This window comes from Staurois parvus, unplaced genomic scaffold (assembly GCF_062004578.1).
Source record: "Staurois parvus isolate SC_StPar_1 unplaced genomic scaffold, SC_StPar_1.0 ptg000607l, whole genome shotgun sequence".
Taxonomy (NCBI): Eukaryota; Metazoa; Chordata; class Amphibia; order Anura; family Ranidae; genus Staurois; species Staurois parvus.
Genome location: NW_028318403.1, coordinates 4,371,281 through 4,443,369, shown reverse-complemented (window position 1 = coordinate 4,443,369; position 72,089 = coordinate 4,371,281). Strand labels below are relative to the sequence as shown.

The window sequence follows — 72,089 nt, the reverse complement described above, 5'->3', positions numbered from 1 at the left end:
CCTGCACACATGAGCCCTCTCCTCAACAAGAAATCATGCAATTGCTTCATGCTCCAGAAGCACTACAGAGCCTAATGCATGCTCTGTAAGAATTTTGCAAAAAAGCTGACAATTTCATCATTCCCTTTGAGCGGATGTTGTGGTACCACCTAATCATCAGCTCATGCTCCCGATAAATGTTCGCTATATGTGACCTTTCAAGATATAGCTCCTTCAAGCTGGATCTGTTGGCTTTGGTGTGGGCAGTCACTGAACGTTTTGCTGGTTGTTTGACAGGAGGCAAGTTCGAGGTCTGGATGGATACCAACACAATGGCCAAACAGCTTAATTTGGCACTCTAGCCACTTGCCCTCTGCAAGATTTACCCCTTTTCCTGACCAGGCCATTTTTTTGCGATACAGCACTGTACTATTTTAACTGACAATTCCGTGGTCAGGCAATGCTGTACATAAATTAAATTTAAGTAATTTTCTTACCCACAAATAAAGCTTTCTTTTGGTGGTATTTGATCACCATTGTGGTTTTTATTTTTTGCGCTATAAACAAAAAAGACTGCCAATTTTGAAAAAAAAACCAAAGACTCATGCAAGTACACCATACCAAAGAATCATGCAAGTACACCATACCAAAGAATCATGCAAGTACACCATACCAAAGACTCATGCAAGTACACCATACCAAAGAATCATGCAAGCACACCATACCAAAGAATCATGCAAGTACACCATACCAAAGAATCATGCAAGTACACCATACCAAAGAATCATGCTCCCCCATGACCTGTCAGTAATCTGGAAGGTTGTACTGTACAGGACCCTCTCTATGGCAGAGAAAATCCGTGTGGAAGCTGGTAACTGGGTGGTCCACAAAATGTTGGTTCAAGAGACAAGCCATGTACGTGGCTCTGTTCCAGTTTGTTGAATAAGTCTGCAAGACTGTGTATGGTCTGTTCAATGTCAAATCAGTGTGAGGCTTGGATTCCACCTCTGACTTGGCACACATCTACCCCTATGGGAGTACTGCTTATTGACTTTCTTACATTTAACATGTCAGAAGATGGGTACCATCATGCTCTAGTCACGGCGGAGCACTTCACCGGGTATGCAGTGTTAGTACCAACTCATGACCAGACCACACCACCACCGAGATGTGTGAAAATACTTTTACCTTCCTTCTTTCCTTATGGCTGTCTGTAGAAGATGCATTCAGACTAGGGACCCTATTTTGAAAGTGAGATTTTTCAAGGTTGGTGCCACTCACTAGACACTAGTCACACAGTAGGCAATTGGGCATTTCAGAAGTTCATTTGCACCCTGATACAACTGCTGAGAGGTTTAGCTTGTGGGAAATTACAGAAATTAACCCATTACTTAGCCAAAGTGGTCTGGAAAAACAACTGTATAGTACATTCCTGAACAGGTGGCTCACCTTACCATGTTATGTTTGCCCAAACTCTTAGGGGGGCCACAGACCCTCAGACACTGTGGGCTATAGTGCCTAAAGAAGAACTTGAATTTTAATTTTTCGGATTCAGGAGTGGAAATAAGGCTTGAAATCCACCAGTTTGTTAGACCTCTCATAGGTGGAGCAGGGAGAGTTGTAAGCATCAGACTTTGACCTTCAACAGTGGGGCTAGTCTGAAGTAAATGTGCATGTCAGCAAGTAGTAGCAGTAGTGACATAGCAGCCAACATGTGAAACCACAGTGTGCAGTGGGGGACTAGGAAAATGTGTAAAATACTGAAAATCCTTTAGCTGCTATAGATCTTGAGGAGAGCATAGATTGGGCTTGTTGCCTGCTTGAGAGGTAAGCATAGACTTCTTTTGCAGTGGCATTTTTTTTAGAAAAGTCTTCAGCCGATAGAATTGCTTTAATGAGTGGTTAGACACTAATCCTACTCAGAAATATTCGCTTGAGTTGAAGTTAAAATTTAAGAGGGTTCAAACCAGTGGTGTCCCTAGGGGGGTGTGACACCATCACAGGGGGTGCAGGAGCAGGATGCCAGCAGAGCTTCTGGGCTCTGTGAAGGTCTTGGCCAGTTATTGGGGTGATCCCAGATTCCCGACACAGTGACAGCTGCCCCGGTGTAGTGGTAAAATGAGAATTCCGGACCTGTGAAGATATGTATCCCCTGAAGCAACTGTGCATGTGCCGGTTTCAGGACGAAGAAGCCGATCTCCGACTTTAGCACAGAGCTGCCATAGTTAACCCCTTACAGGCTGTAAACCGCTGAAGCTGAACCTGCGGATCACTATGGGTTGCAAGATCAGTTAACCCCATATAGGTTCAAACTATAGTACTGCAGCTGGCTGAAAAAAATACTTTAGAAGAAAAAAAGTCCTTCTCGGTTTACTGAAATGCGCATGCGCAGTTCTGGAGCCAGCCGATTAGAGAACTGCTGAGCTTGGCCTCTACTTGTGCAGCGGGGCATGTGAATATAAGCCACACATTGCTGCCAGATCCAAGGCCGAGCCCTGCAGCTCTCTAGCTGACTGGATCTGGAACTACGCATGCGCAGTTCAGAGTTGGAATCGCAGAGAAGGATTTTTTTTCTTTCTAAAGTGTTTCATCGCAAGTTGCTTGTGAGTTACGAGTCACGGGCAGCCAGGCCAGGGACAAGAGGATTTTTCTCTACAGGCTCTTTTCTCCTGTCTCCTGACAGGAGAAAAGTGCCTGCTTTGGCAACATTGAGTCTCGGGGCCCCTCTCCCCCACAGTGGTCCCTGGTAGTTCCCCCACTGTAGTTGTTTTGGATTTTATATACATAATTATTATTACTATACAGTGTTTATATAGCACCAAAAAGTTTGCTCAGCGCTGTACATTATAGTGGGGTCAGTACATGAGACAATACAGTAATAAAACAATATACGAGAGGTTCGAGGGCCCTGCTCTTTCGAGCTTACAATCTAGAAGGGAGGGGATAGTGGTACAGGAGGAAGTGGCTGTGGGGGATGGAGTGGTAGGGGGAGTGGAGGAGATCGGCTGTTAGGTGAGGGCGGGGTAGGCTTCCCTGAAGAGATGGGTTTTCAGGGTGCGCCTAAAGGTGAGGAGGGTAGGTGACAGTCTGATGGATTGGGGTAGTGAGTTCCAGAGGATGGGGGAAGTCCAGGAGAAGTCATGCAGTCGGGCATGGGAGGAGGAGACCAGGGAGCTAGAAAGTAAGAGGTCTTGCAAGGAGCGAAGAGTACGGGTTGGGTGGTATTTGGGTATCAGGTCGGTGAGATAGTTTGGGGCAGAGTTATGAATGGCTTTGTACGTCAATGTTAGTATAAATAATAAATGCATGTATGTATATTATTATGCACTGTATATAAAATACATATATAGTATTTATGCTATTATGCATTATGGCTCCTTGATTAAGCCCTATGAGCGGGGTGAAACGCGTTGGAAGTGTGGCTTTGGATGAAGCTGGCTGAAGCTGCTTTCACCTGTTTACTAATGGCTTTACTAGGTGTGCGGTGCATGGGACCTTTCTCTATGCATGTCCACAGTATGTGAGGCGTTAGACGGACTCCTGCCCAGCCAGCACCCATTGCAGAAAACACCAGATGGACTTCTAGGAGATTGAGCAGAGACCTTAAGTATTATGAGGTTAAAGTCACACGGGATGTTTACAGAAAATCTCAATGGGTCTTCAATCTGACGAGATTGCGATTCAATGGCACAAGTGCTGATGATGAAGAAGCAGCAACAGGATGAATGGACTGGCAGCACACGAAGCGTGCCCTCAATGGGGGCCAAAACGTGCCTGTGCTGGTAACATCATTGAAGTAAACATTGGGCGAATTCTCCTAAAGAGCACAAGTTGGGACAATATGAAAGACACTGATATGCAAATTAATCCAGACTACTTTCCATGGGGAAAAATATTAAATGAGTGTTTACTACCGCTTTAACTGATTTCCTGCCACCCTATAGCAGAAATGCTGCTACAGGGCAGCAGGGGTGTGCAAAATCATGTATATATAAGTGATTTTGCATTTCCGGGTAGGAGTGTTTTTAAATCCAATGCTTTGGTGTTTGGCCATTGGCAGCCTCACCTGTCGATCACCAGGTCCAGGCCGGTGATTCCCCATCGGCACTTAGCGATCGCCGTGTATCATGGATGGGAAGAGACCTGTATGTAAACAATACAGATCTCTCCCACCAGCTCCTGCACACTTCTTTGTATGGTTCTGCATAGCAGAGCCATACAAAGCAATGTGCTTACAGTGTAAAGCACACACACGGCACACAGTAAAACAGCACACAGTTAACCCTTTGATCGCCCCAGATGTTAACCCCTTCCTACCCAGTGCCATTAGTACAGTGTCAGTGCTTTTTATTAGCACTGATCACTGTATTGGTGTCACTGGGGATGTCAGTGACACCAAGTCAGTTCCCCCCCAGTGTCAGTCCCGCAGTCCTGCTATAATTCGCTGATCGCCGCCATTACTAGTATAAAAATAAATAAATAATAAAATTCCTCTCTCCTAGATTGTAAGCTCCAAAGAGCAGGGCCTTCCTTTCCCTCTTGTATTGAACTGTATTGTTGCTGTATTGTCTCCCGTTATATTGTAAAGCACTGAGCAAACTGTTGGCGCTATATAAATCCTGTATAATAATAATAATAAAAAAATGAATAAAAATTCCAGTATCTATCTTGCCATTTGTAGACGCTATAACTTTGACATAAACCAATTAATTTACAGCAAAGACCTGTAGCAGGATACATTTTGGCCTGAATTTATGACAAAATTAGATTTTTAAAATTTTTTTACTGGACATGTTTAATAGCAAAAAGTCAAAAAAATTGTTTTTTTTTTCGCAAAATTGGTGGTCTTTTTCTCTAGTGCAAAAATATTAAAAACGCAGAGGCGATCAAATACCACCGAAAGAAAGCTCTATTTGCGGGAAAAAAGGACATAAATTTCATTTAGGTACCGTGTTGCATGACCGCGACATATAGCAAAAAATGGCCTGGTCGGGAAGGGGGGGTAAATCCTCTGGAAGGCAAGTGGTTAAAGCATTGATAAATTTTCTATTTTCATGTCAGACTGAAATGGCCATCATTTCTGTAGTTCGCCACTAGAGGTCCCAGTACTACTACATGTCACAAGGTGGCTTGACTTTGTCCTCTCCTGACCCAGCAAGCTCTTACTTCCCATGTTAAGGAATTTAAATGTCAATATGAAAGTATCCTTGCCTGGCCTTGATTCTGCTGCAGCCAATTTTGCACAGCCCGGTGAAAATGCCATAGCAGCCTTTTCATGGTCTGAAGGTTTTCTGAATTAAAGAAAACACAAAGGGGGGAATTTACTAAAACTGGAGCACTTACAATCTGGTGCAGCTGTGCATGGTAGCCAATCAGCTTCTATCTTAGCTTCTTCAATTAAGCTTTGGCAATAAAACCTGGAAGCCAATTGGTTTCTATGCAGAGCTCCACCAGATTTTGCACTCTCCAGTTTACGTAAATCAACCCCCATAGTTATTTTCTGTTATAATTTAGATGTAAATGAAGTCACCTTGCTGTGAACATCTTGTCAGCAGGTTTCACAAATCATTGTTCACAAATCTTTATTTCTGTGATGAGTTTAAGTCCTCATGCACACGGGACGTTTTTACAGCGGCTGTTTTTGGCTTTTAATGTTTTTTTCTACAGCCAGTAAACTCCCCAGCATGTTATCCTATGTGTCCATGCACACATAGACTGTAATCAACGTTTTTTGGCTGGGACGTTTTTTGGCTGAAAAAAACCCCCCAGAACTAGTGGGTGTCTAGAGGAGTTTTTTAGCTGTATAAACGCTCTAAAGCTGAAAAACGTGGCAAAACACTGTAAAAAGGTGGTAAACCAACGCAAACCGACATTTTTTTTTAAAAAGCTAAAAATACAAAAAAAATGCAAACGCTACTAAACGCGGAAAAACGTCACTAACCGCTAATGCAAAATTGCTAAAAAAAAGCTGAGAAACTCACGTTTTTAACGTGAATTTACACAGCTAATGTTACCAGTGTTATCAAAACATCCCATGTGCATGAGGACTAAATGTAAGCATAGTGGCAGCCAGATTTTACAGGCTCTTGTTCTTACTTTGCATCACTACACAATTGTGCTTTATTCTTTGGCCTCTTTCACACGGGCGTTCCGTATGTCTGTTTTCCATCTATCTGTTTACAGACAAAAAACGGACACCCATGTATTTCTATGGACTAGCCGATGTAAACAGATGATCATCCATTTACATCTGTTAATGTTCATATCTGTTAACATCCATTTTTTTGAATGGAAGAAAACCCTATTTTCCTTTCGTATAAAAACCCGGAACGGATGAAAAACGGATGCAAACAGATGAAAAACAGATGTAAACGGATGTAGATGGATGAAAACGTATGTAAATGGATGAAAAAACTGATGTAAACTAATGAAAAACAGATGTAAAACAGATGAAAATGGATGAAAAAACAGATGTAGATGGATGAAAATAGATGCAAATGGATGAAAAAACAGATGTAGATGGATGAAAATGGATGAAAATTGATGCAAACGGATGAAAAAACAGATGTAAATGGATGAAAACGGATGAAAATGGATGTAATTGGATGAAAAATGGATGAAAAACAGATGTAAACGGATGTAAATGGATGAAAACGGATGTAAACGGATGAAAAAACTGATGTAAACTAATGAAAAACAGATGTAAAACAGATTAAAATGGATGAAAAAACAGATGTAAATGGTTGAAAATGGATGTAATTGGATGAAAAAATTGATTTAAACTAATGAAAAATGGATGTAAATGGATCCGTTTTTTTTTTTTGAATGGAAGAAAACCCTATTTTCCTTTTGTATAAAAACCCGGAACGGATGAAAAGCGGATGCAAACGGATGAAAAATGGATGAAAAACAGATGTAAACGGATGTAAATGGATGAAAATGGATGTAAATGGATGAAAAAACTGATGTAAACTATCGAAAAACAGATGTAAAACAGATGAAAACGAACGAAAAAACTGATGTACATGGATGAAAATGGATGAAAATTGATGCAAACGGATGAAAAAACAGATGTAAATGGATGAAAACTGATGAAAATGGAAGTAATTGGATGAAAAATGGATGAAAAACAGATGTAAACGGATGAAAATGGATGTAAACGGATGTAATTGGATGAAAAAACTGATGTAAACTAATGAAAAATGGATGTAAATGGATCCATTTTTTCTTTGAAAAAACGTGACTGAACTGATGAAAAAAACGGAACGCCCATGTGAAAGGACCCTAAGCCCCCGGTCACATCGGGTGCAACTTGGCATGCGATTTGCATGCCAGGCGACTTGCAAATCGTATGCCAAGTTACACCCTATTGTCTGCCATTAGAGTGGTCATATCGGTGTGGTTCTGACTTGGTTGGTTGGACTTGGTCGGAGCTGCACTGATTTCTAAAGCAGAACATGCACTACTTTTGTTTCAATTTGTGTCAGATGTCTTGCAAATTGCAATGAAATCGGTAGGTCACCCAATTTTGAAATTGTGCGACTTCACTGTAAGTCGCACTAGTTCAAAATCGGCTTTGATGTGACCGGGGGGGGGGTAAATCACAATACAAGCCTTTGCAGGCCAACTCATTGACAACAATGCATTCCCCATTCCCCGATTTTTAACCTATGTTTTCCAGCAGTTTCCTTCGCTCAGAAGAGTTTTCCAAACGTCCCATGTACATGAGCCCTCATACTCATTTTGTTTCTGATCCAGCAAAATATTGCCAACAATATTTACTTGTCACCTTCTGAGGTATCACCGTGCACACTCTGTTTAGCTTCATGCACACTAGCCTTTGTTTTTTTTTCCATAATACATTTTTAATTGGTTTTACAAATATAGTTACAACAAAAAAAAACAAAAACAAAAATAGGACAGTGAAAAGCTACACAATATCACAGTATAGGTGCTGCTGTAAAGTTTAACAAAGAGGAAAAAGGAAATATTGAATAATTCCTAACAATCCTACTAGTTCCATGAAATAATCATTTTAGAGTATCCAAGAAAAGTTTAAACCAGGGGCGGACTGACCATTTGGAAACTGCCCGAGGGCCTGGGGTCAGTAGGGGGCCCCATGAGATGCCCCTGTTACCTTTTTCATAGGCTTTTTTGAGTTTGGGCAAGGACACAGGGGCCCCATGATCCCCTACTGCCTGGGGGCCCCATGAGTTGTCAGTCCACCCCTGGGTTAAACATAATAATATCTTAGGTTACTGTTCTGAACCAGTCGGACCGGGGTTTCCAAGCTTTGTCAGATTTGGTAATTCTATCATTTAGGTGAGCTAAAGATTTCTCATAGACGAAGTGGGTCTGGACTAGCTCAATGACTTCTTTTAGAGAAGGGGCTAAAGCTGGCTATACACTATACAATTTTCCAATTTCTGCCCAGTACCCTTTAGATTTACCTTCAGCTATGTAGTGTAAGGGTCTGCCTAATTGGATAGAATTAAAGTGTTGTCTAGGTTTGACCTCATATTATATGGTTTTTGGTAATCTAAAGCAAAAATCTCAAGAAAATTGTACAATGTATGGTTACCCTAATGCCCTGTACACATGATAAGAAAATCGTACCAAAAATTTTGCAGAACCACTGATCGAATGATTTTTTCTTCACTGACGAGCAGGTTGTTTTAACTGATAATGATATTGTGAATGGCTAGGGTAGGATCAGGTTGCGATATAGTGGATGCAGGGTCCTGGGAGACCGGATATAGTGAATGCAGGGTCCTGGGAGACCAGATATAGTGGATGCAGGGTCCGGGGAGACCAGATATAGTGAATGCAGGGTCCTGGGAGACCAGATATAGTGGATGCAGGGTCCTGGGAGACCGGATATAGTGAATGCAGGGTCCTGGGAGACCGGATATAGTGAATGCAGGGTCCTGGGAGACCGGATATAGTAGATGCAGGGTCCTGGGAGACCAGATATAGTGAATGCAGGGTCCTGGGAGACCGGATATAGTGAATGCAGGGTCCTGGGAGACCAGATATAGTGGATGCAGGGTCCGGGGAGACCAGATATAGTGAATGCGGGGTCCTGGGAGACCAGATATAGTGAATGCAGGGTCCGGGGAGACCAGATATAGTGGATGCGGGGTCCTGGTAGACCAGATATAGTGGATGCAGGGTCCTGGGAGACCAGATATAGTGAATGCGGGGTCCTGGGAGACCAGATATAGAGGATGCAGGGTCCGGGGAGACCAGATATAGTGAATGCAGGGTCCGGGGAGACCAGATATAGTGAATGTAGGGTCCGGGGAGACCAGATATAGTGGATGCAGGGTCCTGGGAGACCAGATATAGTGAATGCAGGGTCCGGGGAGACCAAATATAGTGGATGCAGGGTCCTGGGAGACCAGATATAGTGGATGCAGGGTCCTGGGAGACCAGATATAGTGGATGCGGCGTCCTGGGAGACCAGATATAGTGAATGCGGCGTCCTGGGAGACCAGATATAGTGGATGCAGGGTCCGGGGAGACCAGATATAGTGAATGCAGGGTCTGGCGACCAGATAGAGTGGATGCAGGGTCCGGGGAGACCATATATAGTTACTGCAGGGTCCGGGGAGACCAGATATAGTGAATGCAGGGTCCGGGGAGACCATATATAGTTACTGCAGGGTCCTAGGAGACTAGATATAGTGAATGCAGGGTCCGGGGAGAGCAGATATAGTGAATGCAGGGTCCGGGGAGACCAGATATAGTGAATGTGGCGTCCTGGGAGACCAGATATAGTGGATGCAGGGTCCGGGGAGACCAGATATAGTGAATGCGGGGTCCTGGGAGACCAGATATAGTAGATGCAGGGTCCTGGGAGACCAGATATAGTGGATGCAGGGTCCTGGGAGACCGGATATAGTGAATGCAGGGTCCTGGGAGACCGGATATAGTGGATGCAGGGTCCTGGGAGACCAGATATAGTGAATGCAGGGTCCTGGGAGACCGGATATAGTGAATGCAGGGTCCTGGGAAACCAGATATAGTGGATGCAGGGTCCGGGGAGACCAGATATAGTGAATGCGGGGTCCTGGGAGACCAGATATAGTGAATGCAGGGTCCGGGGAGACCAGATATAGTGGATGCGGGGTCCTGGTAGACCAGATATAGTGGATGTAGGGTCCTGGGAGACCAGATATAGTGAATGTGGGGTCCTGGGAGACCAGATATAGAGGATGCAGGGTCCGGGGAGACCAGATATAGTGAATGTAGGGTCCGGGGAGACCAAATATAGTGGATGCAGGGTCCTGGGAGACCAGATATAGTGGATGCAGGGTCCTGGGAGACCAGATATAGTGGATGCAGGGTCTAGGGAGACCAGATATAGTGAATGCGGCGTCCTGGGAGACCAGATATACTGGATGCAGGGTCCGGGGAGACCAGATATAGTGAATGCAGGGTCCGGCGACCAGATAGAGTGGATGCAGGGTCCGGGGAGACCATATATAGTTACTGCAGGGTCCGGGGAGACCAGATATAGTGAATGCAGGGTCCGGGGAGACCAGATATAGTTACTGCAGGGTCCTGGGAGACTAGATATAGTGAATGCAGAGTCCGGGGAGAGCAGATATAGTGAATGCAGGGTCCGGGGAGACCAGATATAGTGAATGCGGCGTCCTGGGAGACCAGATATAGTGGATGCAGGGTCCTGGGAGACCAGATATACAGTTGCAAGAAAAAGTATGTGAACCCCTTGGGATGACGTGGAGTTTTGCATGAATTGGGCATAAAATGTGCTCTGAACGTCATCTAAGTCACAACAATAGAAGAACACAGTCTGCTGAACATAATACTACACAAACATTAGATGTTGCCATGGTTTAATTGCACATAACATGTAAACATTCACAGTGCAGGGAGGAAAAAGTATGTGAGGCCCTAGCTTAATGACTTCTCCCAGAGCTAATTGGAGCCAGGAGTGAGCCAACCTTGACTCCAATCAGTGTGATGATATTGGATGTGTTGCTGACAGCTGTCCTGCCCTTAAAAAACACACACCTGTTTTGGGTTTACTGGTTTCAAGAAGCACTGTCTGATGTGAACCATGCCTCGCAGAAAAGAGCTCTCAGAAGACCTACGATCAAGAATTGTTGACTTGCATGAAGCTGGAAAGGGTTACAAAAGTATCTCCAAAAGCCTTGATGTTCATGTGTCCACAGTAAGACAGACTGTCTACAAATGGAGAAAGTTTAGCACTGTTGCTACTCTCCCTAGGCGTGGTCGTCCTGTAAAAATGACTGCAAGAGCACAGCGCAGAATGCTGCATGAGGTAAAGAAGAATCCCAGAGTGTCAGCTAAAGACCTACAGAAATCTCTGGCACATGCTAACATTTTTGTTGACACATCTACAATAAGGAAAACATTAAACAAGAATGGAGTACATGGGAGGACACCACGGAGGAAGCCATTGCTGTCCAAAAAGAATATTGCAGTACGTTTGAAGTTTGCAAAAGAGCACCTGGATGTTCCACAGCACTACTGGCAAAATATACTGTGGACAGATGAAACCAAGATTGAGTTGTTTGGGAGGAACACACAACACTATGTGTGGAGAAAAAAAGGCACAGCACACCAACATCAAAACCTCATCCCCACTGTGAAACATGGCGGACGGAGCATCATGGTTTGGTGCTGCTTTGCTGCCTCAGGGCCTGGACGGATTGTTGTCATTGATGGGAAAATGAATTCCAGAGTTTATCAAGACATTTTGCAGGAAAACGTACGACCATCTGTCCGCCAACTGAAGCTCCGCAGAGGATGGGTGATGCAACAGGACAATGACCCAAAGCATACAAGTAATTCAACAAAACAATGGCTGCAACAGCACAGAATACGCCTTCTGGAGTGGCCCAGTCAGAGTCCTGACCTCAACCCCATTGAAATGCTGTGGCATGACCTTAAGAGAGCGATTCCCACCAGACATCCCAAGAATATTGCTACACTGAAACAGTTTTGTGAAGAGGAGTGGTCCAAAATGACTCCAGATCGTTGTGCAGGTCTGATCTGCAACTACAGGAAACGTTTGGTTGAGGTTATTGCTGCCAAAGGAGGGTCAACCAGTTATTAAGTCCAAAGGTTCACATACTTTTTCCTCCCTGCACTGTGAATGTTTACATGTTATGTGCAATTAAACCATGGCAACATGTAATGTTTGTGTAGTATTATGTTCAGCAGACTGTGTTCTTCTATTGTTGTGACTTAGATGACGTTCAGAGCACATTTTATGCCCAATTCATGCAAAACTCCACGTAATCCCAAGGGGTTCACATACTTTTTCTTGCAACTGTAGTGGATGCAGGGTCCTGGGAGACCAGATATAGTGGATGCAGGGTCCTGGGAGACCGGATATAGTGAATGCAGGGTCCTGGGAGACCAGATATAGTGAATGTGGGGTCCTGGTAGACTAGATATAGTGAATGCAGGTTCCTGGGTTTAGTAACACTTTAAGCCCTGGTTCACACCGTTGCGATGCAGCACATCGCATGTAATTTGCATTCTTGTGCAAATACCATGTGATTTCTGTGCTGTGCACTTTGACCCATACGCAGCACAGCTGCACCAAAATAGTGCAGGACCCTTTTATTGGTCCACACCAGAATCGGATCGCATGGGTATTCACACCCGTGCGATCGATTCTGTATATCGCACTGCAGTTTGCAAATCAATTTCGGGGTGTTGTTAACATACACACCTGCAGCGGCTCGCATAAACGGGGTGTGATTATGATGCGGTGCAGAAATCGCACATAAAATGTTGCAAATTCCGCACCGCATCAGTGCGAACCAGGGCTGACAAAAAAAAAAAGGCTAGTGTGCATGGAGCCTTCAATCCTATGGGGAAGCATTTGCAAAGCTCCCTCTAGTGGAAAATTTTCAGAATTCTATTCCTTCTTTTTTTTAATTCTTCAATAGCAAACATGTAGAAGTGCAAACATGTCAAAATGTGAAAATTACACACAGATTGTGTGACACTGAAAAAATATAAGGAATTGGGCTTTATGTGCTGGTGCTGATGGGACATGTTAAGGGTTATAGCAAACACTGCAGTAAAATGCAAAGTCCTCTTGTTAGATCTCGGCCCCCTTCCCATGTACAAATCTCTGCATAACAGAAGTTGAACAATGTATCTGTAAGAATAAAAGGTTGATCATATATTTATGTGACCCTGGTTTTCTGCATTAGTGGGTGTGATGTCACTGTCCATCTGATGAAATTCCTGGTAAATATTTAATACCCATCTTGAGAGAAGACATTTCAGTCCAGTGCGAGAATGTCTTCTTGCAAGATTTAGGATCCTCATCATTCCTAGGATCTCACTAGAAGGAGCATTAACCTCCCTGGCGGTATGATTATTTCCGATTTTTGGTGCTGAAAGCGGTACCATTATTTTGCATGGAAATATGTATTTTTTTTATTGTAGGCTGTAATTTTTAGGAATAACTCACTGAAATCTGTCCGAACAAGAGTCTAATAAACATCCCGGGTATGATAAAATTTTAAAAACAAAATCATAAATTATAATTTAATAAATAATCATAAAAAATAATAATATAATAATAATACATTTAATTCAATAATATAATCAAACCGAAAACACTGAAATTTGAAATATAGTGCCAAGTTTGCACATCACTGAGCAAAGTCGCAAAATTGTTTTCAGTGTCTGATGACGAATTTCTCCACGAATCATTATCACTCAATTCTGCAAGTGGTTCTGATTTACTATCGCTGTTCTCTAGCCGGTCTAAAACCGCTTTTGACCTAAAGGGGCGCTTTTTGGACGCCATGGACTTTTCTAAGTTTCCAGGCAGAAAGAACAGTCAAAATGCAGACAGGGGACAGGACAAAGCACTAGGGACAAAATGTATGTGAAATGGTTTGAAACAGCAATGTTTTACTATGTAAAATTTGTTTTGAAAAAAAATGACGTTTTTTAAATTTTCAAATTTCCCGCCGCCGCCCGTACGTCCCGACGTCACAGGGACCGGAACACAGAAGCCAGATGCCGGCATCAGCCGGAGGAGATGGCCAGGGACGCTGTAGGGGACACATCGCGGGAGCGAAGGACAAGGTAAGTGCTCGAGGGACTCCCTATGCATCGCCGCATGGTAAGCCTGAGTGTAGCTCGGGGTTACCGCTTTTGGTACAGAAACTTTACCCCGAGCTACACTCGGGAATACCGCCAGGGAGGTTAAGCAACCTAAGCCTCGGTTCACACATATGTGGTGCGGGAAATGCTGAGATCCCTGTACATTTCCCGCACCGCATTGCAATCGCACTGTGTTTGCGATCCGCTGTGGGTGTCAATATAGAGTTAACGACACCCCAAACGCATGGCAATCGCACTGTGGTTTATCCTCACTTGATCGCATTTTACAAAACGACCATGCAATGTGGAGGCAGTTGAGGTGCAGCTCCAAAAAGGATGCCTGCACTTCTTTGGTGCAATGTGGTGCGATTTTGAGCTCATTCAAAATGAGAATTGCACAGGAATGTGGTACGATTCTTGTGCGATTCACGTTCAGCTCCTAGTGTAAACGTAGGCTAAATGTTGTCATTCAGTTAGGCTGGCCATACACTATACAATTTTCTTGGGATTTTTGCTTTAGATTTACCAAAAACCATATAATATGAGGTCAAACCCAAACAACACTTTCAGTTGTATCCAATTAAGCGGGCCCTTGCACTACACATTTGAAGGTAAATCTAAAGGAAATTGGGCAGAAATTGCACAGAAAATTGTATAGTGCATGGCCAGCCTTAGACTTCACATGAACTTTAGGATCTGTTCAGGGGTGGACTGACCATTTGGGAACTCAGGCACTGCCCGAGGGCCCGGGGTCAGTAGGGGGCCCCATGATATGCCCCTGGTACCTTTCATAGGCTTTTTTGAGTGTGGGTGAGGACACAGGGGCCCCATGATACCCTATTGCCCGGGGACCCCATGAGTTGTCAGTCCGCCCCTGGATCTGTTCCAGCCACACCCACCCGTTTGTATGAAATGGGGTGTCCACAAAGTTCATGTAGGTGTGACGGTCAGGTGTCCACAAACGTTTGGCCATATAGATTCCAAAGACATGCTGGTAGGTTAATTGGATCCTGTCTAAATTGTCCCTAGTATGTATATGTGTGAATGTGAGTTAGGGACCTTAGATTGTATGCCCCTTGAGAGTTAGGAACTGATGTGAATGTACAATATATATGTAAAGCGCTGCGTAAACTGATGGCGCTATATAAGTACCTGTAATAAATAAATAAATAATATAGTATATTGGAGGGCTCAGCACCTTCTCCACATTACGACCCTGTTCATACTTAGGCTCCATGCACACTGGCTTAAAAAAAGTGCCAGTGCTCTTAGCAGAATAAAACGCTAATTATGAGCATTTTTTTAATACTAGCGTTTAGGAGCATTTGGCAGCATTTAGGAGTATTTAGTGTTTTTTTTCTGCCAGAAAAATGCTCACAAAAACACAAAACAGAAGGGTTTTTTCCTGTCTCTATTTTATTCTATTGTATTCTCGTCTATTCTATTCTTTTCTATTCTATTCTTTCATTTTCTCTGGAACTCTGCAGACCCTGATGTAAAGGGGAAATGTGATGTAAAGAGGAATGCTGTGGACTCTGGTGTAAAGAACTCTGATGTAAGATATCTTTGGTCACCATAGTCCCTCTGCAGCATTCCCCTTGCACTGTATGGTAATCTGATGTAAAGGGGAACTCTGAGGACTCTGAATTAAGGTGGTAAGCTTGGATATTGGGGGGGGGGCCTCTGGTCACCACAGACCACTTTCCGCTGAGTGAATACACTAAGCTAAGGGGAGTTACTGATTTAAGGCAGAATGTTTATATCAGTGTCCCCTCCTACCTTAGTGGAATAATAATTCACTCTCCCCTTACATCAGTGGTCTCCCCAACCACAGACTTTGTGTGACATCCTCCATTGCTTGCTCAGATGCAGCAGGGCAGTCAGACACAATCCAGTCCGAGCGGCTTGGCGCTGGCGACTGCTCATTACCAGCTCTGTCTGTTCTCCAGTAACACAATTCCAGCGGCCAGCAGCTCTCCTATCTCCCCCTACAGACCTGCTGTGATTAAAAAAGAGTGGCGCCATGATGTCACCGCATGCGGCTGGTTTCAGAAACGTGAATGCGCAGTTCTGAAGCTGACCCACAGTTCTTTTTTTTACTGCCTGTAACAGACATTTATGAACAGTTTGTAAATCGGACGATATTTAAAAACTGCCTGTAAAGTTATGGATGGTTGCCAACCCTGCACAAGAGGGTCCTCCACCCAGCCAGTCCCAGTATACCTTACGGTTGCCACCTCATCCCTTTAAACCCAAACACATATTAATGACACAGGTTCTGTGGCTGATTAAGGTGGTAATTAAACTCACTTAGTGCCTTATCTGCATTAACCGCTTCCGAGCCACCCTATAGCAGCAATACTGCTACAAGGTGGCATGGGTGCGCAAAATCACATATATACATGATTTTGCAGTTCAGGGTAGGAGCCCTACCCGTGCCACCATTCGTGGCCTGTGATTCCCCGCCAGCACCCGGCCATCTCTGAGTATTATAAACAATACAGATCTCTTCCCGTCAACTCCTGCACACTGCTTTGTATGGCTCTGCCTAGCCATACAAAGCAGTGTGTTTACACAGTAAAGCACACACACAGCATACAGTAAACCCTTTGATCACCCCTCATGTTAACCCCTTTCTGCCCAGTGCCATTAGTACAGTGTCAGTGCTTTTTATTAGCACTGATCGCTCTATTGGTGTCACTGGGGATGTCAGTAACACCAAGTCAGTTCCCCCCCAGTGTCAGAATGCGCTCTGCAGTCCCGCTATAAGTCGCTGATCGCTGCCATTACTAGTAAAAATAAAAAGGTTCCAGTATCTATACCGCCATTTGTAAACGCTATGGCTTTCACGTAAACCACCTAATTTGTACGTATTGGGACTGTTTTTAGCAAAGACATGTAGCAGAATACACTTTGGCGTAATTTGATTTTTTAAATGTTTTTACTGGACATGTTTAAAGCGGAGTTCCACTCACTCTGTGAAAAAATAAAAGACAGCAGCTACAAAAACTGTAGCTGCTGACTTTTAAAAAACAGCCATTTACCTGTCCCTCGGTCCCACGTTGCCCCCGCCGCAGCCTGTTTCACCGGCTGTCCTGTATTCCAGGAGACTGGCATCTTCAGTGTGGGCACCCGGCTGTGACAGCTTGCGGCTTCACAGCCGGGTGCCCACTGCGCATGCGCCAGTAGCGCTGCGCTTCCTGAATGGCCCCATCGTCTTCTGGGACCTGTCACGTGTCTCATAAAACTACAGGGAGGGAGGGTAGAAGGACAAGTTCCGTTTCTGATCACCTAGGCGATTGCAGCAGAAGTGGGAGCAGATACCTGTCAAATTCGGGTACCCGTTCCCCTCCCCGCTCTCCAAAGGTGCCTACCAGTGGTGGACTGACAACTCATGGGGCCCCCGGGCAATAGGGGATCATGGTGCCCCTGTGTCCTTGCCCACACTCAAAAAAGCCTATGAAAAAGGTACCAGAGGCATCTCATGGGGCCCCCTACTGACCCCGGTCCCTCGGGCAGTGCCCGAATGCTCGAATGGTCAGTCCGCCCCTGCTGCCAACCCTTAACCTCCTCGGCAGTATGATTCTTTCAGATTTTTGGTGCTGAAAGCGGTACCATTTTTTTGCATGGAAATATGTAGTTTTTTATTGCAGGCTGTAATTTTTAGGAATAACTCACTGAAATCTGTCCGAACAAGAGTCTAGTAAACATTCCGGATATGATAAAACTTGAAACACAAAATCATAAATTATAATTTAATAATCATAAAAAATAATAATATAATAATAATACATTTAATTCAATAATATAATCAAACCAAAAACACTGAAATTTGAAATACAGAGGCAAATTCGCACATTGCTGAGCAAAGTCGCAAAATCGTTTTCAGTGTCTGATGATGAATTTCCCCACAAATCATTATCACTCAATTCTGCAAGTGGTTCTGATTTACTATCGCTGTTCTAAAATCACTTTTGACGTAAAAGGACGCTTTTTGGACGCCATGGACTTTTCTAAGTTTCCAGGCAGAAAGAACAGTCAAAATGCAGGCAGGGCACAGGACAAAGCAGTAGGGACAAAATATATGTGAAATGCATTGAAACAGCAATGACAGCAAAAATTACATTTTTTAAAAATTTCAAATTTCCCGCCGGATCCGGCGCCCGTACGTCCCGACGTCACAGGGACCGGAACACGGAAGCCGGATGCTGGCATCGGCCGGAGGAGATGGCCGGGGACGCTGCAGGGGACACATCGCGGGAGCGAAGGACAAGGTAAGTGCTGCAGGGACTCCCTGAGCAACGCCGCATGGTAAGCCCGAGGGTAGCTCGGGGTTACCGCTTTTGGTACTGAAATTTTACCCCGAGCTACACTCGGGAATACCGCTAAGGAGGTTAATGGGGAGCGATCTTTAAAGCGGAACTTCCCCTTTTGGGTGGAGCTCCGCTTGAATAGCAAAAAGTAAAAAATTGGTTTTTTTTTCAAAATCATCGATCTTTTTTTGTTTATAGCGCAAAAGATAAAAACCGCAGAGGCGATCAAATACCGCCGAAAGAAAGCTACATTTGTGGGCAGAGGACGTGAAGTTAATTTGGGTGCTGCGTTGCATGACTGCGCAATTGTAAAATAACACAGCGCCGTATCGCAAAAAATGGCCTGGTCAGGAAGGGGGGGGGGGTAAATCCTGTGGAGGGCAAGCGGTTAAATTAGTCTCAGAACTCGTGTAAATTATTGTTTGGGGATTAAAGGGATGAGGCAGCAACTCTAATATAAGTGCTGGTCATATGAAACTTTTTTGCAGTGCCACCAATAATGGCAGCATGCGCCCTCCGTGGTATTGGTGCCTTAGGCTGCCTATCCCCTGTATATTGTATGACCAGGTGCGAACTGACCATTTGGAAATTCGGGCACTGCCTGAGGGCCCAGGGTCAGTAGGGGGCCCCATGAGATGCCCCTGGTACCTTTTTCATAGGCTTTTTTGAGTTTGGGCAAGGAAACAGGGGCCCCATGATCGCCTATTGCCCGGGGGCCCATGATCCCCTATTGCCCGGGGGCCCCATGATCCCCTATTGCCCGGGGGCCCATGATCCGCTATTGCCCGGGGGCCCCATCAGTTGTCAGTCCGCCCCTGTGTATGACTGTACATCACACATGAGACACGCTGCAATACGCATGATCTCTGACAATCCCGCATGTAAGTCAGTAATGAATTCATTGATGACGGAGCCTGCTGTGAGAAGGAAGCGGTCACACATGAGCACTGAGCGATCCTCCGTGGATCTCCTCGTTCCTGGAATCTCCGACACTGGCCGTGACACATGAACCACACAACAACACGTGACCGCACTGCTCAGCCAGCCCGGAGCGGCGCCCTGCGAATGGTCCACGGCGCGTGACGTCACAAAGCCAGGCTGAAAGATGAGGTGGGCGGGGTTGCAGAATGATGGCGGAGGACGTGATTGGAGGGGAGGAGCCCGGAGCAGAGCAGGAAAGGGGTGGGGCTTGAGAGCGGCGACCACCGGGCGGGAGAGACACCCAGTTTTGAGGTGACCCGGGCGGGTGACAGGGAGAGTGAAAAGGTGACCCGGCTGGTGGTGAGAAGATGCCGCGGGTGGTGCCCGACCAGAGGAGCAAGTTTGAGAATGAGGAATTCTTCCGGAAACTGAGCCGGGAGTGTGAGGTGAGAGGATGCTGGGGGGACCCGGGGGTCCTGTATAGTGAGGGGAAGGTCCTGTGTGGGTGATGGGTATTGGGGGGCCCAGTGTACCGGGGGGGGTATTCAGGAGCCCATACCCACACCTGGGAACTTTTTATTAATTCTGCGATGGGGGTGGGGCTAACAGTGACGCAATAATGCTTCTATTTCATCACAACGACCGATGTTAGCTCCACCCCCAATTGCAGAATCGCAAACCGTGAAAAGCCCCCAGGTGTGGACATGGGCCCCGCTGCTCCGTTGTTTCTGCGCACATTTAGGGCCCCTTCACACCATATGTGTTGTCCAATGTATGGAGACGGCGATTCGCCGTCTGTCCTGGGAGCCCAGCTCACATCGACGCAGCCCAAGGTGACGCATTGCGCTTCATCGCAACATGCCATTCTGCAAGGAAATGAAGGAGATGTCGCTATGTCACATGTTGATAAAGGTTAAAGGAAAAATGTAAACAGTGAGATGCTTTGCAACAGCGCCCTACCCAGCTCACACCAGAGGGGGGAGCGTCACTGAGAGTATCAGGTGTGTATGGGCCCATAGTGTGCTCACTCTTCAGAGGGCATTGTGACAGGTGGTGAGGGGTTGTTGTATCACCTACTTACTGCCTGCATTAAATTGTTACTAAACCCACAGCAGTAAAATCAGTCTGTATATGCAGTAAAGCATGCTTGTTATACTCACTGTGGACCCTAAGGGGTTAATCCTCTGCATTGTAAAAGTCTGTTTGATCCTGTCTTCTCTGATCCTCCCCTTCTTCCAGTGTCCCCAATCCATCTGCTGTAGGAGCTCTAGAGGGTCACTCTGCACATGCTCAGTTTAGTGTGTATGGCTAGAGAGTTTGTTTTTTTTTGTATTTGTGAAGGTGCATGTGATCAGCACAGGGCCAATCAGCATTATCCAGACAGAGGGTCAGGGGTTATGGAGCCTCATAGGACAGTCAGAGGAGAATGAAAACTCCTCCTATAAAATTAACCAGTGCTCTGTTGGACAATGATAGAAGTCACAAGCGGTCAGGGGTCCTGCATCCTCCTAGAGCAGAAAGAAAACTCCTCCTACAAGCTTTAACCAGTGGTCTGCTGAAGTCACAAGACTGCTCTAACTGCTGATGAGAACAGGTATTTTAGCAGTTTATATTTACTAGAATAATTGTATTTCCATGTTCTGAGTACTGTGGGAGACCAGATATAGTGAATGCAGGGTCCTGGGAGACCAGATATAGTGAATGCAGGGTCCTGGGAGACCAGATATAGTGAATGCAGGATGCGGGGAGACCAGATATAGTGAATGCAGGGTCCAAGGAGACCAGATATAGTGAATGCAGGGTCCGGGGAGACCAGATATAGTGAATGCAGGGTCCGGAGAGACCGGATATAGTGAATGCAGGGTCCGGGGAGACCAGATATAGTGAATGCAGGGTCCTGGGAGACCAGATATAGTGAATGCAGGGTCTGGGGAGACCGGATATAGTGAATGCAGGGTCTGGGGAGACCGGATATAGTGAATGCAGGGTCCGGGGAGACCAGATATAGTGGATGCAGGGTCCGGGGAGACCAGATATAGTGGATGCAGGGTCTGGGGAGACCAGATATAGTGGATGCAGGGTCTGGGGTTTAGTAACACTTTAACCCCTTGAATTCTGCCCTTGCGTAGCTCATTACACGCGGTTGTAGAGTACCTGCACGATGGCTTCATTCATTTAAATAGGTGGCATTCATCAGGCTCTTCGCCTGCTGAATGTGACGGGTATAGGTCCTTTCTTGCTTTGCTTCGCAGCATGTGTACACCCCCGGCCGCTGCCTAAGCGAAGCAGCAGGTAAGGGATGGTAAAAGCACAGTTCATCCTCACTTATGAACGAGCCCTTACAGTGATTGATGAAATATTCCGTGGCATCTGTGATGTCCATGTCAGGGGATTGGGGGGTCTAGATGTGAGGGGTTGAGTAGTGAATTATTGTGGCCCGGCATTCATAAACTACACAACTGATAAGGCACTTCTCCGTAGTTTGGCAGCTTTCATCTATAGTGAAGGGAGGAAGCACAGTGGCTAAATTGTTAGCACTTCCGCCTGGCAGTACTAGGGTAGTCTGTTTGGATCCCAATCACGGCACCACCTGCCTGGAGTTTGCATGTTCTCCCTGTGCCTGTGTGGGTTTCCTCCGGGTTCTCTGGTTTCCTCCCACACTCCAAAGACATGCTGGTAGGTTAATTGGATCCTGTCTAATTTGGTCCTAGTATGTGTATGAATGTGAGTTCGGGACCTTAGATTGTACACCCTTCGAGGGTTAGGGACTGATGTGAATGTACAATATACAGTGGGGATCGAAAGTTTGGGCACCCCAGCTAAAAATTTGTATTATTGTGCATAAAGAAGCCAAGGAAAGATGGAAAAATCTCCAAAAGGCATCAAATTACAGATTAGACATTCTTATAATATGTCAACAAAAGTTAGATTTTATTTCCATCATTTACACTTTCAAAATAACAGAAAACAAAAAAATGGCGTCTGCAAAAGTTTGGGCACCCTGCAGAATTTATAGCATGCACTGCCCCCTTTGCAAAGCTGAGACCTGCCAGTGTCATGGATTGTTCTCAATCATTGTCTGGGAAGACCAGGTTATGTCAATCTCAAAGGTTTTAAATGCCCAGACTCATCTGACCTTGCCCCAACAATCAGCACCATGGGTTCTTCTAAGCAGTTGTCTAGAAAACTGAAACTGAAAATAGTTGATGCTCACAAAGCTGGAGAAGGCTATAAGAAGATAGCAAAGCGTTTTCAGATGTCAATTTCCTCTGTTTGGAATGTAATTAAGAAATGGCAGTCATCAGGAACAGTGGAAGTTAAAGCAAGATCTGGAAGACCAAGAAAAATATCAGACAGAACAGCTCGCAGGATTGTGAGAAAAAATTCAAAACCCACGTTTGACTGCACGATCCCTCCAGAAAGATCTGGCAGACACTGGAGTTGTGGTACACTATTCCACTATAAAGAGATACTTGTACAAATATGGTCTTCATGGAAGAGTCATCAGAAGAAAACCTCTTCTACGTCCTCACCACAAAAATCATCGTTTGAACTTTGCAAATGAACATATAGACAAGTCTGATGCATTTTGGAAACAAGTTCTGTGGACCGATGAGGTTACAGTTGAACTTTTTGGCCGGAATGAGCAAAGGTACGTTTGGAGAAGAAGGGGCACAGAATTTAATGAAAAGAACCTCTGTCCAACTGTTAAGCATGGGGTTGGATCAATCATGCTTTGGGGTTGTGTTAAGATTGACATCACCTGGTCTTCCCAGATGATGATTGAGAACAATCCATGACACTGGCAGGTCTCAGCTTTGCAAAGGGGGCAGTGCATGCTATAAATTCTGCAGGGTGCCCAAACTTTTGCAGACGCCATTTTTTTGTTTTCTGTTATTTTGAAAGTGTAAATGATGGAAATAAAATCTAACTTTTGTTGACATATTATAAGAATGTCTAATCTGTAATTTGATGCCTTTTGGAGATTTTTCCATCTTTCCTTGGCTTCTTTATGCACATTAATACAAATTTTTAGCTGGGGTGCCCAAACTTTCGATCCCCACTGTATATATGTAAAGCGCTGCATAATATGACGGCACTATATAAAAATAAATAAATGATAAAACCAGTTTTACCTACAAAAAAAAAAGAATTGCCGCATTTTCCAGTGCCCAGGGGTGACTTTAAAGTGGAGCTCCACCCAAAAGGGGAAGAAGAATTGGTCCCCAGCTCCCTGTTAAGGATTGGCACCTTTGGGGAGCAGGGGGAGGAGCTGGTACCCACTTCCACTGCAATCACCTAGGCGATCAGAAGCCAAAATTGTCGTCCCCCCTCCCTCTCTGTAGTCTTCTGGGACATGTGACAGGTCCCAGAAGACTACGGGACCATTCACAAAGCGCAGCGCCCCTCGCATGCACAGTGAGCACCTGCAAGCTGTCACAGTCGGGTGCCCACACTGAAGATGCCAGGAACACAGAGTGGCTGGTGAAACTGGCTGCGGGGGGGACACTGGGATGGAGGGACAGGTAAGTGGCTGTTTTTTAAAAGTTTTTGTAGCTGCTGACTTTTTTTTTTTTAAATTTTCACTGGAACCCTGCTTTAAGAATGAATAGCATTCCCGTACGTCTCCATTAGAGCAATGCATTCTGACAGTGGGTGCCTGTTGGTGTGGGAACGCCTGCCATTTACACACATTCCTGCGCCCGCAATCATGGGAACCTAGCCTTAGATGCACACACCTTTGTAAAGGATCATACAAGTTGTTACATTTGTGAATGATGTTTGATACAAGCACAGTTGTATCAGCTTGTATACTTGTTACATAGTTTGTTCTCTTCATACACGCCAGGGGTTGGCAAACTTCAGCTCTACTGCTGTTGTGGAACTTCAGGTCCCACGGGGCACTTCAAGCATGATGGAACTTGTAGTTCCGCAACAGCTGGAGGGCCCAAATGTGCCTTTCCCTGCAGTAAGATATTTTGTTGGTGTTGATTTTGAGCAAGATTAGAAGTGTAAGGGCTCGTTCACACTAGGCTGTTTTACCAACGCTTGCCAAACGCCCCTATAGAGTTTGGCAAGCGTTGGTCCAGAGTTTGCGGAACGTTTTTTAACGCTCGGCAAACGCCGCATGTGCGGTTTAGCGGAGGTTGCTAGGCGTTTGCCGAGCGTTAACGCCCCACAAACGCCTATAATGCAGTTTGACTGGTGTTACCGCTCCGCAAACGCCCCGCAACTGCGTCGCAACCGCACCGCAAACGCCGGCCGGGCGTTTGCGGAGTGGCACCATAGACTAGAATAGGAGGCTTCAACGCCTCCTGACTCGACCAGAGGCATCCGTTTTGCCGCGACGCAAACGCTCCCGTTAGAACAGCACCATGTGCTGTAATGTGCAGAATTGGCAGAGGCGTTTGGGAAGCGGTAAAAACGCTTCCCAAATGCCTCTCTGCCGCCTGCACACAACGCTCGTGTGAACGTAGCCTAAAAGGGTTGAGGAGGCTGTATGTAGAGCGGATAATCTTTTTGGGAGACTGCAAGTGGGGGAATGGTTAGGCCAAGGCATGTCATTTGGGGAGACTGCACTTTGAGGAGATGATCATGTTTTATGGTGAGCAGAGAGGGGGATGTCGTCTTAGGAAGGAGGGGATCATGTTTGAGGAGGATTGTGTTTTGGGTAGACAGCCAATGAAGAGTGACATTTATGTCTTTGGAGAGACTGCAAAGAAGGGGGGAATGGCTCTTCTGGAGAGACTGTTAGGAGCAATCTGTATTACAAAGTATGTTATTACTGTTTTCACCGTGTCATTATATTTTGCATCATTTTAGATCAAATACACAGGATTTCGAGACCGACCGCACGAGGAACGGCAGGCACGTTTTCAGAATGCCTGCAGGGATGGCCGTTCTGAAATAGTAAGTATTTAAAGTGTTACTAAACCTACAATAGTAAAATCAGTTGGTATATGTAGTGAAGCATGCTTGTTATACTCACTGTGGAGCCTAAGGGGTTGATCCCGTCTTCTCTGAGCCTCCTCTTTTTCTACGGTCTCCAATCCATCTGCTGATAGTACAGAGCTCTATTTATTATTTATTACAGGTACTTATATAGCGCCGTCAATTTACGCTGCGCTTTACACATATATTGTGCATCCACATCAGTCCCTAACCTTCAAGGAGCATACAATCTAAAGTCCCTAACCTACATTCATACATATCCATACGAGGGCCAATTTAGACAGGATCCGATTAACCTACAGCATGTCTTTGGAGTGTGGGAGGAATCCGGAGTACCTGGAGGAAACCCAGGCAGGCACAGGGAGAACATGCAAACTTTGGACAGCACAGTGGCTTCCACCTGGCAGTACTAGGGTCTTTGGTTCGAATCCCAACCATGGCGCCACCTGCCTGGAGTACTCCAGTTTCCTCCTACACTCCAAAGACCTGCTGTAGGTTAATTGGATACTGTCTAAATTGGTCCTGGTATGGATATGTATGAATGTAGGTTAGGGACCTTAGATTGTACGCTCCTTGAGGGTTAGGGACTAATGTGGGTGCACAATATATGTATAAAGAGCTGCGTAAATTGACAGTGCTATATAAGTAACTGTAACATATAATAGGAGTCACTTTGCACATGCTCAGCTTAGTGTGTATGGCTAGAGCCTTTTTTTTTTTTTCCTTTGGGAGGGTGCATGTGATCAGCACAGGGCCAATCTGCACTGTCCATACAGAGGATCAGGGGTCATAGGACAGTCAAAGCAGAATGAAAACTCCTCCTACAAGCTTTAGCCAGTGCTCTGCTGGACAATGATAGAAGTCACAAGACTGCTGATGAGAAAAAGTATTTAGCAATTTATATTTACTAAGATAATTGCATTTCTGTGTACTGTGGGAGACCAGATATAGTGATGCAGGGTCCTGGGTTTAGCAACACTTTAAAGAAAAACTTTATTTGTATATCCATACAGAGGCTAAAATGTTATTCATTCATTACTTTGTATAAGGAAAGGAGTTATAACCATCCTGATTGTACACTAGAGCTGGGCTTGTCTTTGAAGAAGGCAATCACTTTGTATTATGCAGAAAATTGACCTGATGTCTATTGATTTTCTATTATAGGCATTTGTGGCCACGGGAACCAATCTTTCTCTGCAGTTTTTTCCAGCCAGTTGGCAAGGAGAGCCACGCCAAGCACCCACACGAGATTATGTGGACTTTGAGAGGGAGTCTGGCAAGGTAAACTGCGGTCCATTCGTTCGTTCGCTCAGTTCTGATATCACATTTATTTAGATGCTGTCCTGCTAAATGTTCTGCTAGCCTTGTATCCTGGGAACTTCCCTCTGTAAAGTTTCTGCACCAGAATTCCCAGCACAGCCCACTTCTTATAGACACCACAACTTACAACATGCATAAAGATATCTGTGCTGCAGTGGACTGATCAAAAATTGCAGACAAATTGGGGTGTACAGCAGCGGAAATGAGGGACAGGACTTGTTAAAACTTTGGCGAAGTACACACCTAGTGACCACAACTGGTTAATGCAGTCTGGCAAATGCAACTGCTATGCCTTGAGAAAGGGGTCCTGTGTACCCTTAAGGCTACGTTCACAGTAGCCTTGTTAGCAGGCGGCAGACAGGCGTTTGGGAAGCGTTTTTACCATTTCCCAAACGCCTGGGAAAATTCTGCACATTACACCACATGGTGCTGTTCAAACGGGAGCATTAGCATTGTGGCAAAACGGACGCCTCTGGTTGAGTCAGGAGGAGTTGAAGCCTCCTATTCAAGTCTATGGTGCTGCTCTGCAAACGCCCGGCCGGCGTTTGCGACAAGGTTGCGGAGCGTTTGCAGAGCGTTAACACCATTCAAACTTCATTATAGGCGTTTGTGGGGCGTTTTTAACGCTTGGCAAACGCCTAGCAACCACTGCTAAACCGCTCATGCGGCGTTTGTGGAGCGTTAAAAACGCTCCGCAAACGCCGGACCAACGCTTGTCAAACGTTATAGGGGCATTTGGCAAGAGTTGGAAAAACAGTCGTGTGAACGAGCCCCAAACCATCATGCCGATTATTTTTCTTTTTGATGGAATAAAAAAAAACCTGTTACTTATTTTGGAACTCTGGCCTTTCCTTGTATTGAACCTCTGCAGAGAGACCACTGCTTCTCCTCAGAAATCAAGGGTCCATCTCTGCAGCATGTTGGACAGAATTTTCTATCCAGGATATTGCTGATTTTAAAGAAAAATTGTAAAACGTTGCGTACCTTTTTGTTTTGATGTACCTAGAATGTATTTAGCTGATATAAACTGAAAATTCCATTGGGCTTTATGTCTGCAATGAAAAGTTTTTTCATAGGTGTTTGTTTCAAGACCAGTTTGTGAAAAATGTCTCTCTTGGTCAGGCTCAGCGTATAATCGTGTCTACAATTTGTCTATATTGAACATTTCATAAACCTAGTGAAATCCTAATTACGACATGCAATGGGGTGATGTACAAAAACTTGAGAGTGCAGATTCTGGTGCAGCTCTGCATAGAAACCAATTGGCTTCCAGGTTCTTTAGTCAAAGCTTACTTGAACAAGCTGATTGGCTACCATGCACAGCTGCACCAGATTTTGTACTCTCCAGTTTTAGTAAATCAACCCCAATGTATTCCTTTAACCCCTTTTTAGTTTAAGAATACTTAGCAATGAAACTGTCTGTTTGTTTTTTAGAATAAACTAGTTGATAGAGAAAGATTTACCATTAATTTCACCGAGCCGTGTTGAATATTTCACTTTTCATAGATCACAGCATAGTTGTATAATAAGGCAAGCCGTGAGTATAATACCAGCAGCACATGGAAAGATACTCAGGAGCTTAGTAAAAAGCATTGTGAATGCAAATAAAATAGGGTACCCTGAGATGATTTACTTTTGTGGTCATAGTCTGGGCTAGCTATATTGTCAGGAGAGACAGTTGGTTGAATCAGGATGATGTCACACTGATGAATCCCCAGGGTGCAGCTGAAAACTTCTGTAATGGGCATTGCAATTCTTGTTGGCCAGAACGCTGACTCAAGAATACAGTGAACATACCCCCATCTTGTTCGTTGCGCCGTTATTTTGAAATGCAGTGAGCTTATTACTGTCAGTACATGGTAAAGGTACTAAAAACAACAGTGAGTATTCTACTGCCCCCATATAGGAGTGTCAGGAACAACGTGATCCTGTATGTTAGGCTGGTCATACAGTATACACTTTTCTTATACGATTTTCCTTTTAGATTTACCAAAACCATATAATATGAGGTCAGACCTAAACACTTTCAATTTGTATGCAATCAGGCAGGCCCTTGCACTACATAGTTTAAGGTAAATCTGAAGGAAATTTGACTAAGAAAATTGTATAATGTATGGCCAGCCTTGGTTCACGATTTGAGCCTTGAATCAGCAGCATCCTCATCAGATTATCCTTCAAAGGATTTATGTTGTGTAATTTCCTTCCACTTGACTGGACACTACCGGCTGCTTTATCCTTAGCGGGGTGGCCAGTCCCTCATGGTCAGTGTGTCGTTTGGTTGGTGAATCTGCTGACATCGTCACTTTGGTATGTAAGGGTACAGTGGGCGGTGCTATGATGATAATAGTAATAATAGTGTAGAAACAAACATCCTAATGCATGATGGGATGTGTAGTTCATTGGAAGCTGTGGAGAGATAGGGGGGATGTTGTACAACGCCACTCTGTTCCTTCCATCATAGCCCGGGGGAGATTGGTAAGAAAAGCAGCTAGTGATGATAGTGATGACCTTACAGGCACTTCTATATTTGTTTTTTGTCTCCATTTGCATTTTTAGCGCAAAATCTGATCACTGGTAGAATGAAAGGAGCACTAATTAAAGTGAAACTACTCTGTATCTGAGCACCACAAACCAAAAACGCTATTTAATTTATTTTTAATATTGAAAGAAAATTAACCCATCCATCCATGTCTCCATACTTTATTTTGCTGATAAATCACTTTGAAAAATGCCCCCCCTAGCATTTCTGGCCGTGGCCATCTTGAGTAAGGGCAGATTCATGTAACATTTACTTCCTGGAATACATTTGCCTTTAGCACAGGCGTGCAGACAGGAGGGTGTGCTTAGCTGAGAAAACCCCTCCTTCCCTCCTGAAAACTACTGGGAGGTAGGACACTATTTTGGGCTGGAAACCAAGACGTAACGGAAGAAATGTAAACAAAATGTTTAAAACAAGTAAATATAATATACCTTCCTATCTATTTACTAATGCTAGAAGCATAGGGATTAAAAATATGTGGAAAGAAAGAGTAAATTTCCACTTTAAGGTTGGATGGTTTGTTGATTGTATCTTGGAGATCAGTTTTTTTATTTTATGTTGTAAATATTTTTATTAAAACATAGAAATTTGGGTTCAGAAAAATAAAAAGGAGGAGGGGATTAAGCAGTAAGAAAAAAATTAAAAAACAAAGTGTCATTAGTCTGTTACAATGCAACGGCTCTTATACTTAGACATGAACAGTATTAACTAGAAAAGTTACAATTTCTGGGGAAATTGTGTGAAATGTTCTTGCCTCCACCAGTAGTCTACAACTCACACTGTAGCTTTTGTCATTCTGCTGCTTGATCACACACCTGGGTTCCTATGGCAACTCACTCTACTGCAAGGGCAGAGATGAGCGGTTAAAAACAAACTGCTCCAACTTGCTCACTTCACTGGAGGTTGCCATTTTCAAACGGTTGTAGTTTAAAAATTATAAATGCTACACTGAAGAGCTTTATATTGTGAGAATCACAAGACCCAGACCTACAGTTTGATGCATAGTATGTCTCTGAAATATTACAAATGAAGGCACAGTCGCAGTTTAGATATTGCCCTTCAAATTTGAGGTGGCTAGAGTGGAGTTTCAATGAATGTCAATGGGTGGCGTGAGTTGCAAACAAATGGTCATATTGTGAAAACTATCAGGTCTATGGCTTAGCTGTGGACATTTTTGGTGGCAGCAGGGATAGCTGAACGTTTTGATATAAGACTTGTGTAGTTGGGCTTGAAAATGAGGGAGTGATGGCAGTTTAGAAATCGTGTCCTGATTTTTCAGCTCACACTCTCGCTTTTGTCATCTCCCACTCTAGTTTTGAACATTCTGCCATTCAGTTCTATGGGACCAATTTCACCACAAAAACGCCGATATTTCGTGAACCATTTGGCGAAACGTTCCACAAAGTAATAGCACACCAATCGGGAACAATCCGCACGTTTCGGTATTTTACTGTCTATGTAGTGTAAAAACTGTGGGAGGAGTTAGGGTGGTAAATTTGGCTTTAATAATAAGAATATATATGTGAGGTAACAGTAAGTGGTCTGCCATGCAAGAACACCTAATAATACGGATTCAAGAGGACTGAAGCAGTGAATAACTTCCAGCTATTAGTCAAGATAAGTAAATCCCCTGTATCACAAGTAAAGGCAAATAATACAATCACGTAATTCAAATGAGAAAATACTTGAAGCAGGGAGAGGAGAAGGAATGAAAGAGAGAAGAGAGCGAAAAAGAAAAAAAAAGGGGGGGGGGATAAGGGGGGACAATATTGGGCATAAGGACTCCTAACCCTTTGAGGACCAAGGGTCGTATTTGTCCCATGTTTGTAATTGCGTGTATCATCTGATTAAGAACTTAAAACTCTTTTTTTTGGTTTGAGTCAAAATATTAGTTCTTATCAACAAACAAATGGATCTACCTTTTTGCCAATTATTTCATGAGATGGCTTAGTTACAGCAACTGAAGTGTACGAACTTTAAAAACAAAAAAATCGATTCTTTTGGCGTTCTAAAACCTTACGGTCCTCAAAGGGCTAAGTGGGAAGAGGAGGGGAAAAAATACCAACAGTTGCTAAATTTCCTTATGAGGGGGGACTCCAAATTAGACAAAAGTGAAGAAGGGGTAGACTGGGGAGTAAGCTGTTAAAGAGATGAAATCAACTGGGACCTTGTAGGTGAGGGAGTCAGTTGTGGAGCTTATCCGAAGATAACCATATATACCATCATTTCTTGTGGTTTTCCCAATTTTCTGATTCCTTAGCCTGCATTTCCTCCATCAGCATGATATCTGGAGATCAGATATATATTTATATTTATTTTGCCAAGTTTACTGGGACTACACTGTATTGTAGTAGCTTTTCCTGGAGTACAAATACATAGGAGCACAAATTGTATCTGTTCTGTACACAGGTTAATCATCTACTTCCCTCTTGCCTGATCTGTCAAACCGAGCCCCCTACTCAATTTTGTGGTTGACAAGGCTTTCCCCACACAGCAGGAAAACCAAAGATGTTTTCCTGGGGGGGTGGGGAGTAACCAATCAGAGGGTCTTGGCCTATGGTCTTTTTTAATCACTTATCTTGGACTGTCATCTTTTAAGGATGTGGTGGAATGACTGGCTTATCAGTAACTTCTCTTTCATTTACAACACACAATAAAATAATGTTATCTGAAATTATACAATTTCTGTGATGATGTTCTATAATTATTACAATAATTTTGATTAATGTGGCACAGTGAAATTCCATGCTGTTGTAAGTCACATTGGTTTTCACAATGCGTTGTCTGCTTTCAGCAGGTTATTGGCTACATCTCTACCAGCACAGTCTAAAGGTGGAAATCCTTCCACTCTGTAAATGGTATTGACTGGCTTGGATCACACTGCTTGTTTTTCTGTCAATCAGCTGTATTTAGAATTCTTTCCAAGACTGATAAAATGTTGGGCTGATTAGCCTTTCTGCTGCAGCATTGCACCAGCCTTGGAAAAGTATTGAAAGCAGTAGCCAAGGCTGGAGCTGGAAAACACTGGAAATTAGTTGGCAAGTCTAAGTGCTCTGTTTCTGGGGTTACAAGCAGTGTGACTCCTGCTGGTTTTATACGCTTCCTAAGAAAAGGGGCTTTCCATATCTAATCTAATAAGACCACATTCCCCAAAAGCAGATCTAAAGTCTGAGATCAGGTGTACAATTCAAATCTCACCCATTGGCTGAACAAAGAATTTTCGTTGCTGTTTGTTGCATCTTTTCAAAGACAGTAGTTCCTGTCTGTTATGTTTTGGCGCTGTACAGTCAGCAGTATCCAATGAATGCTCCAAGGCCTAAACATTTTTCTTAATAAACATGTAACACAGATGTACAAATGTTCTCAATGTGTGATCATGTTTTAAAGAGTATCTGGTCAGTGGATGTTGAGCTACGAAAAGGCAGGCAGAAGGCACATGACAAGCCACCAGTATTGCCTGTGCTTACTCTACAGCTGATCTTTTCCCTGGACTGCCTTACTGTACCCGTATCCCTGCGTGGAAGCTGCCATCTTAGTAAAGGCAGAACCTTGCTTACTTAGGTTTTTTTTTCTTGTTCAGCGTTTTTTTTGATTTTGGAAAAATGCAGACACTGGGTAACAAAGCATATTGGGATTTACAGATATGGTTGCATACATGAAAGTGCTAGGTATACAAAAAATGGGAATGAACCAAGAGGGAAGAGAATTTACCAGATGAATAAAAGAAAAACGAGACCGTGAGAGTGGATTTTGGAGCTCCTTATTCATGTTGGCTAAAAAGGGGTTGATTTACTAAAGGTAAATGCACTGTAACTGCAGTTGCTTAAGATCCAAGGGGAAGCTCTGAAATGAGACAAAGTTCTGCTGATTGCTTTCATCCAGTCATATGCAAGCAAAATGCTGTTTATTTTCCTTGCATGTTCCCCTCAGATCTAGAGAAGCTGCACGTTCAGTGCACTGCCTGTTTGCCTTTAGTAAATCAACCCCAAAGTGTACACGTGCTAGGGTTAAAGAAATTGAGAAGTAGAAGGTCTGAGGAGAAAACGGGTAGGAGAAAATAGAGGAAGGGAGGGTAGGGGTATCCTGGAGATAAGCTGCGGTCTGGCCTCGTTGGGGTAGAGGAGGCTTATAAGAACAAGGATTCATCAAGCTATGGCAAGTAATGGGTTACCCAAGGGCTCCATAAGCACTCATATTTCTGAACTTTGCTTCCTCCTGTTGTAAACTACCCCTCCGATAATTGGAATCTGTTGAGTGATGGAGCAATAAACAAACGGCAGAAGAGGTGAAGAAATGTTAGATTGGCAGAATAAAGTGATATATACTGTAGGCTAAATGTTGTCTTATTTAAAAAAAAAAAAAAGGTTATACTTGCTTGCTCTGTGCAATGTCATTGCACAGAGTGGTCCATTACCTTCTCTTTGGTGGTCCCCTGTTAGGGCTTTGTACTCATTCTGCCCATTAGCAAGCCATGTGCTATGGGGGCATCAGTGCAGGTACATTCCCGAACCAGGCTGTACACACACACACACACACACACACACACACACACACACACACACACACACACACACACACACACACACACACACACACACACACACACACACACACACACACACACACACACACACACACACACACACACACACACACACACACACACACACACACACACACACACACACACACACACACACACACACACACACACACACACACACACACACACACACACCAAACCACGCCCCCGTTCTCCCCTCACAGGAGTTAGACTGGCAGGAGCATAAAGCTTCTCTGCTCTGTATCTCCTGTGAGTCCAGGAAGAGAGGAGAGCAGTGCCAGGACAGTGCTTGATCAGTGAGAGGAGACATGTAAGTGTTTCGGAATGGGGGGGGGGGGGACAGTTAGTGGGACTTTTTTTTTTTTTTACCTTAATGCAGTGAATGCATTAGTGTAGAAAAAAACCAACTTCTAGAATCACTTTAACTTCTTGCCAACCGCAGATAGCCGAATGATGGCTACACTGCGGCTGGCCAGTTCTGGGAGGGCGTCCATATGACGTCCTCCCAGAACGCACTCTTCCTCGCAGAGATCTCGGCGAGGAAAGTACGGCCGAGAACCGGCAGTTGTCAGAGCAGGGATCGGCACCGATCATCACAGCTGATCACGTGATGTGGTAAAAGGCCAATAACAGCGGCCTTTTACCACGTAATCAGCTGTGTCCAATGAGACGCTGATTACCGGGAAATGCAATTGCCGGTTCTCGGCTGCACTTTCCTCACGCTGTTAGAGCGCAAGGAAAGTACTGCCGAGAACCGGCAGTTGTCAGAGCAAGGATCGGCACCGATCATCAGGGCACTGAAGATCGGTGCCTAGCAGTGCTGCCCACCAGTGCCCAGCGGTGCCACCCACCAGTGCCCAGCAGTGCCACCCAGCAGTGCACCCACCTGTGCTCAGAAGTGCCACCCACCTGTGCTCAGAAGTGCCACCTACCTGTGCCCAGCATTGCCACCCACCTGTGCCCACCCACCTGTGCCCACCAGTGCCACCCACCAGTGCCCATCAATGCAGTGCTGCCAGTCAGTGCCACCAGTCAATACCCAGCGGTTGCGCCAGTCAATGCCTAGCAGTGCCACCAGTCAGTGCCCAGCAGTGATGCCAGTCAGTGCCACCTATCAGTGCTGTCTATCAGTATCCATCATCAGTGCCGCCTATCTGTGCCGTCTATCAGTGCCGCCTATCTGTGCCACCTCATTAGTGCTGTCTATCAGTATCCATCATCAGTGCCGCCTATCTGTGCCGTCTATCAGTGCCGCCTATCTGTGCCACCTCATTAGTGCTGTCTATCAGTATCCATCATCAGTGCCGCCTATCTGTGCCGTCTATCAGTGCCGCCTATCTGTGCCACCTCATTAGTGCTGCCTATCAGTGCCTCCTCATTAGTGATGCCTATCAGTGCTGCCTATCAGTGCCCTTCAGTGCTGCCTCATCAATGCACATCAGTGAAGGAGAAAAATTACCTGTTTGAAAAATTTTATAATAGAAACAAAACATTTTTTTTTTCAAATTTGTTTGCACTTTTTTTGTTTATAGCGCAAAAAGTAAAGCACCCAGCAGCGATTAAATACCACCAAAAGAAAGCTCTATTTGTGAGAAAAAAAATTATAAAAATTTCATATGGGTACAATCTTGCATGACCGCGCAATTGTCAATCAAAGTGCAACAGCGCTGAAAGCTGAAAATTGGCCTGGTAAAGAAGGGGGTATAAGTGCCCGGTAGGCAAGTGGTTAAGCAGGAACAGGGAGATCCTAAATCCAGCCATAGATGAAGTGATTTTCTTTCCCACGCCTGCGGAACCATTGTGTTCTCCTAGCAGGGGGAGCAGTCCCTGCCGGGAGAACACGGTGATTATTGCTAGTAGCTACAATCCAGTTGGGTACAATCAGCCTGCCTATAGATGGTTCGAATCTTGGCCAATTCCTGCTGAACTGACCGAGATTTGAACCATCTGTGACCAGTTTTACATTTCAACTTTCATTCCAAGAATGAGAGCATTGAACAACGGAGCAGTAACATCACTAAATCACACTCCAGATCTCCTGAGCCTAGCACTCAAAGTGCTTTAGATGGTCTAATACTGCAGATATACAGCTAATAGACTAAAGCCACAGGAATGGCTAAGGCCAGGAAGTGCACTACTATTTCTTTCTTTTTTTTTTTTAGAAGGAATGTTAGGCAAAAGGTATCATTTTCAGGACACTATGAATATTTCTAGATGTTCCCTGTAATCTAGAACATATTTATTTTTTGAGTCTAGGTTAACTTTGAAAAGCTCTACTTCGTGGCCAGTCTATTGTTCTACAGTATATGCAGATGGGGCCCCCATGTTTTCTCATGTACAGATTCTACTTTGTGCTTTGTGATGCTACATAATGGTTGTACTTTATTGCTGCATATCCCAATGCAAATGTAAGTGTTGGTGCACTGTACACAAGCAACATGTCTAGATTTGGCACTCTCCAAAGCGATATGTGCTTTTAACTCCGTAAAGAGAGTGCTTAAAGTGTACTTCACCTTTTTGGACAAAATGAAAAAGTGAATTAACACTGTACACCCCCATGGTTCTCGCTGTACTCACCTCTGTGGATGATGAGCTGTCAGCTCTGTCAGAAGAACCGTGTCATGCATACCTTTTTTGTTCTATATGTGCTGCTCAGCAGACAGTGTGAACGAGCCCTAAGGCCTGGTAAGCTTCAATAAATTAGATTTTTGTTCTTAGATTTAGATATCCTTTAACTACTATTCTATACAACTATTGTGGTGTGTTTGCTGCCACAAGCTATTCCTTTAAAAAGTGTACTTGCCCATTTTAATCCCAGTAGACAGATGGCGAATACACTTTGCATAAATTGTGACTGGTGCTCAAAGGTAGCAGTCAGAGGAATAGTTTACATTTGAAAAGGTGATGTTGTTTTTGACCTAAGGATGTGAGATCAGCTGTTAAAGATTTGGTAACTGTGCTATGTCCTCTTTATAGAAGTGTGTCATTAAGCAAACAATGGCATTAACAAATGTGGAGCACAGGCTGCCCTAGGTAAGGCTGATGAAAGCTGTAGCTGCAGGCAGATAGTCTTAATGTCTTTTGAAGTGGGGATTTGCCATATTTGTTTCTTAAAAGGACATAGTTACCAGTGCAGCTCCAAAATGAGGATCTACCACTGTAAAGTTTCATTGACCGTTTCTGCTTTTTACTGCTCCTGCATTGATATCTACAGGTGAAACTCGAAAAATTAGAATATCGTGCAAAAGTTCATTTATTTCAGTAATGCAACTTAAAAGGTGAAACTAATATATGAGATAGACTCATTACATGCAAAGCAAGATAGTTCAAGCCGTGATTTGTCATAATTGTGATGATTATGGCTTACAGCTCATAAAAACCCCAAATCCACAATCTCAGAAAATTAGAATATTACATGCAATCAATAAAACAAGGATTGTACATAGAACAATATCGGACCTCTGAAAAGTATAAGCATGCATATGTACTCAGTACTTGGTTTGGGCCCCTTTTGCAGCAATTACTGCCTCAATGCGGCGTGGCGTGGAAGCTATCAGCCTGTGGCACTGCTGAGGTAGTATAGAAGACCAGGATGCTTCAATAGCGGCCTTCAGCTCTTCTGCATTGTTCGGTCTCATGTCTATCATCTTTCTCTTGGCAATGCCCCATAGATTCTCTATGGGGTTCAGGTCAGGCGAGTTTGCTGGCTAATCAAGCACAGTAATCCTACTGTCTTTGAACCAGGTTTTGGTGCTTTTGGCAGTGTGGGCAGGTGCCAAGTCCTGCTGGAAAATGAAGTCCGCATCCCCATAAAACTCATCTGCGGAAGGAAGCATGAAGTGCTGCAAAATCTCCTGGTAGATGGTTGCGTTGACCCTGGACTTAATGAAGCACAGTGGACCAACACCAGCAGATGACATGGCTCTCCAAATCAACACAGACTGTGGAAACTTCACACTGGACTTCAAGCATCTTGCAGTGTGCGCCTCTCCATTCTTCCTCCATACTCTGGGTCCTTGGTTTCCAAATGAGATGCAAAAGTTGCTCTAATCAGAAAAGAGAACTTTGGACCACTGAGCAACAGACCAGGTCTGTTTTTCTTTAGCCCAGGTAAGACGCTTCTGATGTTGTTTGTTGTTCAGGAGCGGCTTGACAAGAGGAATACGACATTTGAAGCCCATGTCCAGGATCCGTCTGTGTGTGGTGGCTCTTGATGCACTGACTCCAGCCTCAGTCCACTCCTTGTGAAAGTCCCCAACACATGACTGGCCTTTTCCTGACAATCCTCTCCAGGCTGCGGTCATCCCTGCTGCTTGTGCACCTTTTTCTTACACACTTTTCCCTTCCACATAACTTTCTATTATTGTGCTTTGATACAGCACTTTGGGAACATCCAACTTCTTTTGCAATTATCTTTTGAGGCTTTCCCTCCTTATGGAGGGTGTCAATGATGGTTTGCTGCACAACTGTCAGGTCAGCAGTCTTTCCCATGATTGTGATTCCTACTAAACCAGACTTAGAGACCATGTAAAGGCTCAGGAACCCTTTGCAGGTGTTATGGCTTAATTAGCTGATTAGAGTGGGACACTTTGAGCCGAGAATATTGCACCTTTTCACAATATTCTAATTTCCTGAGATTGTGGAATTGGGGTTTTCATGAGCTGTAAGCCATAATCATCACAATTATGACAAATCACGGCTTGAACTATATTGCTTTGCATGTAATGAGTCTATCTCATACTGTATATTAGTTTCACCTTTTAAGTTGCATTACTGAAATAAATTAACTTTTGCATCCTAGATTGTAAGCTCGAAAGAGCAGGGCCCTTGATCCCCTCATGTTTTGCTTTGTATTGTTGTTGTTCTGTCACATGTTCTGTCCCCCTTTGTAATGTACAGCGCTGAGCGAACTATTGGCGCTTTATAAATACTGTATTATATTAATAATAATCAAATTTTTTGAGTTTCACCTGTATAAGAGTGAGAGGGTGTTTTTTCTTTCAGTTTTGTTATGTTGCAGCCTGATACTACAGTTGTTTAAATTAATGTTCCCCCTTATTAATCTACACTTGTTACCCCCATATTGACAAAGCAAAAACAGAATTTTAGAAATGTCTGAGTTCATTTCAAAATAAAAAACTGAAATATCACATTGGCAATGATCAAGAGAATTGGAACGCACCTGAGCTATATGTCAATTGTTGTTTCAAAGGGTCTCCAATGTAATCTTTTTAATTCAGCAGTTCCAAAATTCTGTTTTCACTTTGTCATTATGGGGTACTGAGTGTAGATTAATGAGAAAATAAATTAATTTAAACAACTGTAGTATCAGGTTGCAACATAATAAAATTAAAAAAGTGAAGGGGGTCTGAATACTTTCTAAGTGCACTGTATATGTGTTTGTAGGACCCAGTGGGGTTGATTTACTAAAATTGGAGAGTGCAAAATGTGCATAGAAACCAGTCTGCTTCCCTTTTTTTTTTCCTCTTAAAGCTTAATTGAATAAGCTGAAGTTAGAAGCTGATTGCCTACCATGCACAGCTGCACCAGATTTTGCACTCTCCAGTTTTAGTAAATAAACCCCTGTATGTGTGTATACATGTGTGTGTATATATGTGTGTGTGTGTATATATATATATATATATATATATATGATGTCACAGATGATACTACTTTCCATTCACTGAAACAAAAACGCCTGAGCTTGCATACACATGCAAAAACATTGGCAAAACATTTCAAAGACACCTATTTAAGTCAACAAAAACATACAAGGACTTTTCAAAATTGCCTGGAAAATGCTTGGCTCGGATGTGAATGGGGGCTGCGGGTGTAGCTAGGTGTGGATGTGAAAGATTATTTTGCATGTGTCTGGGTGCCCATGAAATGCTTCTCTTCTCTAAGTGGGTAATATGTTCGTTGGCTTGTAGAGTTTATGTAAAAGAGTCATTACTAGTTTCAGGGGGCTAGGGACTGCTCTGGATTGCAGGTGAGTATTGCAACCTGAGCTGCTGCACCTTTTTTTTTTTTTTTTTTTTTTTTTTTTTTTTAATTTCCAGGGGGTCTATTTATATTTTAACTTTATGTAATTTTTTTCATTTTTTGTGTCCCAATGGGGAGATTTCCCTTCACTTTCTGTCCCATAACCAAAACAGGAAGTATGAGGAAATCCCACCAAAGCGATTAAATCCCAAGGGTGTCACCAGAACTAGTGTCCCCATCAAAAGATTTCTCCACTAATATGGTTTTCGTGTCGGTCCAAAATTTGTGGTTTTCACGATAACAGTAAACAGCACAAATAGAGCGGTTGAATCTCCCTGATGTGGGCACAGATAACAACAACTCGACAGGGGCTCTAATCCCACTCCATTCTATCCAAAACTGGAGAAAAAGATTTTTTGCCTTAATTTCTCAGAGCTGGGATTGTGATATGAAGCTAAGGTTGGCACATCTAGGTTTACTGAGGTTTACTGATTAGCATTCGAACAAGGCACTTAAAGGCAGACCTGTAATAAAGAATTTAAATGAAGAAATACCAAGTCAGCTACCTGACATTGTGTAAGTTTACTTGAGACTTTATCCTGACTATTGCTTTCCTTTAAAGCAGTGTTATTGTCAGATTATAGATATTCTGAGCACAGAATCACCGGAGCGCTCTCCTGGAACCTATTAATCACTGTCATCCAGAACACCATCATTGCTGACTCTTGTTGGAGGAGGAGGAACATAATCATTGAGCTGGAGGGATAATAAATCATGTTTTTGAGAGATCCTGGTGAATTCACATTATTATAGGTAACAAACAATTGAACATAATCTGACCCATCTAAAATTGCTGTTCTTCATGGAAAGATCTGAACCTTAATTCTTACATGGCTTGGTACTTTCTTTTCTTATGCCTCTGGCATGTCTAACTGTATAAAAAGCCTTTCGCTAAGGCAAACAAGCTGGTAGCCTATACCTGCTATACTATTTGGTTTACATAGTTGCATAGTTAAATTGAAAAAAGTCCATAGAGTCCTACCAATAGAATAAAATACAGGGGAAAAAATTATTTCCTGATCCCCCTAAAGCAATCCGATACTCCCTGGATCAACATTCTCTGGTGTTATAACTTATACAGTGTTATTCTGTGCATTTAGGAATGCATGGAGCTTTTTTATTTATGTATTTTTTCTGTTTATATATTTTTTTTTTTTTTAACTGAGCTGGCTAGAATTAGTTCCTGAGGCAGTCTGTTTCACACTTTCACAGCTGGTACTGGGAAGAAGCCTTTCTGTATGTAAAGGTTATTCTTCTTCTCTGCAAGACATAGAATTCCGCATTGTCCCTTGTATTGACCTTAAAGTGACTAATTTGCAAAAGGTTTCACTATATGGACCATTTACTGTATGTGTTTATACATGTGATCTAATCTCCTCCTGATCTCCTCTTTGCGTGGGAGAATACATTGCTGAGCTCCTCTATACCTATTATCAGTTGCCCTTCTCTGCACTCTCTGCAGTTCCTTGATATCCAATTATATCAAGGTGGGAGTTTCACAGAACCGTCTGACAAGGGCAGCAGCTCCATCCAAAAGGACTGTAGAAATCCCTTAGATTGTACGCCCCTTGAGGGTTAGGAACTGATGTGAATGTACAATATACAGTTGTGTTCAAAATAATAGCAGTCAGACATCACTAACCTGATCAATCACTGTTTTTGGTATAAATTATATTTCTACATGGCAAATAATTTACTAGCAGGTGTAATAGAGTAATAGAAATCCAACAGACCCAACAGTCATGACATGCATGCTGCTGATTCTGTGTAATTGAATCACTAATTGAAAGGGGCATGTTCAAAATAATAGCAGTGTGGAGTTCTATTAGTGAGGTCATTCATTCTTTGAAAAACAGGGGCCAATTATTGCCTTTATTTAAGGAAGGAAGGCAGCAAATGTTGTACATGCTGGTTACAGTGCATTTCTCTCTGAAATTCTGAGGAAAATGGGTCGTTCCAGACATTATTCAGAAGAATAGCGTACCTTGATTAAAAAGTTGATTGGAGAGGGGAAAACGTATAAAGAAGTGCAGAAAATGATAGGCTGCTCAGCTAAAATGATTGCAAATGCTTTAAAATGGCAAGCAAAACCTGAAAGACGTGGAAGAAAGCAAAAAACTACCATTCGAATGGATAGAAGAATAGCCAAAATGGCAAGGACTCAGCGAACAATCAGCTCCAGGAAGATCAAAGAAGGTGTAAAGTTCCCTGTGAGTACTGTTACAATTAGAAGACGCCTATGTGAAGCCAAGCTATCTGCAAGAAGCCCCCGCAAAGTCCCACTGTTGAGAAAAAGACATGTGCTGAAGAGGTTACAATTTGCCAAAGAGCACATTGACTGGCCTAAAGAGAAATGACACAACATTTTGTGGACTGATGAAAGTAAGATTGTTCTTTTTGGGTCTAGTGGCCGGAGACAGTTTGTCAGACGACCCCCAAACACTGAATTCAAGCCACAGTACACTGTGAAGACAGTGAAGCATGGTTGTGCAAGCATCATGATATGGGGATGTTTCTCATACTACGGTGTTGGGCCTATTTATCGCATACCAGGGATCATGGATCAGTTTGAATACATCAGAATACTTGAAGAGGTCATGCTGCCTTATGCTGAAGAGGAAATGCCCTTGAAATGGGTGTTCCAACAAGACAACGACCCCAAACACACCAGTAAACGTGCAACATCTTGGTTCCAGACCAACAAGATTGACGTTATGGAGTGGCCAGCCCAATCCCCGGATCTTAATCCAATAGAAAACTTGTGGGGTGACATCAAAAATGCAGTTTCTGAGGCAAAACCAAGAAATAGAGAAGAACTGTGGAATGTAGTCCAATCATCCTGGGCTGGAATACCTGTTCACAGGGGCCAGAAGTTGGGTGACTCCATGCAACACAGATGTACAGCAGTTCTCAGAAATAGTGCTTATACAACTAAATATTCATTAAGTGATTCAAAGGAAAGCAAAATCTTCAAACATTTTTCAGTTTATATAGTGAATGTTTGAGTTTGTAAAGAAGAATACAAACACTGCTATTTTTTTGAACAGTCTAATATTCACTTTTCTTCAATTTTTTTTTAGAGGAAAAACACAAATTTGATATATTTTTCTTCATGTTTTGATTTGGAATAGAATGTGTAGTGTTCCCAATGCATTTGTGTGTATGGAAATAAAAGATATTAGAAGGATTTTGAGCTTTATTCACTTTTTTCAACACACTGCTATTATTTTGAACACAACTGTATATGTAAAGTGCTGCGTACATTGACGGCGCTATATAAGTACCTGTGATAAATAAATCTGCTGCAGCTGGTTGATATGGATAATTTAAATCCCAGACTCTTTTCAAAGTGTATGCATAGCCCTTTTTGATTAGAGTAATGATGTTTTTGTCCCTGATAGGTGGTTTTTACCCTCTTTGTTCCAATAACCATATCCTCAGGGCCAGGACAAGGGGGTGGGCAGGAGGGTGCAGTTGCCCCAGGTGAGGTGGGGAGGGGCACTGCGTTGAGAGTTCCTATGCACAAGCTGTCAGGAGTAGTGACAGCAGCTGCAGAGTAACACACCTTTGTGCTGGGGATGAGAGCATTTATGCTAGAAGGGGGAGGGGAAAAAAAGAGTAATGCCAGGAGGGGGGTTCTGGGAGGATGGTGTATGGAATATGTGCTAGGAGGGGGGATTTGGGGGGGGGGGGGGATTTGTACTTGGAGGCAGTAGTTGTACTGGATGAGGGGGATTTTTTTGTTTGGGGAGAATTTTGGCTTGCAAAGGGAATTTCTGCTTTGGGATAAACATGCAGATTTTTTTTAATGGGGGGGGGGGGGGGCGGCAAGGGAATTTTTGCTGACATAAAATGCTCATTCATTTTGAGGAGGGGGGGGAGGCGGGCGCCGTTTGCCATCTTTTTCCTGGGCGCTAGATGACCTTGTCCCAGCACTGATCAAAACAGAAGAGAATGTGCCCAAAGTGCACCCATACAGCAATAAATACACTGAGATATGACTTACTTACACATATAGAAGTAGTTAAATGCTATTTATTGCTCCCAAGGGATCTAAGGCTAACTGTAGAACTCTGACACCAGAGGGGTTAAAATAAAGCGCTTACAATAGCTTCTATTCACAGGTACTTTTAGATGGATCTATTTAAATTGAATGCGTTTTCTGATTTGTAAAGTTGCAATGGTTTAGGCCTCATGCACACTGCTGTTCATAAATGAGGCCAGGAGCTTTTAGCACTTACTTCGCCATAGCCCTTGAACTCAACTCAATAAATCCTAGGTGTCCATGCATACATAGGCCTTTAACAGAGTGTCAAAAGTACTTCAAGACTTCATTTGCTATTAGCAAACTATTTTGGAATGAATGGACTTTACTGAATGAAAACCATATACACAGTTAGAAATTTGTGCATTCGAGAAACATTTTCTAACCTGCAACTTGAAAATTTTCATCACTGAGGTCTAAAATGAATCTTGATTAGACCCCACAAATGATTAGAAAAATAAAGGCACATTCTTACAGGGTACTTACAATGAAAAATGTCAAAAGAAATTCTACTAGTGTTTACCCATCTTTGGGCTCATTTCTACATGCCTTGCGGAGTGGGTGCTCTAGGCAAGCTTCATATGCATCCAGACCACCCCAGGTAATGCCCACATGCAGGGCTGCAATTATAAACCACGGGGCCCCATACAGCCAACTTTACAGTCCCCCCCCCCCCCCTCCCAAATGCTTTTTATGAATGAACACATAGGTGATCGGTATTGGTCACTCATTGTGTTCATTTAAGAAGGGGCTGGTAAATGTGACATATTTCCTTTCCTCACTCTCCATCCTGAAGGATCCTATTGTGTGCTTACAGTGGGAAGAAGAGGAGGGAAGCCGGCAGCACTTGCGGGGGTAGGGGCACACAGTGAGGCCTGGGCAACGGGGAAACGTATGGTGCACAGGGAGAGTGATTACTGGAACCAATCTCCTGTATGGTTCTCACCAGCTTAAAGCCAGCAGAAGGGATAAGACGCTAGTTTTCAGCTGCTGCAGAGAGAGCCATACAGGGGATCGGTTCCAATAATTGCCCTTGCCGGGCCGATCACCATCCCTGCCCACTTCTAATTCATCCGGCTTCCTGGGCCTCCCTGCTGTCCTGGGCCCTTTACAGGTGCACTGGTTGTACCTTCTTATCCACGGCCCTGCCCACATGTGATGCTAAGCCTCCCTGATTGAAATAACGCAAATCCAACAAATGAAAGCGGTGGGCCAGGAACAGCCAGCCTTGGGAGGGTCTGAACATCCTCCACTCAGAGCATAAAGTGGGCATTATCTCACTTGCTGCAGCTTTTAATGCATATTGTGAGAAGCTCACAGTGTGCAGTGAGATCCAAGTAAGCATTTAAATACAGGAAAGGATCCTGTACAACTAAAACTGGAGTTCAGCTTTTAATGACTTTAGGGACATGCAAATGGGTCCTCTATGCATCTTTGGTACCGTAGAAATAAAGCTTTTTAACAGTGGTCCTATTTCTTTCCCTTGTATTCTTGATCATCTCCTTCAAGGATTCTCCCCCCTAATATTATAGCTGCTCCTTAATTAGGAATTGCTGTAACAAGCAGGTAGTGAAGCATGACCATATAATGCAGACTCGGCTGAGACAAGTTTTTTACATCATCTAAAATCCTTAATAATCTTTCAATGTGCTGAGCCCAGGTGTAACAGCCTTTTTGGCAGGTGATTTGATGCTGGCGCTGTATATTGTATGAGCCAAAGTGCAGTAACCCCTAGCAACCTATTGCAGTTTATACTGCAGGTTCTACTTCTTGTATTCTTGCACTGATTTGCTGAATATGCCTGTGTCTGGTTTGAAGTTTTGTAGGATGGTGAATGGGATGAGAGCAGAGCAGCAGATAGTTGGTTAATTGATGAATCCTCTCTTTTTGGATGTTGTCCAGCTCTAGCTCACATTTCCCTCTTGCTGTGCACCCGCTGAATTCCTCCCAGAGCCTCCTGTGGTTGGCACACTGCCCACATTAAATGGTTGTTCCCTTCTGGAGTGTGCCAGCTCTTTCTGCTGTGCATCTAACGAGCCCTTAAAGTGGACATGTCACCAGCACCAAACAGAGCCTGCCATTCTGGAGCTCTTAGTTTTCCTGCTTCTGTGTTTTTGTTTTGTTTTTTTCTTTATTAACACGTTCGCAGTGGAATCCAAATACTGCAATGGTTAGCTGTTCTTTAAATGTACTGTCCTGAACTGTAGAGGAATAAGCCGTAATGCTTGCCATAATTCTCACTCCAGCAGGCTTCTAGTGCTCTTCTTTGCTTTGGGTTGAGGGGGGTCCTCTCCTTCCTTATGTACAATGCAGGACTCTTGGCGCTACATTCTATATGGTGATGTCAGAGTGTGACTGCCGGCTGGAGTGCTGAAGGTGCCCCTCCTATACAAGGGGAGTGTATAGAGGATGCCTTGGGCTCAGATTACTGGCTCATTACAGGTGACTGCTTCCTGGCAGGCTTTGTCACATGTTCTTGGAAGGGTATCCAAACATTCCCAAGCACATTTCTACTCATCAGTTACCCAGTGACATGCAGATAAAATAAATAAAGGGGATTTTTTTTAACATGGGCAGCACAGTGGCTAAGTGGTCAGTAATTCTACCTGGCAACACTGAGGTTGATTCGAATACCAGCCTTGACACTGCCTGTCTGTAGTTTGCATGTTTTCTCTGTGCCTGCATGGGTTTCCTCCAGGTACTCCTAGCTTCCTCCCACATTTCTTTACAAAGAATTTTATTATAGAATAGGAAACAGCAGAGAATCAGTCAAAAACAGATGCAATGACCAGCAGGAATATAACATACAAAGGATTCGATGAGTAATACAGAATATGTACTGATGAGAAGACATGAAAATAAACTGCGTACACAAGAGCCGTATATATATATAAAAAAAAAAAAGCGAAAACACAATAAATTGCAGAAATAATAGACATTTAGAGACCAATAACATAATAAACTCTAAGGAAAAATTGTTACTGTATCAGCATACAGAATGCGAGAAGAATAGGAGATGGAGCCTCTCTGAATACAGATAGGTACTTAACACGCAGGGCTCTCAAAGGAGTCCAGCATATGGATGTAGTGTTGCTGGTACTGCACTCAAAGCAGAAATCACAATCCGCACAAATAACATAAAAAAACAGACTAGACAAGAGGAAAGAGAGGAGCGAAGAGAGAGAAGACAAATGAGCAAACAAAAAAAAAACAAAGAAAAGGGCTCCAGGGGGACCGCAGCAGAGAGAAATAAAAAGGAGAAAAAATAAACTGGTATGTAAGTTTTATATCGAGAAAAGGGACTGGTCGAATCTCGACGGTTGAGCTATATCAAGCCAAGGATGCCATGTCTGCAAAAAATTTTGTATAGGTGTCTAACAGTATAGCTGTCAACTTTTCGTTGACCAGTATAAAGTTCATCCGGTTTTTGACAGCCTCGAAGCTGAGGAGGGGAGTCTTCCAAGCTCTCGCAATCGTCAGCTTGGTGGCCATGAATAAGTGCGATGCCAGCTGCTCTTCGGGATGAAGTAGGCCCACTAATGGTTTAAATAAAAGCGCTTCGTACGGGTTGCGCTTAATGTCTGTGTGAAACAGTGCGGAGAAGGGCATAAACTCTGATCCACAATCTGCACACCTTGGGGCAAGTCCACCAAATATGGGCCATAGTACCCATTTGTTGACAACCCCGAAAGCAAGTCGGGGAATATGTGGGGATAAAACAAGCCAGACAAGCAGGCGTGTAATTCCATGTATTCCTCCCACATGTCAAAGACATACTGGTAGGTTTATTGGCTCCTCTCTAATCTGGCCCTAGTGTGTGTATGTATGAATGTGAGATAGGGACTTTAGGTTGTAAGCTCCTTGAGGGCAGGGACTGACACAATTTTATTAAGTGAAGATTCACGACTCATTTAATAAATTGACCTCTTTCTGAAGGTTTATGTATCTGGAGGCAATGAACAGCCGTGCCATTTTATTATATTTGTGTTGAAAAGTTAGTTAAACATGTCTCTTCTTGTTCCTAGTCACACGGTGAGACGGCCTATTTCTGTGTGCTGGGCTTATACTGCAAGTGTATGTGATCACAGACAGGAAGTTCTCTCCCGCTCACTGCCACACAGTAAACAGTCAGAGCTGAAACCACGGCCTATGTAGCACAGCGTCCTTTTCCTGTGTATGGAGCAACCCACAGCCACGTGTTCCATATACTGCTCCGTGCATATTACATTTCAGTCAATACACAGATTACACATTTCAACTTCAGAGAGGAAGATTTGGGTCAGGAAATGTCTCACTGGGTCAATACTCAATAAGAAACCTATCCAATATATCAATAAACTTCTACAGGATTGATGCACACCTTGTGCATTGGATGGGGTGACATATTTTGAAACGGAAATCCACCTTACTATCAAAAACACAAGTTTTAGGATTTTAAGAAAAATGTAAGAAAAAACATACTATTTCGTGTGAGTCCAGCGTTGTCTTGCGTGTAGGAAACGTTCTCCCTACACTGCTTCTGTCAGGTACCACCATCCTAAATTCATATCCGGCGCATACACAGGCACGCCGCAGGGATCTTTGCTAGGTGTAGGGGACCTGCAAGATCCACACAGCGTGTCTGCATTTGTGCCCTACCTCATGTGCAGGCATGCCAGAGGCACTGCCGCTAAACCTTGCAGAGACGTTGCGCCATTGGATGAGTGAAATATAAATCCCAGGAAGGATTCCCGTTGTTCTGGACACAAATCATTGCTTTGCCAATTAGCATCTGGTTTTGCACGGTTAAAGAAATTGAGCTTGTGGAAGATGTAGATGCCACCAGCGGGAGAGGAGAACAGTTCAGTCAAACTTGGTTTGCTTGTCATGAATTTATCTATTCCTTAGAATACTGTGACATTTTATCATCCATGGATGCCTAGGTTCCTTTGAGTGTTAAAGGCATGCAATACGCTACTCTTTGTTCTTGAAGCTTGTTCAGTGATGATGTCCTTCCTCAGTGGCTCTCCCCCATGTATGTATAGTACTGTGCAAACGTTTTAGGCAGGTGTGAAAAGAATGCTGTAAATTAAGAATGATTTTCAAAACAGAAGTGTTAATGGTTTATCAACTAACAAAATAGAAAGTGAATGAAAAGAAGAGAAATTCAAATCAATATATGGTGTGACCACCCCCTTGCCTTCAAAACAGCACCAATTCTTCTAGGTACACTTGCACACCGTTGGTGAAGGAACTCGGCAGGTAGGTTGTTCCAAACATCCTGAAGAACTAATCACAGATCTTCTGTAACCCCAGACAGACTCCATTATGTTGAGACCAGGGCTGTGTGGGGGTCAAACCATCACTTTCAGGATTCCTTGTTGTTCTTTACACTGAAGATAGTTCTTAATGACATTGGGTGTATGTTTGGGGTCATTGTCCTGCTGCATTATAAATTTGGGGCCAATCACATGCCTCCCTGATGGTATGGCATGATGGATAAGTCCCTGCTTGTATTTCTCAGGATTAAGAACAACATTGTTCCTTTCGAAATCTCCAACTCCATTGGTAGAAAGGCAGCCTCAAACTTTCACGAAACATCCACCATGCTTTACTGTTGGCTGCAGAAACTCATTATTGTACCACTCTCCAGCCCTTCTGTGAACAAACTGACTACATTAAAATATTTAAAATTTTGGCTCCTCACTCCAGAGCACCTGCTGCCTTTTTTCTGCACCCCAGTTCCTATGTTTTTGTGCATAGTTTAGAAATAGATTTTTTTATACCTTTTGCACAGTACTGTATGTTTATGTGCAGTGGTTGGACAAAAAAAAATGGAAAAACTACATGATTTACAGCTGTCAAAGTGACGACATGTTTACGCGGAAGTGATGTAATACTCTTTTGCTTCCGCTGTGTGATGAGACACCTAGCCAACAGGTAGGAAGCCTCACTTTTATCATTCACTGCGTTGGCTGCTAGTAATGCGGAGTCATGTCAGAGCTTGCTGAGCTTCAAAGAGGTGCCCTCTTAGCTGGTGCCTCAGTGACTGAAGTTGCCAATTTATTTGCCGTGTTGCGAGATACAGTATCAGAGGTTATGACGGCATATACAGTTCCGGGAAACCGTCGCCTGATGAACATAAGCATGGTCGAAATGGTCAACTGACTGAAAGGGACAAAAGGACATATGACCCAGAATAAGAACACAACTGCTGCAAAAGTGAATGCAGAGCTTAACCTCTTCACGCCGATCGAATGCAAATGTGCAGCCTCCCGGCGTCTGGGCCTAGACGCCGAGTGGCCGCACATTTGCATTCAATTAAAAAAGGACATATGTGCCGAGAGAGCGCCCTGCGCGCTCCCAGCGCACATGTCCGGTGCTCACGGAATGGTCCCAATCTCGTCTTTCGATCGGGACCTTTCCCGATCATGTGACCGCCGTGATGACGCGTCACGGCGGTCACATGACCCTAAACCCCGCCCCGCCTCCCGACTTCTGAAACTCTTACAGGGCTGGGAGGCGCCGGCGTGAAGGGGGTTAATATCGGTATTCATTTGGGTTAACATTGCACGACCAGTTAACGTAGCACAGTGCTGAATAGCAAAAAATGGCCTGGTCGTGAAGGGGGTAAAACCTTTCCAGAGCTGCAGTTCTTGAAGGCAGTTTTCATGTCCAAGTGCAATGTACCTATGGAAGTTCCCTAAGCTTTACCCATACCAACCAACTTTTTTTTGCTCTGTCTTAAAGCGGAGCTCCACCCAAAAGGGGAAGTTTCGCTCTAAGCCTTTGTCCCCCGCTCCCCATTAAGGATTGGGTACCTGCTCCCACTTCTGCTGAGATCGCCTAGGCGATCGGAAGCGGAAGTTGCCCCCACCAAGGTGAGGACACCACTGGACCGAGGGGCAGGTAAGTGTCTGTATTTTAAAAGTCAGCAGCTACAGTTTTTTTTGTAGGTGCTGACTTTTATTTTTATTTTTTGCAGGTGGAACTCCGCTTTTACGCTTTGCTTTGTTTTTCTCACTCAGCCAGTGGGTTGACTGAAAAATAAAAAAACTGACCAATCTCCGCATCAACACAAATGAAGAGATCTCTGCTGCTCATTTGTGTTGATGCCCCCCCCCGTGTCATACGTGTATATGCTATTTTAGTGCAAGGTTTAAAAATAAAAGGATGCGAGTAACTGGTCCATGTGCGCAACACAGACACGTTGTATTTCTGCCCTTTTTATAAAACTTTTTGCATTGTCTGTCTGTATTTGGTAGCATCAGAAGTGTCAGTATTAGAGTATATCTAAAGTTAAAACTTTTTTTTTTTCTTTCTTTAGTGTTGAATAAAATGGAGAGGGATCAGAAAACCTTGCAGGTTTTTATTGTTTGTCCTGTTTGTCATTCTCCTCAAAAATGAAAGAAATGCCCAAATTTTGGGTTGTCGCCAGAACACGAATAGAGGGGAATTCCCTTACTTTGGAGAGATTTCTTCTCACTTCCTTTTTTGGCCATGGTGCAGAAATTGAAGGGAAATCTCCCCAATGTGGAGAATGAAGTCTTGTCTTTAGTTGTGCTTTAAGAAAGTAGTATCTGTAAATCAACAGTGTAAAGTTCAGTGGTTGTCACCCTCACCTTCCCCCAAAGCCCTGCGTCTCAGTGGAGGTAAGGAATTCGTTATTGTGGTTTTAACATTTCATTAATCACTTTGTCCTCCATTTTCCTGTGGTTAATGTGTGAGGGAAGATTTGTAGCCACTGTGAGACAAAAGATGATTTTGCATCAGAACGGATCTGTGTTATAGCGTGGTGCTTGGACATTTTTTACTGTTTAGTTCGAGGAGCTACTGAGATTCTGTTGATAGGTTCCCATTATCTCCCAATGTCTGTGTGGACTTAAAGTATAAAGGAAAAACTTTTTCTTTAGTTTTGAATAGAGTGGAGAAGGCTTAGACGTTAGAACCTGTGTGAGGTTTATATTGTTGTCTGTGCCCCCATTAGGGATAATAGTAAACATTATCAGTGAAAGTAAAAAAATCCCAAAATTTGGGTTGTCCCCAAAACAGGAATAGAGGATACATCTTCCAGTAGGGACATTAGTTTCAATGACCCTGGTGACAAGCAGGGATTCCTTCATGTGCATAGCTTTCCACTTCCTGTTTCGGCTATGGGAAGGAAATGAAAGAAAATCTCCACACTGGTATACATATGGCACAAAAAAAATTGTCAGGGTTTTTATCCACCCTTACTCTATCCAAAAATGAAAAAAAAAAAGGTTTTGCCTTTACTTCTACTACTTAAACCACTTGCCAACCGGTGTGTTGATTTTCTATTTGTTTTAAAGGTGCCCGGAAAAACCCTGGCTCATTAGTACTATTACTAATAGTACCCTATTCACCAAATCCCCAGCTCATTATTACCTCTATTCAGCAAATCCCCAGCTCATTATTACCCCTATTCAACAAATCCCCAGCTCATTATTACCCCTATTCAACCAATCCCCAGCTCATTATTACCCCTATTCAAAAAATCCCCAGCTCATTATTACCCCTATTTAACAAATCCCCAGCTCATTATTACCCCTATTTAACAAATCCCCAGCTCATAATTACCCCTATTCAACAAATCCTCAGCTCATTAGTACCCCCATTCACAGATTCTCAGCTCATTAGTACCCCCATTCACAGATTCTCAGCTCATTAGTACCCCCATTCACAGATTCTCAGCTCATTAGTACCCTCATTCACAGATCCTCAGCTCATTAGCACCCCTGTTCAGTAGATCCCCTGCTCAGTAGTAACCCCCAGCTCTACTGATCCCCTGGTTTGCTGGTCATCCTCCCTCTCTAGTCCCCCGCTCACCTTCCACTATATTGCTCCTATGCTGAGCACTATGTGTGACATCTGCTAGTTTCTTCTGCTCCAGTCCCCCAGCCACGCTGCTCATCCACCACTCAGTCCTCTCTCTTCGGTCCCTTCTCACCTTCTTTAATATGCAATATCATGATGCACACCATGTGTGCCATCTACTCTACTAGTTGATCTGCTCCAGTCCGGACCCTTCCTGCTACTCCATGCTGCACACTAGATGTGATGTCTTCACCAGACACTTTCAGCATATATATAGTGGATATAAAAAAATCTAAATGTCAGGTTTTTGTGATGTAAAAAAATGAGACGAAGATAAATAATTTCAGAACTTTTTACACCATTAATGTGACCTATAAACTGTACAACTCAATTGAACACAAAAAAAATAAAATAATGTTGCATAAGTGTGCACACCCTCTTATAACTGGGGATGTTACTGTGTTCAGAAAAAAGAAATCACATTCAAAATCATGTTAAATAGGAGTCAGTACACACCTGCCATCATTTAAAGTGCGTTTGATTAACACCAAATAAAGTGCAGCTGTTCTAGTAGGTATTTCCTGACATTTGCTTAGTCGCATCAGCAAAAGCCATGGTCCGCAGAGAGCTTCCAAAGCATCAGAGGGATCTTTGTTAAACGGTATCAGTTAGGAGAAGGGTACAAAAGAATTTCCAAGGCAATAGATATACCGTGGAACACAGTGAAGACAGTCATCATCAAGTGGAGAAAATATGGCACAACAATGACATTACCAAAAGTGATGAAAAGACGAAAAGAAAACTGGTCTGGGAGGCTGCAAAGAGGCCTACAGCAACATTAAAGGAGCTGCAGGAATATCTGGCAAGTACTGGCTGTGGTGGTACATGTAACAACAAGCTCCCGCATTCTTCATATGTTTGGGCTATGGGTTAGAGTGGCAAGACGGAAGCCTTTTCTTGCGAAGAAAAACATCCAAGCCCGGCTAAATTTAGCAAAAACATATCTGAAGTCTCCCAAAAGCATGTGGGAAAATGTGTTATGGTCTGATGAAACCAAGGTTGAACTTCTTGGCCATAATTCCAAAAGATCTATTTGGCGCAAAAACAACACTGCACATCACCAAAAGAATACCATACCCACAGTGAAGCATGGTGGTGGCAGCATCATTATTATACTACAGGATTTATATAGTGCCAACAGTTTGCTCAGCGCTTTACAATATAAAGGGAGACAATACAGCAACAATACAGTTCAATACAAGAGGCTTAGCGGGGCCCTGCTCATTGGAGCTTACAATCTAAGAGGGAGGGGCTGGTGTTATAAAAGGTAATAACTGTGGGGATGAAATGATAGGAGGAATAGAAGGTTCCATTAGCTTAAGATAGGCTTCCCTGAAGGTTTTCAGAGATCGCCTAAAAGTGGGCAGGGTAGGTGATAGTCGGATAGATTGGGGTAGAGAGTTCCAGAGGATAGGGGAGGCTCTGGAGAAGTCCTGGAGATGAGCATGGGAGGAGAAGACAAGGGAGCTAGAGAACAGGAGGTCGTGGGAAGAGCAGAGAGGATGGTTTGGGTGATATTTGGAGACAAGATTGGTGATGTAATTTGGGGCAGAGATATAAATGGCTTTATATGTTATTGGTAATGTTTTGAATTTTATTCGTTGGGCAATGTGAAGCCAGTGGAGGGATTGGCAGAGAGGGGTGGCAGATACAGAATGGTTAGTAAGGTGGATGAGTCTGGCAGCAGCATTCATGATAGACTGAAGAGGGGATAAGGCATTGTGTTAAGGCAAAAGATGAAGTTAGGTTGAAGAGTTGGGATGTAGCCGTGTTGTTCACATTAATGGGGATATTAAAATCTCCCAGAATGATAGTGGGTATTTCAGAGGAGAGAAAGTAGGGTAGCCAAGCAGAGAAGTCCTCAAGAAAGCACGACACCGGTCCAGGAAGCTGCTAGATCACTGCAATCCTCAGAGAAATGGGAGAAAACAGCTGAATTCAGTGGGTCTCGAAAGAGAAGGATAGAGAGGGAGGGTTAGGGAGGACTTGAAAGGTGCTCAGTGGGGATAGAAGCAAACCAACTCCACCTCCTTTCTGACCACTGGGCCTGGGTGAGTGGGTCCGAAGAAGGCCTACATAGGAATGTGCTGTGGGAGAAGCAGAATCTGATGCTTAAAGCCAGGTTTCTGTAATTGCTAGTAGGTTAACCACTTGCTCTCCTGAGGATTTACCCCCCTTCCTGACCAGGCCATTTTTTGTGATATGGCTCTGCGTTACTTAACCTGACAATTACGCAGTCGTGCAATGCTGCACCCAAATGAAATTAACGTCCTTTTTTCCCCACTAATTGAGCTTTCTTGCGATTAGTATTTGATCCCCTGTGCAGGTTTTTATTTTTTGCGCTGTAAAAAAAAGACCAACAATTTTGAGAAAAAAACAATATTTTTGACTTTTTGCTATTGAAGAAGTCCAGTAAAAAAAAATTTAAAATCAAATTTCGTTATAAATTTAGCCTAAAATGTATACTGCGACATGTCTTTGCTATTGATTGATTTATGTGAAATTTATAGCGATTACAAATGGCAATATAGATACTGGGATTTTTTTAATTTTTTTTTCCTACTAGTAATGGTGGCGATCAGTGACTTTTTGCGGGACTGCAGCAGACATTCTGACACTGGGGGGGAACTAACTAGGTGTCACTGACATCCCCAGTGACACCAGTAAAGTGATCAATGCTACAAAAAAAGCACTGACACTGTACTAATGGCACTGGGCGGGAAGGGGTTAACGAGAGGTGATCAAAGGGTTAACTATATGTAGGGAGTGTTTTACTAGGGGGCTGCGAAGGGTGTGCGTGCTTCACTGTAAGCACACTGATCGGGATGGCCGGGTCCCCGAGCTGAGAGGGAGGAAGACTGTAAGCAAAACGGTCATTCTCCCCGTTGGAGATGCTCAGTAATCACCAGGCGCCGGCGGGTAATTACCAGCTGGGGCCCAGTGATTGACAGCCGCAGCCGCAAATGGCGGCGCGGGTAGGGCGCACTCGCAGCTCGCGTGCGCCCCCTACCCAGTAATGCAAAATCGTGTGTGTGTATGTATGTATGTATGTATATATATATATATGTATATATAATGTGTATGTATGTGATTTTGTGCACCTGTAGCAGTATTTCTGTTATGGGGCGGTCAGGATGTGATTAATTGAGGGTTTGGGGAGATATGCTTTGGAGCTGTTTTTCTTCAGCTGGAACTGGGGCCTTAGTCAAGGTAGAGGGAATTATAAACAGTTCCAAATACCAGTCAATATTGGCACAAAACCTTCAGGCTTCTGCTAGAAAGCTGAACATGAAGAGGAACTTCATTTTTCAGCATGACAACAACCCAAAGCATACATCCAAATCAACAAAGGAATGGCTTCACCAGAAGAAGATTAAAGTTTTTGTAATGGCCCAGCCAGAGCCCAGACTTGAATCCGATTGAAAATCTGTGGGGTGATCTGAAGAGGGCTGTGCACAGGAGATGCCCTCGCAATCTGACAGATTTGGAGTGTTTTTGCAAGGAAGAGCGGGCAAATATTGTCAAGTCAAGATGTGCCATGCGGATAGACTCATACCCAAAAAACTGCAGTAATAAAACCAAAGGTGCTTCAACAAAGTATTAGTTTAAGGGTGTGCACACCTATGCAACCATATTTTATTTTTTTATTTTTACTGCCCTCCACCTAAAAGATTTCAGCTTGTTGTTCAACTGAGTTGTACAGTTTCTAGGTTACATTCAAGGTGGAAAAAGTTTTGAAATGATTTATCTTTATAAACCTGACATTTCAACAGGGGTGTGTAGACTTTTTATATCCACTGTACACACAAACCAAAAGTTACTGCTGATCTTTTTGGTTCACTTGTTGGATTCCCAGTGCATCCTGGGATATCTCATATCTCTAATACCTCCAAAACAAAGCAAAGCTACCTGGATAAAAACCTCTTAAAGCTGCAGGTGCTGTTATCGAACTTTGTAATAGACTTCCTTGGAGGCTTTGGAGGCACTTTGAAGCACCAAGAAAGTGAAATTGGGTATAACTTTTGAAGCAAAGGCAATGTGTAAACAGGACTGTAAGCTTACCATTTTATTTAGTTACAGGTGCTTTGATTGGCATTCAGTCATAGTGCTTTAAAAAAGTGTGTCCAATGCCACATGTTGAAGCACGTGTAAACGAGCTCTAAAGGAGCAACGGCATTGTGATTAGTGGTTACTCTATTCTTTAATACTGTCAGCATATATGCACTGCCAAACCTGATTGGCTGCCTCTCCCAGTGTGCTGTTATAGGGGAATAACAAGACATATTCTGATTCTTAACTTGTTGCAATAAAATATAGTGTTTGTTTTTATAATAAATACATTATAGTGTCAATATTTCTATAACTTCCTGCATTTCAGTCTCAGTGAAACAATTAAACACAATACCTTCCTCTTTTTTAGGTATATTTAAAGGCTCCAATGATCCTGAATGGTGTTTGTGTCATGTGGAAGGGATGGATTGATCTCCAAAGGTTGGATGGCATGGGATGTCTGGAATTCGATGAAGACCGAGCGCAGGTTAGTAAAGGTGTTTCTAGTTACTGCAGGTCATACGTTTATATATCTTTTGTCTGTTCTGTACCAATAATTCTAGCACCAGACCTCCTGTGTAACTCTAACCTGGTAACCTGTAAAGGCTTTTAAAGAGTTACCTATGGATTATTTAATGTACCATAGTTTGTTGCTGTTCCACGGGCTTGCACATTTTTACAGCGTGACATGTTTTGATACATATTTACTTGGTGTCACATCATCATTTTATATTTTGCCAAAAAATAGGCTATTCTGTCGTGTTTACTAAAATTAATTACAATATTTTTTTTAAAACATTTGTATTTGGAAAACCGGCTTTACAAATACCGTGTGACATACGAAAATGCAACATCCACCATTTTATTCTCTAGGGTCTCTGCTTACAAATATATAATGTTTAGGGGTTCTAAGTAATTGGCAAAAAAAATTCAGATTTTTACATGTATGACAGAAATGTCAGAATTGGCCTGGTAGGCAAGTGGTTAAATGCCACTGCATTACACTCTGAAATTGTCAATGCCTGATGAAGGCGTCATGCATGACCCTGAAATGCTGACTTTTTATGGTGCGACGTGATCACTTAAATAAACCTTTGAACACCATTTCAAATATCCTTAGTGTGCTGGCGATATTTGCTTTACCTTTATGTATCTAGCAATCACATTGCCTGTCAGTCTATCTGATTCAGGGATAGATATAGAATATACCCTTTGGAATCTAAAAGGATGCAGCTGATTGATTGGTTGATTAGATGGTTTTGTACACATATCCGCACTGAAGCTCATTTAAAGAGTAGAGCAGTCACCAGGTGTAATCTGATTCCTTGGTTCATTTTAAGAGATTAAATCTCATTGTTTGCAAGATTGTTTTCTTTCTATGTATGTTTGCGGAACAGCATCAGATTTACATATACCAGCATAATGGTTTAAGTTTAGTCACAAAGTGCACTGTCAGCATCCAGTCCTGGAAGGCAACCAGCATTACTTAATATTATGTTTGGATAGAGGTCATCTTAGAATTGCAGTTCAGATCTCAGCCTGGAAAACTGGCAGACTTGATTGTACTTGTCTTGCAGCACGAAGATGCTCTGGCACAGCAAGCATTTGAGGAAGCTCGCAGGAGAACCCGAGAATTTGAGGACAGAGATCGCTCTCACCGGGAGGAAATGGAGGTGAGAGTTTTACGACCACGCTGCCCTTAACTGGTCAGTACCCCTGTGTAATAAGTATTACTTGTGTGCATGAGTTCCCAGTCTACTGGGGGGCCCTGTACATGAAAGACATAAATGTAGAAAAAGATTTTTGTGATAGTGAATCATCACATCATCTAATGAACATTTTCACTTACCTTTGCCATACCCCACTCAATGTATACAAAATTTGCAGATTTTATGCACTAAATTTGTTTCATGATTTTTTTTTTTTTTTGAGAGTGCAAATAAATGTACATTCACAAAGAAATATTCTATATATGTAAATATAGGTACATTCACAGAGAAATATTCTGAATACTTCAGAAATTTGGCAAGGAACAGATAGCATAACGCCAATTAACATGTAACCAAACTGTAAATAATACAATAACTCGACCCCTAGAGAAAAAGTGTCATTGTTGTGCTCACCCATGTTTTAAGCACAATAGGCTGGAAGGCCTGTTCCCGAAAAAAACTTTCAACCAAGTCCCGCCTGTGCTTATTAACCACTTGCTCTCTTGAGGATTTACCCCCCTTCCTGACCAGGCCTTTCTGACACTGGGTCGGAACTGACTAACTGTCACTGACATCCCCAGTGACACTAATACAGTGATCAGTGCTAATAAAAAGCACTGACACTGTACTAATGACACTGGGCAGGGATGGGTTAACATCTGGTGCGATCAAAGGGTTAACTGTGTGCTGTGTGTGTTTTACTGAGTGCTGTTTTACTACGCAGGCATGTTTTGTATTGGTCTGCTATGCAGAGCAATACAAAGCAGCGTGCTGAAGTTGACAGGGGAGAGGTCTGTATTGTTTACAAACAGACCTCTCCCCCGTCAGTGATACTCGGTGATCGGCGGGTGCCGGTGGGGAATCTGCGGCCGGGACCTGGTGATCGACAGCTGTAGCCGCCAGTGGCGGCGCTAGTAGGGCACGCTTTCACCCCCTACCCGGAAATACAAAATCACGTATATGTACATGATTTTGCGCTGCCCTGTAGCAGTAGTTCTGCTAGGACGGTTGGGAAGCCATTAAACCGTGTGTTGGCAAAGTATTAAATATAGCCATCATGACAATACACAAATAAGGGAACTATGGTGTAGAATCCACTATGAAGAAAAGGAGAGAATCTGCAGTGTCCTGTGTACCTAGCTAGGGTCCCCAAATTGTATAAAAATTCCCCGGACGCCCTCTAGCCTCATATGTCATCTTGTACAGCAGAAGGTTTGGATAATTCATTTTTTTACACAGGGCCTATATGCAGAGGCTCAGAGAAAAGACAGTGGAAAGCTATTCATTTCCTAGCATAATATAACCTGAGCCTTAAGAACTGTTTGGGTTGTGGCAGAGATGTCTAGGCCCTCAAACACACCCAATAATCACCATTTAGGGTTGCATATAGTTGGGAAATTAAAGGCATCCACTATATATGCACTTTATGTTTACCCTTTCTGAGATCAAGTGTAAGAAAAAAAAATTGTTTATAGCACACATGTAATGAGAGAAAAAAATACCCACACGTGGTATGATTTTTTTGTAGGCCTGAGTGGTACATAAAATGATGGGTTTGAAATGCATGGATATCATAACTGCCAGCGAGACCCAGGGGACTGCCGGGCGTTGCAGGCGCGCTACAGGAGACTGCCGGGCGTTGCAGGCGCGCTACAGGAGACTGCCGGGCGTTGCAGGCACGCTACAGGAGACTGCCGGGGCGTTGCAGGCACGCTACAGGAGACTGCCGGGCGTTACATTGCAGACCATTTACAATTTTCTACCCCCCACTACTAATTTCCAAGATCTAAAGGCTGCCCAGCGAAAAGAAGAAAACAGCCTCATGTGGCCCATTGGTGATTCCAGGGGGCCACAGCCGAGGTGTCCTATACCTTGTAAGCTGACCACTACTGCAGTCGAGGACACAGTGGCAAGTATTGTACAACAGCTGTCATGTCACTTGTCACATGTAAAACAATTGGCTAAACCATATGACCTGGTCCTTGATAGACAAGTTGTGCAAAAAGCATATTCAGCCTCATAATTTTTTCTTTCTTGCAAAGATTAGCTCATCTTTTTAATAATATTTTTTTCTGAGCCATGTATTCTCATTCAAGCCGTTTCTGGCTCTTCAAACCCCTTCCAGTTAAAGTTTTTGCATTGTCAGCCACCCCTTTATGAATCTACCACAGGCCTGCATGCTCAGCTCCATTTCCTCACCGCAATGTCAACTTGTGATTTCAATTTGTAGACATGTGTATGGATGGATGGGAGTGCCCTCTGCTGTTCAAATGATAGCAGTTCATTTTTGCTAAAATATTCCTTTCTTTTAGTGAGCCTTTTGCATCCTGGTTAGGTTTTCTGAAAAATATTTTGATACAAAAATGATATAGCTTTCAAAGTTTTATTCTTTGTTATCAAGAATTAATGTACAATTGCAATAAATGACAGAAACCTTATAAAACAAATTTGCATACTCCCAGTAAGGGGCATTTAAAAAAGTTTGTTGCCTCTTCCTTGTACTGAACATTTCTGGTAATGTCCTACAGGGTGCAAGCCATTTTTCTGCTCATTAAGCATGACAATAAAGTAGTAGTGAAATCAAAGTTTATCAACTGATACAAAAACACTGTTATGCGTGTATTAGCACAGCCCAAATTACAGCCATTAATGCACAAGTCACCTATATGTACCTTAATGTGTATGGTCACCTTTAGCAAACTGCACACTATTTTTACTAAAGAGCTTTTACACTTTAGTGGAAAATTGATGTGCTGCCTATTGACAGTGGATGGTGTTCATGCATAAGCAAGCTAACTACCCTGTGGGATCTGCAGAGTGCAGCAGAATATTTTATCCATTTGAAAAAAATAGGAAGGGGCAGGAAGGAGGAGATGAGCACCAGTTTATTGTAGGGGGGGGCTGCTATGGTAAGCACTGAGGACTTGCAGATCTGGGGTTCTACGTTTAGTTTCCATCAAAGACCCTGTCTGTATGGTGTTTGAATATTCTTATGAAAGTTGCAGGGCAATTGCTTTGCTGCTGTTATGAGGAGGTACACGGGATCCCCAGATTTTAAAGCTAAATTCCAGAGTTTATTAAAATTTGCTGTGCCCACCTTCCCATTGCTAGGGTTAATTACTTGTTACGTCTAGGGGTAAAAGAATGTAGTGCACTATTTTCCTTTTATTCTTCGCTTTGATGCTCTTTTTTTTCCCCAATGCTTCAAGTTGTAGGCGGACCCTTGCAGTCCTCATGTACAATGCAGTAGTATTGGTTCTACATTGTGCTTGATGACATGAGCTTGTAACTGGTACTGCAGCAGCTTAAAAAAAGAGGCTTTGGGGGACTAGGTGCTCATCGTGAAGGAAGCCTGCTGGAGCAAGGAATAAGGTATTACACCTTGTTCCTCAGGCCCTAAAATTTTTGAGTGCTTACCCTTGCAGTGGTGGTGGTTGTGGTATTTACTGCAAGGGTATTTTTTTTTTCTACCTGGGGTGGAGCTTTAAGAGGGGCCTGCCGCAAAGGTGTTATTTTTTTTTGCCTGCCTGCCTGCCTGGAATGGGGCTGTAAGAGACTGAGCTGGATCAAACCGATGCTACAAATTGTGCTGTGATCAGCTTATTGTTACATAGTTAGTCTGGCTTAAAAAAGACAAAGGTCCATCCAGTTCAACCATTAAAAAAAAAAAAGTTATAATCCAATACCCACAGTTGATCCAGAGGAAGGCAAAAAAAAACCCAGCAAAGCATGATCCAATTTGCTCCTGCAGGGAAAAAAAATCCTTGCTGATCCCATGAGAGGCAATCGGATATTCCCTGGATCAACTTTACCTATAAATGTTAGTATCCAGTTATATTCTGTGTATCTAAGAAAGAATCCAGGACTTTTTTATAACAATCCATGGAGCTGGCCAGAACCAACATTTGAGGGAGTCTATTCCACATTTTCACAGCTCTCACTGTGAAGAAAGCTTTCCGTGTTTTGGAGATTAAATTTCTTTTCCTCCAGATGTAAAGAGTGCCCCCTTGTCCTCTGTGATGACCTCAGGGTGAATAACTCTACACCAAGTTCACTATATGAACCACTGATGTATTTATACATGTTGATCATATCCCCCCTTATGTATTATACATGGTGATCATATCCTCCCTTATGTATTATACATGGAGATCATATCCCCCCTTATGTATTATACATGGTGATCATATCCTCCCTTAATCTCCTCTTCTCAAGAGAGGATACATTCAATACCTTTAATCTTTCCTCATAGCTGAGCTCCTCTATGCCTCTTATCAGTTTGGTTGCCCTTCTCTGTACTTTCTCCAGTTCCCCAATGTTCTTTTTGTGAATTGGTGCCCAAAACTGAACTGCATATTCCAGATGAGGTGTTACTAATGATTTGTACCGGGGTAATATGATATCTCTCTCTCTGGAGTCTATACCTCTTGTAATGCAAGAGAGGATTTTGCTCGCTTTAGAAGCCGCAGCTTGGCATTGCATGCCATTATTAAGCTTGTGATCTACCAGAACTCCCAGATCCTTCTCCACCATTGATTCCCCCAGTTGTACCCCCCTAGTATGTATGATGCATGCATATTCTTAGCCCCCAAGTGCATAACCTTACATTTATCAACATTAAACCTCATTTGCCACATAGTTGCCCAATTACACAGAACATTGAGGTCGGCTTGTAAATTGGAGACATCCTGTAAGGACGTTATTCTACTGCACAGCTTGGTGTCATCTGCAAAAACTGAGATGGGAATTTTAATCCCAGACCCTATATCGTTTATAAATATATTAAAAAGTAATGGTCCCAACACTGAACCTTGGGGTACACCACTGACAACCCCAGACCATTTTAGAGTATTCAATTAACCACTACTCTCTGAATACGATCTTTTAGCCAGTTTTCTAACCATTTACATACAGATTTTCCCAAGCCTGTAGACTTTCCCTTACACATTAGCCGTGTGTGGGGAACTGTGTCAAACGCTTTTGCAAAATCCAAGTATAACACATCCACTGCCACCCCTCTGTCCAAGGTTTTGCTCACCTCATAAAAATTATATTCAAGGATTGTAATCCTTGTTGTTTGTATAACTAATAATACAAGGTACATGGGGCAGCCATTGTGGTTCAGTATATTGGAAGGCTCTGCTTTGTAGTGCTACAGAATGGTTGTGCTTTACTACTTCTCAATATGCAATTTTTTTTGGTCTCTTTACTCACTGAAGCCTGTGCAGGTGATAACCAATCATGCAGTTTTTTTGAGCTATCTGAGGATGATTGATTTCAGTACAGAGTTCTCTCTTGTGGCTATTCTACATATTTATGTATATATTTGATTCAGTAATAAAAATATGGACGACCAATAATGTGAGCTTTCTTATTTTCCTATTAATTACAAAGTATCTTCCCCGTTTCTGTACTTTATATTCTGTAAATCTCAGCTTTTACACCTACAATGCTATGTTAACTTTAAACAGAATTTCTCTTTGGTGTAGGCTCGGCGACAGCAGGACCCCACTGCGGGTCTTGGAAGCGGGGATGATCTAAAACTCCGTTAAGTCCAAAGTCCTCAGCTTCCAGTCTCGGCCATCTTCAGGACCAGAAGAAAAGCCTGTGACAATCTCCTGACATCCAACCTGTCTGCCACCTGTCTGTACGCATGCTACCCATACCCTCTACAAACGGTTAATGTCAGCCCCCTCTATGCAAGCTCTAAGCCACATGTGAACGGCACACAGATGGCTGTAGGTTCTTATTAAAGGTTTGATGATAGGTCATGATTTTTCTACAGTTTTTGGTACAGTTGGTTCCTGCATTGGTGATTGTTAGATGTTTAAAGTTGACATACTTCAGTTATCTTCTGGTTAAGCCACATGTCAGAATGAGTAATGCATTCAGAGATGCAGATAGGTAAAATTGCATGCAAAACCTTCTTCTGTAGTTGGGTTTGACTCCAGTCCTTTCCATCTCCTTAAACTGAAAATCAAACACAATTGTGCTGTCTCCTATCAGTTTTCAAATATACAATCTTTCAGCAAATAAAGTCTTATTGCAATCAATGAATGTTTCATAAACGCATTACAACAAACACCAGGAAATAATGGTATTAAAATAATTCAAAGAAATAAAAAAAAAAATTGTAAAAGTTCTTCTGAAAATATCCAAATCTGTCTCAATGTGAATTTGTGAAAAACCTAGGAAAAACACCCTATGGGCCACGGGAGTCCCTTCTATCTTTTTAATTTTTGGTACAATGTTTACATCGAAAAAGGATGAATTGGCTTCTACCCGAGAGGATTGCAGCTGTCTGTGGCTGTGTAGCGGTGGAGCACTCACTGGTCTTTCTGTGCCATCTATCTGGATCTGCTGAGAGGAAGGTGGATAGATTCCTGTTTTGGGTGATCATATTGGCTGCTGGGCAGCAAAGCCCTTTGTGATGTTTTGTGGGATCCAATTATTTGGTAAGAAGCCTCATAACTCATTACGGTGGTGTGATCCTGGAACACAGCCATTTTCTTTGAGTGTTTTTCCTAAGGTTTTCACTAATTCACAAGGACAAAACAGATTTGGAACTTTCATAGGAACTTTTACGTTTTTCTGGGGGTTTTTTTGTTTTTGCCTTTTTTTTTTTCTTTGAATTTTTTTTTTGCATCTTCCTGACTGATGTTTGTTGTAAAGCCTTTTATGAAACTGTCATTGATTACATGATTTTATTTGCTGAAAGATTGTATATTTGAAAATTGTTAGGAGACTTGTGTTTTTTTTTTTCATTTATTTCACACATTTTACCCGAATGTGATTCAGGTGCTGTGGTCCCTGATTTCCTTGGTGTACCAAGCGCAGAATATTTTTTTTGTCTTTCATCTCTTTAAATTATCTATTGGATAGCTATAATGGAAGAGGCCAGGGCTGAGCATGACTTTTACACACACAGTCAATATTTTGTGTATACCTTCAGATGCCTATATCTCTAGATGAACAGATCATTTTGGCATGCAACTTTTCTAGATGGCATTCTTGGCTTACACAGGTTTTTGTCATAAGCTCATTTCGAATCGTCCACAGTTTGACTGGTTTACATTAAGGTGTCACTCCACCTTCTTTCTTTTTTTTTTTTTTCTTTCTAGCTTTTGGCACATTTAAGGTGGGCTAGAACAATATTTAGTTTTCAACTAAACAGGCATTACATCATATTTACACTTTTATTTGTTTGTTGGCCATTTAACTATTTATGAGGTCCACAAAAGCATCATATCTGAACTGTAGCAAATTTGAATACATTTCTTTGGGCACAGGATGTTCAAAATACTGGCCGTGGGAAAAAAAATATAATGAATACCATTTCTAAAGCTTCAGCATAACCTTGGGCAAACCACTAAATACACAGTTAAAATGCATATTAATATATGACCCAAGCAGTTCCTTAGTAAGCAAATAATCCTCCTGTTTCAGCAATTCAGCTGACTATGGGACCTCTCTTCCTTCATAGTGATCTCACAGATTAGCAGAGGTGTGGATATCACAAGAATGTCCTCAACACTGAGCTGAGGACAAAACAGTATGTTAACAAAAGATTGCTCACCTGAAAAACTTCTGTATTCTTTCACAATACCTCTTGTGTCTAGCAATCTGCATAAAATGTCTGAAAATAATGCCCCTGGCCCTGTACTTCTGTTTCACATGACCGGCTTCCAGTGCATTCCATCTTTTATATATAACGTTCAGTTTTGTACAACTCATTGTAGCCCCAAGTCTGCAGAAATGCCAATATGATGTCCTGTGCAAAGGTTGGATCCTGTCTGTGGATTCCCCTTGTGCTTTCCCCATTCAGGGGTAATCTAGCATAATGTTACTCACATGCCTATTACCCTGACTACAGCCAGAGGATGATGAGACATGTAGTTCTGTGAGGCGCAGGGAAACAAAAAGACGATTCTAAGTGCAGTAGTTTATGTGAACAAAGTGGTTAAAAACGCTTACAAGTTAGTATTCAAGTATAGGCTCATCATAATCTTTCAATATGTCAACATGGCTTGGGCCGTCCCTTAAACATAAGTTACCGCCTCTCCCCACTCATCTTCCCTATTTAACATGGCTCATACATCCAGGGGCTAGGTCTTGAAGAAGGAGCAAACTTTGCATGCACCGAAACACGTCAGCCTTGCTGTCCTGATCTCACTTCCAGTCCATGCGTTCCACACGCATGGCGTATGCTACACGGCATTGCCGGAAAAGCTGCGGCTATCTTGGCACTGTCCACCAAGCTCCCCCTGCAGCTGTTGGCCATCATAGCAAGCAGGAGACAGTGACAGAAGCCTCATACAGGATAGATTATGATGAGCCTATTCTTACATACTAGCTTCTAAGTGTTTTTAACCGCTTTGTTCTATTAAACTGGCAACTACTGCACTTAGAACCGCCTTCTTGTTTCCCTATACTTCTGCATAGAATTTGCTTCTACTCTAGAAGTGCTGCTGTGCTCTTTTCAAACGGTTTACACAGCACTATCATTCTCAGCATATGAAGCTCTCCTTAATGCAGGTGTGCCCTATGAACTCTCGCCAGCTCTGTGAGGCACACCTAAGGTCTAAGGGATGTGGTGTAGAGTGCCTTTTGGATCCCTCTTACCTGTGGTTAAGAGAAAAAATTAAAATTAATAAAAATTGCAGTACTGCTGATGACATTATGGCAAGTAAATGAGATGATTTTTAATCTCGGCATTGACTAATTTGCAAACTATGGGCCGTTTTAGCTGTTAATGGTGTTGGGAACTTTGTATTAAAATTAGTTTCATACTGGAGTTCAGTATTCACATAAAAAATGCTTTTGTGTTGTTGGGTAAACATGTAAGCATATGTTTTTTAACTTTTGTATTTAGATGTTTTTGCCTGGAGAATCACTTATTTTGCTATCCTGTCTGACCGTATCAAATTAGAGAGGTGGTTTTAAGCGTTCTAGGCTCATGCTATCCAATTCTGATATTCTTGTTTAGGGGACATGCAGGTAGTTTGAATAGCTTTCAGCCTACTCATATTTCTAAAGAGCTCTTTGGTCCTTAGTCCCATCCACCTGTCACAGCAGTTGTAAGGGGCTCTTTTTCTGTGTGTAGGTATATTACATTTATTTCATTACAGAGAACGTATTGGTAAATCTGAACCTCTCCTGATGTGATGGGAGAGAGGTCAGAACTGTGGTGTTAAGATATTCCTGCTTTAATTTACCAACAGCCATTGATGATTCAGCTCAGCTCATCCTCCTATGGCTGAATCATCAGTTTTGGATGAATAAATCTTTTAATATGCCAGGTGAAAAACTGAGGTACTGCTGGTGTTAGGTCAATAATAATAATTTAAAAAGCACTGCAGTAGCCATAATGTGGCAAGATAATGCCATGTAAACTGGTTCTCTACAGTCTTATAATTGCTTTTTTTAATCTTTCTATGGTGTAATTAATGTTTTAGTTTTTTTTTTGTTAATGGTACTTGTAAGCATCTCATATTGCAACAATGAAATTGTACTTAAAAAGGGTACAGGGAATGTATAATATGCAAGTGTCTCAATCCAAGAGCTAGACGGTAGAATGGCTGGTATATTGTATGTCTGTATTTCAGTTTACTTAAAGCTTTAATATGTGTACCAAAAATCCATACACGAAGGTAGCAAATTACTCTTGCTGGCCTTGATACCTTCGATGTACAAATGAATGATTCTGCTTCGAGCTTTTCTCCACATTAAAAGTCCTTATCTACTAGTGGTGCCAAAAGTCTGTCTTAGATACTTGGCAGCACCATGCCCTGTGATATCACAGAAGACAGGTGTCAGGATTAAAGTTTTAATACTCATCAAACTTTTCAACTTGCTAGTTCTGCAAAATAAGGAATGTAGCAATCCTGGTTTAGCTCATAGAGCCAGTACGCAGTGACATGCACGGTCAGAATCTAAATCTGTTTCATTTTATCGCACTTTGGGCAAATAATTTTTGTGTATCACCAGCCTGTTTTAATGGCTAATGATTTCTTTATTTTAACATGTTTCTTTGGGGCTTCTGCTCTGGAGATGCTCAATGGAACTATGTCTCAGCTATGCATCATCTCTGCTAATCAGTGATTTAAGGCAAGCTTTGTAACTAGTGAAAGCTGACATCTGTAGTCATGCTAAATAATTGGGACATTGCAATATTGTTTTTAGAACTGGCATTTAAAGCTGAGCTCCATCAAGTAGCTAAATACACAGATTAAATGCATATACAACTGCAGTTTTACCAGCGAAGGAATTTGCATTTCTCTCCATTCAGTCCTCCAATATACACAACCTCCATGCACAGCCAGCCTAGGGACATGATTTTTCTCTACTGCAGTTAATTAATACTTGGTCAAGTCCCTGGCCTGTGACTGGAAAGAGGATGAAAAGCAGCGGAGTGTTGACCTCACCTTTCATCTCCCGTCTGCTTGCTCATTGTTGGCACATGAGCTCAGCATTACAATTGATTTGCTCTCTGTTCTGCTTCTTCCTCTTCTAGTTTGAGCTCAGCTGTACAGGGGATTGCAAGAGGTTGATACCAAGCAAAATTCAGGTTCTATTTCTAGCTGCTTTTGAAAATATGCTTTATTCAATTTTTTGAATCCATAAATGTATGAATATTTTGTTTTGTCTTGATTGGAGTCCAGCTTTAACTGAGACCCATTGTAGCAAATAACATTAAGCACTTGGCACAAAACCTGCAGACACTCATGGGCTAGTCGTAACTGTCAGTTTTGTAGTAACACAATCCAGAAGCAGTATGAAAAATCCCTCAAAGAACATTTCCACTCAGCATAGAAAATTGAAGACTACTTGGGATTTGTTGTTACTTCATTAATCCCTAAACAGCAGCAGTCTATTTACCTCCAAGGTAAGTGACAGCAAAATATACCAAACCAGAACACACACAACAGCTTTCTTACTTTTGGTCAGAATTGTGAGTTATATTTAAAACTGAAATTGAGGACTTTTTGGAGGTATCTGCATTGGTCAAAATTAAGTATTTTTGCACTTGATATGATAGTTTGCAAATATATTCATTTTTCTGTCACCTGTGAGTGGAATTACATCAATTACTATGCTGTTGTTTCTAACAGGCCTACTTGTGATCTAGTGATATGAGCAGGCAACTTTAAAGGTAAAACTTTTGTTTTAGTTTTGGATAGAGTGTCAGGTTTAATTGCAGTTTGTGCCCCTGTTAGGGAGTTTCACCCTCTCTGATTGTTCTGTTTACTGTTCTCATCAAAAGTGAACGTAAAAGAAAATCCCAAATTTTGGGTTGTCCCCAGAAACATAATAGTGGGAAGATCTTCCAATGGGGCACTAGTAAACTGGGGTGCCCTAAGTGATTGCTTTCATTTGCAGGTATTTCCTCTCACTTCCAGTTTTGGTGTGGGGCACAGAAGGCAAGAAAATTGACTTTATCCCAATTGACAAAAAAAGTTTTGCCTGCATTTCTCCATTGATAGTGGTAATCTGGCCTTTCTGTCTGCTTCTTACTCCATTTGAATACGCTTATTAGTAAAGGATATTGAAGCATTATTGCAAAAGTGTTGTTCTCCAAGGCTCTGGTTGATCAAAGCCCCAGAACTAACAAATTTAAACCAAGTGCAGGTTCAGGTTTGCACCATTCCACTCTAAAATGAAAGCACTGTAGCAGAAAATCCATGATGGAACTGTGCCTCTTTATCACAGTGAAATGTTTTGTTGGTAATATCAGTTGATAATTGGGTGTCCTTGCCAGCATCAACATCTGTCTGCCAACCTCACCCAAGAGGGAAGATGAATTTGAATAGATTTGAAAGCTTTATGCCATCTTTTTTGCTGAGGGAGGTGTATGCCCAAATTCCCTCCTTGCTCCACTCACGTGAGCATGTATGATCAGGCAAGGTAACTTAGTTGCTGCTGATGACTTGCTTGGAACATCTAAAGATATTGGCATGTCTCCAGCCAGCCTTTGAGTTGCAGTTCCTCCAAGGACTGTGTGTTTGGTTGGTAATGAGATTGCAATATTAAAGTGATATTCAAGGCAATTAAAAAAAGAACTGATAACAAGCATGTCATACTTACTTTCCCTGTGCAGTGGTTTTGCACAGAGCAGCTCCATCACTTCTCTTCTTGGGTCCCCTGGCCAAACAGTTAACAGGCTGAGTAGCCCGGCAGCATATCAGGGACTCTGTCCATGATCTGTGAAGGCTAAAGGAGGATAAGACATCAGGGGCCTACCAAAATTCTGATATCTCTGTGTAAAGAATACAAGGGAGATTGTGCCAGTAATTAACAAAAACATATATTAAGTATATTTCTATTTCTTTGTGATTGCACTACATTGTTAAACCATTTTTAAAAATATCTGGAGAAAATTCTGTATGATCCAGTACTTGTATTAGGAACCAAGGGATACAAAAGCATTGTTGCAATGATCAGCTTTGATTTAGGACTGGTTCCTAGGACAGTTTAGTACCAAGTGTACTCTTGTGTAGTTCAGCTCTTCAGGTCGAGTTTAAAAAAGAATATGAGTATTTGCAAATTATCATCTTTTCAACTGGAGTGTTTTATTTAAAGAAAACATAGGTGGGAATGTCCTTTAATTTTTGTATCTGCTCATTTTAAAGGCAGCTCTTTTTATTTTTTTAACACTGTTTTGTAACTTTGACATGTGTGCCACATTTTTGTTATATGTGCTTTATCAATGACACATTTCTTTGCATTAAATAATTAAAACAACTCCTTGTTCTCAGAAACTGGGTGCCTAATATAACCGTCGTAAAATACTGTAGATTATCTTCTTATTTTAAATAAAAAGCTTTACTGTCTTTGCTGTTCTCTCCAGGTCACCCAGCACCTGAACGGTTAATTGCTTTAAGTCGTGTGCTTGTATATTGTCATGGTGAATATTGTATGACTTGGAAATGTATCTTACCAGATTGGTTTTAATAAACACCCGATGTTATCAACATTTATTGGGCTTGTGTGAGAATGAGAATTTTTATATCACCAATTCAAGACCTTATTTAAAGTAAATCTGTATGTAACAGACTGCATAACTATGCTGACCACATACACATTGAATCTGGCCCTGTCGGCAAAACCCAGTTTTAAAATAAAGGATTCATTTTTTGAAGGAGCTGGTGAAAAATTGATTGCTGAAATGGGCCTGCATACAAGTAGAAGCATGCACTGACTTGGTATTCTCACAACCGGTTGCACACTGTTAACATGGAAGGAGAAAACTGCAAGATCATATTTGTTAAGCCCACAGGCCGAATTAAAGAAATGTATGTGTGTATGGCCAGCCTAAGGCAGGCCACAGATGATACGATTTTCTTTTCTGCAACCCCTGCAGTCACTAAATTTTCCCCAATAACATTGTTAGCGTTGATGGGGGAATCTGTTCTGAGGAGCTTTAGTGTTTTCCCCTGGCAGAAGGGTTGGGGGGAGGGGGCTGTATGGGGAGCCATCCCTGCAAGGAGAGCACAGTAATTACTGCATGCGGCTATAGCCACTGGCATTAATCACTTGTAAAACTCCAACATGCTGGTTGAACCTAAGTCGATCCATGGATTAACTTGGGTTCAATCAACCTGCCCATACCTGTACATGGATTGAATCTCGGGCGGTCACTGCTGATTCACCT

General features: G+C 42.7%; 1 protein-coding gene across 6 annotated transcripts; it reads left to right on the top strand.

Annotated features, from left to right (window-relative positions):
- Positions 1-19,584: 19,584 nt before the first annotated feature.
- CBFB (core-binding factor subunit beta) lies at positions 19,585-71,415 on the top strand. 6 transcript variants are annotated; one of them, XM_089692896.1, is made up of 6 exons: positions 19,585-19,789; positions 25,167-25,253; positions 26,460-26,576; positions 57,100-57,216; positions 58,307-58,402; positions 63,928-71,415. In XM_089692896.1, the coding sequence occupies exons 1-6, from the start codon at positions 19,712-19,714 to the stop codon at positions 63,988-63,990; spliced, it is 558 nt and encodes a 185-aa protein (XP_089549022.1). In that variant the 5' UTR covers positions 19,585-19,711; the 3' UTR covers positions 63,991-71,415. The 6 variants fall into 6 exon arrangements, with proteins under 6 accessions (XP_089549022.1, XP_089549026.1, XP_089549023.1 ...); XM_089692900.1 differs by having other exon boundaries at positions 63,910-71,415; XM_089692897.1 differs by having other exon boundaries at positions 58,307-58,435.
- Positions 71,416-72,089: the final 674 nt, after the last annotated feature.

Coding starts and splice junctions, on each gene's coding strand:
- CBFB (XM_089692896.1), top strand. CDS start 19,712: ATGCCGCGGGTGGTGCCCGACCAGAGGAGCAAGTTTGAGAATGAGGAA. Junction 25,254..26,459: donor GGGATGGCCGTTCTGAAATA/GTAAGTATTTAA, acceptor TTTCTATTATAG/GCATTTGTGGCCACGGGAAC. Junction 26,577..57,099: donor TTGAGAGGGAGTCTGGCAAG/GTAAACTGCGGT, acceptor CCTCTTTTTTAG/GTATATTTAAAGGCTCCAAT.